We start from the raw sequence: 72,089 nt of genomic DNA on the forward strand, positions 1-72,089 counted from the left end.
CAACTCCGACGATCCTTGGATGAAACAGATTATCTAGACCCTTTTCAGTCAGGTTTCAGGCCTGGTTACGGCACCGAAACCGCTTTGGTCACACTGATCGATGATCTCTGGCGGGCCAGGGATAGAGGACATTCCTCTATCCTGGTGCTTTTTGACCTCTCAGCGGCCTTCGATACCATCGACCATGGTATCCTTCTGCGGCGGTTTTGCGGGAGGTGGGAGTGGGAGGCACTGTTTTATGGTGGTTCTCCTCCTACCTCTCGGACAGGTCGTAGTCAGTGTTGGTTGGAGGACAGAGGTCGACCCCTAGGCCCCTTAAATATGGGGTGCCGCAGGGCTCGGTCCTGTCCCCACTCCTATTTAACATCTACATGAAGCCGCTGGGTGAGATCATACACCGGCACGGGATCAAATACCATCAGTATGCGGATGATACTCAATTGTATCTGTCCGCCCCATGCCAACTCAGCGAAGTGGTGGAAGTGATGTGCCAGTGCCTGGAGGCTGTCAGGGTCTTGATGGGAGCGAACAAGCTTGCACTCAATCCAGACAAGAATGAGTGGCTATTGATGTTGCCTCCCAAGAATAGTCCAGATACTCCATCCCTTAGCCTGGGGATGAAATCCTACACCCCTCAGAGAGGGTCCGCAACTTGGGTGTCCTCATGGATTCGCAGCTGACATTAGAACATCATTTGTCGGCTGTGACCAGGGGGGCTTTTGCCCAGGTTCGCCTGGTGCACCAGTTGCAGCCCTACCTGGACTGGGAGGCACTTCAAATGGTCACTCATGCCCTCGTCACCTCTAGGCTCAATTACTGTAATGCACTTTACATGGGGCTGCCCTTGAAAAATGTTCGGAGACTACAGTTAGTCCAGAATGCAGCCGCGCGAGCAATTTTGAGTGTACCTAGATACACCCATATTACACCTATCCTCCGCAAGCTGCACTGGCTTCCAATTGGTCTCCGCACACACTTCAAGGTGCTGGTCATCACCTTTAAAGCCCTACATGGCCTAGGACCTGGATATCTGAGAGACCGCCTCCTGCCACATACCTCCCAACGGCCGATAGGAACTCACAGACTGGGCCTTCTCTAGCTGCCGTCGACCGGACAATGCCGGCTGGCGGCTCCTTGGAGAAGGGCCTTCTCTGTAGCTGCTCTGACCCTGTAGAACGACCTACCAGTAGAGATCAGGACCCTCCCTACTCTCTCGGCCTTCCAAAAAGCCACTAAAACCTGGCTATTCTGGCAGGCCTGGGACTGTTGACTTCATGAATGAGGTCCAGCCCACCCAGATTGAGTGTATGGTGCGTTGTTTTTTAAATTGTTTCTTTTTAAATTGTTTCTTTATTTTAACTCCTTATTTTAACTTGTTTCTGTAAGCCACCCGGAGTCCTACGGGATTGGGCGGCATATAAATTTATTAAAAGTTAAAGTTAAAGTGATTGGTTCAAAATTGGGAAAGGAGTCTGGCAAGGCTGTGTACTGTCACCCTGTCTATTTAATTCATATGCAGAGCACATCATGAAAGAGGCTAGATGAATCAAAAGTTGGAATTAAGATTGCCAGGAGAAATATCAACAACCTCAGATATGCAGATGATACCATTCTAATGGCAGAAAGTGAAGAAGAACTAAGCCTCTTGATGCGGGTGAAAAAGGAGAGTGCAAAAGTTGGCTTAAAACTCAACATTAAGAAAAATAAGATCATGGCATCCGGCCCTCTCAATTCCTGGCAAATAGATGGGTAAGAAATGGAGGTAATGACAGATTTTATTTTCCTGGGCTCTAAGATCACCACAGATGAGGACTGCAACCAAGAAATTAAAAGACTGGGGAGGAAAGCTATGGCAAATCTAGACAGCAAATTAAAAAGCAGAGACATCACCCTGCCAACAAAAGTCCATGTAGTGAAGGTTATGATTTTCCCAGTTGCAACGTATGATTGTAAAAGTTGGACCATAAGAAAGGCTGAGCACCAAAGAATTGAGGCCTTTGAACTATGGTGCTGGAGAAGACTCCTGTGAGTCCCTTGGACTGCAAGCAGAGGTGGGTTTCGACTGGTACAATACAGGATGCCTGTACTGGTAGTGATAATTTGGTGTCCGTTTGCATACCAGGGCCTCCGGAGGCCCCATACTGATATGGTTCCTTCCCTGATCTGCCTCCCCCACTCACTTCCCCCGCCCGGCCGGTTGCTGCTCCCTCACCTGGCCCATTCGGTTGCCATTTGCTCGCTCACTCGCTCGCTCGCCCTGCCCATTTGCACCATGCTTGCCACGTCAGCCTACCTTCCCGCCACTCACTGCCTCTCTGGCTCACCAATCACTCCGCCCCTGAGAGCCGTATATATACCACAGAGCGATCCACTTACCTCTTTTCCTGCTTTGGCTTCTGCATCATTGCATCACCATTGACTTGATCCTTGCTTGCCTGCCCTGTTCTGTTACTGCTCCTCCTCCAGTAGACAAGTTTACTGCTGCAACTTTGCAGAGTGCATGGGGGGCGGGCGGTGGGAAACTAGCTGGAGCGCCACATGGCTTTGTGCTCTGGGCGATGCCATAGTTGGATGCGGCCTTCATTGTAGCCGATCCCCGGCCTCACCTAGAGCGCAGAACTGCATGGCACTTGGCAGGTGATTTCGTGGGGTGTGGGGCTGGTGGTAGAAAGCTGGCTGGAGCACTCTAGGCGAGGCCAGGGATCCGCTGCGGCCTTCATTGCAGCCGATCCCTGGGCTTCTCTAAAGCGCAGAGCCATATGGCGCTCAGCTGAGGACTTTCTTGCTGCCCTCCCATCCAGTCCCCAGCCTCGCCTGGCTGGCTAAGCCACCTCAGCTCCATGCCAGGCAGGACTAGCTGACTGGGTTGTCTCTGTGTCCCTCCAGAGCAGCTGATCTGCTGCCTGGTCGCCTGCCTGCTGCCTGTATCCATCACATCGAAGAGTGTCTGATTCTGCCTGCTGGTAAGTAACTGGTTTTTTTTTCCCTTTATGCTTTTAATGTTTTTAAAGGATATTTTATTTATTGTTTTCAGAAAATGTTTTTTTAATTGATTTAGGGAATGTTTTTTTATTTATTGTTTATAGAAAATGTTTTTTAATTGTTTTTAGGGAATTTTTAAAAAATTGTTTTCAGAAAATGTTTATTATAAAAAATGTTATTGCTTTTTGGAAATGTTTTATTTGTGATGCAATATGTTGCTTTTAAGTGAGCAAATCACCTTTTACGTGACTCCATGGCTGCTTTCATATGTTAAGTTGTGTGCTGCTTTCTGAGCTCCTGCAGCTTGATGGGTTTTGATGGGTTTTGATTGCCCTGCTTTTGTTTTCCTGTTTTCCTGGGTTAAGTAGCTGGAAATAGTTCTCTCTGAACTAGAGATGAGGAAGATGGCCAGCCATATCAAGTGCAAGCATAAAGAGGCTGACAGGAGGTGGGAGGAGCAGGGCTGAACTACCCGCCCCAATTCAGGGGAAAATTTGATGCGGACTCAGATCAGCTAGCTCTGTTCCTTGATTCATCTGATATCCACCAAGAATGCTATGGTCACCTCTACCCATCCCCCAGAGCCATGGTGAATACCATTACAGAGGGACTAAAGGTAGAAGCAAGGGAATGGTTAGCAGCCCTCCACAAAAAGAGAGCCTCCCAACTGCAAGGTGTAGATGACTTCCTACAACTGCCAGAGGCCAGATTTGAGGAGGTAGAGGAGGACCTGTATGCGGAAGATGAGCTCAGTGACCTAAGACAGAGGGGCCACTCAATCAAAGAGCATGTCCGTGAATTTAGGAGAATCATTGGAAGGCTACCTCCTTTACTAGAGCATCAGTTAGTGTATTTTTTCAGAACAGACTTCTTAAAGACAGGAAGCCTAGGAACAAAACCTTGCCCAGGACAACCTTTACAATGGGACCTAACCTGCCAAGAGGTGTTCAAAACACTAAAAGAAATGTTTGCAAAGGAACCAGTGCTGAAGCATCCTGATCCTGAGCAACCCTTTGTGATCCAAGCAGACACCAGTGACCTGGCAGTGGGAGCAGTGCTGCTCCAAAGAAACAACCAAGGAAACTTACAACCCTGTGCCTACACCTCCCACAAGCTCACAGACACAGAGAGATGATGGGCCGCATGGGAAAAGGATGCTTTCACAGTGAGATGGGCACTGCTAACCTGTTGGAAGGGGGCCAGAAACCATTCAAGGTCTGGACTGACCACAAAAATCTGGAGGCTCTCAGGACCCTGCAGAAACTTTCACCCAAACAGGTCCGATGGGCTCAATACTTCAACAGTTTAGACTTCGTACTAAAGCACATTCCAGGGGAGAGGAACTTTCTAGCTGACACTCTCTCCCGCATGTCCCAGTACAAATACGAATGGAAGCAGATTGTGGATCCCATCATTCCCTCTACTCAAATAGCTGCCCAAGTGACCACCAGATAACAATGCTGTGACCAGCAAAACCAACCAGCAAGCGACCTAACCATGAGACTCAAAACCAAATTGCTAGCAGACCACTGGTTCTGAAACAACCAACACATCTTGATTGGATTTCAATGCTAAAAGCAACCTGGGAAAATGTCAAAAAAGCACTGGCTAAAGCAGCATGAACCTATAAGAAACAGGCAGATAAACACTGCAATCCCCAACAGCCATTCCGGGTGAGAGAGAAGGTTTACCTTTCCACAAAATATTTGAGGTCAAAACTCCCTTGCAAGAAACTGGGGCCAAGGTTCATGGGACCATTCCCCATAGTAAAGATCATCAACCCAGTCACAGTGCAATTGAAACTGCCTCAACTGCTGGGGAAGATATACCCAGTGTTCCATAGTAACCTCTTAAAACCGGTGGTTGGATCCACTCTGAGACCAGTACCCTGGGCCCTGTGGTCATAGGGGGCCAAACCCATTATGAGGTGCAACAAGTCCTTGATTTGAGGTGGCACAGGAGATAACTCCAGTATTTAATTATGTGGAAGGGCTAGCCCTTATCAGAGGCATCTTGGGTAAAAAGTAGAAATATCCAGGCTGATCGCCTTGTAGCAAAATTCCATGCAGAAAATCCAAGCAAGCCTGGGGGGGACGCATCCCTAAATTATATACTTGTACTCAAAATGTTTTTGTTCCACACAGATCACTTTGGGGAGGTGAGGGGAACTGAATATCAACTTGTAAAGTTGATATTGAAAGGGAGGCAGGGAGAATTCCACGCATACCTTCCACCAGGATCGGATCTCAGATTTCTACAGCAGGTGTATGAGGCACAAAAATTTACAACCTGCTGCAGCACTTCATTGGTGGTGTGATTTATGACACAGACTGAGAGGAGGGGAGACACAGGGTAAAGATCAGCCACCATTAAATGGAAATCAGATCTGACTCCACAGCAGGTATCGCCAAAATGTTGCTCCTAATAAATGATTGGATTTCTTTTGAACTTTGTCTTGAGGCTTGTAAATTATTTAGGGCATCTTTTGGAGACCTGACACTCAGCTTGCAACCACAATTGAGTCCAATATTGTTTTATTTCTTTTGCAGTTAGTATTATTTAACAGGATGAAAAAGAGGCAACAGAGTATAACCGCTTTCTTCTCCAAAAAACCAAGAGAGGAGCAATCAGCTGATCCACAAGTCACCAGCACCAGCACCAGGACCACCACCATCACTTGAAGTCAGAGAAAGCAGCAAGTCCATCTCCTCCACTGAAATTTCAAAACTTCTTGACTGCTGTAGTTTGTAGCAATACAGAAACTTTAAGGACAAGTATGATGGACTGGCAGTATCCGACAAAAAGTTAGCTTCTGATTACTCTGCGAAACACGTGTTCTCATTAGAGAAAGGTGTTCATGTTTCTAGAGAGTGGAAAAATTTTGAGGTTGAGGCAGCAGGGATAACTAAGGAGAATCAGCAATCATCTCTCAGAAAAAAATTGAAGGAACATTTTCAATTAAAAGCACACCTTATTTGTAGAGAGAACAGTAAACAACAGGAGTAGGATGTTTTAATTAAATCCATAGATAAGTCAACTGACAAACATTTACCAAGTAGTAGCAAAATATTTTTTACTGTTTACATCTAGCACAAAGATGCAAACCATTCTCAGACATCGAAGGGCAAGTAGATTTGCTAACTGCGATTGGAGTAGATGTAGGAGTAGGCTTGCATTCACGGAGATCCACAGTGAAAATAGTTGAATTTATTGCAAACGAAATTAAAACCACCATGTTTGCCAGCATTATTGCAAAGAATCTAAAAGTGTGTTTAATAAGCCTCATTGCTATCAATGAAAGCAGTTCTGATAGTTTTTATTAAAGTTGAGGCTTCAGAATGTCCAGCAACCATTTTCGTTGAGCTGGTGGAATTGGAGAAACAAGATGTGGAGACCATATGTTCTTCAGTGATGAGAAGCTTACATAAAGTTGGGGTTACCACTGAATATCTGCAGAAGAATTTAATAGCATTCTGCTCTGATAGTGTCAGTGTTATGCTTGGGAGAAAATCTGGAGTCAGCACCAGAATAGCTCAAGACTTCCCAAATATTGTAATCTGGCACTGCTTGAACCACTGCCTCCAATTTTTGCTGGATGATGTGATAATAGAAATCAAACAAGTCAACCACTTCAAGATATTCCTTGACAAGATACACACCACTTTCCAGAAACCCTGCAAGAGCCAGAATAATTTTTTCCAAATCTCTGAACTGGGCATTGAAATTGTGAAGATTGGCAGAGTTTTGGGACCAAGATGGGCTGCCTGTAATTTAAGGTCAACCATAGCTGTGTGGCATGTTTTTCCAGCGCTACATCAGTTTTTTCTGGGCAATGAAAAAATCCCAGGCATGGCTTGCTGTTTTGAAAATTTAAATTTTTTGAATGATTTGGCGCTCATGATTGATATTCTAAATGAGATTTCTCTTCTGTCAAATGCCCTGTAGGGGAGAAACACAGATATCATCAAGGCTGAAAAATTGGTACTGCGATCAATTAAAGTATTTGAAATGCTTAGATGGGGAAAGGGCCCATATGAAAAAAAGGTTGACGGAATGCTAGCTTCAGAAGCCTTCAAAAACATAACATTAGTTCCAAATCAACGATTTGTTGCCCTTCCTCATGAAAATCTTTTGGCAAGCATCATTACCAATTTGAAGAAAAGGCTGATGAATTGCAAACATCTAAATTCAGGTAGCCAATTGCCAGATGCAAACAAATTACAATTTCTCACATATTTGGAGCCAGATTACTGGAACATTGAAGATGTAGTCGTTCCATGGGCAGAAGCAGAGGCAGGATTGACTGACTTTGGTGAAATTTTTAATTATCAAATTGATTGAACGACTACAGAGATTTTCTGGAAAATGTGATCAAAGATTCAAACACCTACAATATTCCTGACAGTATCAAAGCTAGAGATATTGTCAGGACAATTGCTATTAGTTCAGCAGAGGTGGAAAGGGGGTTCTCAAAAAATGAACTTCATATATTTAGAACAAAGAACCCGCCTAACTGTTCCAAACATTAGCAATCTAATGACAATAAGTGTTATTGGCATGCCTGTTAACAGATGGGACCCAATTCCTACAGTCAAAAAATGGCTCAGAGCTTACCATATCAAAATGATGATTCACGTGTGAAGACCAAGAAAAGTGCAGCTGAGGAGTCTGGAAGCCTAAGAAGAATTTGGAAACATCTTCAACCACAAAACCAATAACACAAGTAAATACTTGAGTATATCTCTTTCATTATGTTATTCTTATGTACTTATGTAAGGTGTAAGTGCATACAATTAAAGTCTTTCTTTCTGTGTCTCTTCTTTGTGCAGGTCATTGGAGCAAGGTGGTGAGGTGGTGGTGTTGAAGACCAGCAAGGACAGTCATCTTCTTTCTGTAAGTAGCTCTTTTATTGTTTTGTGTGCTGGTTTCATCCTAATGCAGTGCATACAATTGAAGAGTTCATTTCTGTGTCTCTGCTTTGTGCAGGCCATTCATTGGAACAAGGTGGTCTGTGATATTGAAGACAGGCAAGAACAGTAATCTTCCTCCTGTAAGTAGCTCTTTTATCGTTTTGTGTACTTATTTTATTCTTATTTAAGTAGTAAGTGCATAAAATAATAAATTTCCTTTTTTATATTTTCTTTTTGTAGTTCATTCATTGGAGCAAACAATTCAGTGACATCAACTTGTCCACTCCCACCTGGTCACATGACTGCCAAGCCACTCCTACCCAGTCACATGACCGCTGAGCCACTCCCACAAAACAGACCACACCCACAAAATAGGTAGTAAAAACTTTTGAAAACCACCAAGGCAATCAAACCGGTCAGTCCTAAGAGGAGATCAACCCTGACTGCTCTTTAGAAGGCCAAATCCTGAAGATGAAACTCAAATGTTTTGGCCACCTAATAAGAAGGAAGGACTCACTGGAGAAGAACCTAATTCTGGGAAAGATTGAGAGCAAAAGAAGAAAGGGATGACAGAGAATGAGGTGAGTGGATGGAGTCACCAAAGCAGTCGGCATGAACTTAAATGGACTCCAGAGGATGGTAATGGACAGGAAGGCCTGGAGGAATGTTGTTAATGGGATCGCGATGGGTCGGACATGACTTCACAACTAATAACACAGCTCTGTATTATTTTTTAAGCTGTTTCCTGATTGTGAATCTTTCCTGCCCATAAATATGTAGGAATTATTTTCCAGAAAGATTGGAATATATTTTCCCAATAACCATCTACTTTGATTCTTGTTACATTCCTTTTGTGTATATGAAATTAGGTTTTTGCATTTCATATTACTAATCTTATCACTAATTACTATAGTGAATTACCAATTCCTACTTCATGTTTTAAAAAGCTATCTTTCAAATTATTCTTTAATCATCCTCATTAGAAATGTAAACAAATCTAGCTAATTTTCTTTAGGTGATTTTTTGTCTCCTATCAAAAGGAGTAAAGGCTATTTAGTTATTGGGTAAATCAAGAACTAAACGATCTCCTTCTGATAGTCCTTTGCCCCTTGTGTATTAGGACTGCTTGGTTTTTTTACTTTTATATCTGCATGTTAACAATTAAATCCTGAATTGCATCGAAGTTCTAGATGAGATCTAAAATAGATTGAGGTATTCATAATGCAATAGTTTCTTATAATTACTGGGGTGTCCCCCCCACCCGCTTTTTACATAATTAGTGAAAGTTCTGGTCCATTTTTTGAACTTATTTTATTCTATAGCAAACACATGTTCAACTTGACAAGTATTCTTTTGCATGCGAGACCGAACATATGAATACACTAGGAAAATAAGACACAGTAATGCCACTGCTGTGAAGAAGAGTAACAGTCCAGCAAACAGAGAAGGATTCATAGGTAACCAAATCCTATTGCTTTCTGCTGGGATCATATTGGTGAGGCTAAGCATATAGCCCAGTGACCAGGCAATGCTGCTGTTATCAACCTAAAACACAAAAAACACATTGCTGCTGTTAAAATGTAATACCTTTGTTATTACAAAAAGCAAATGCTTCTATATCAGGCAAGTCTGACCCATAGCTAGTAATGTAGGCCCACAAAAATTGTTAACATTATTATGTGAGTTATATGCATTAACTATATATTTTATATACCGCCCAATATAATTCCTCTTCATTCAATATAAATCAGGCAAGCCAAAAGTATGCTGTAGATCTACATAAAGACACTTCTTCATTGAATTCAACTCCTGGTGAATAAAAGGACATGTTGTTGTAATTTTTCTTTTTAATTTCAAAACAACACTGAAATAATATACTTATCATCTTTTTTTTTTTTTGCTAAAAAATAGAAAATCTTTATAATTTCTCATCAAAGTATTAATCAGGCCCCACCCTTAGTTTCCAAGCCCAGACAAGCTGATCATCTGCTGAAGCAGTTGTGGGCCATTAAAATATTTTCACCCATCTTGCACAAGTGGTGCTATCTTTGCCAACTGGGTGCATACTTGAGGGAAATCTTTCTGGCAGCAAGATAACTCTCTGCTGCTTTAAAAAAAACAGTACATATATTTGAATACAAAAATTATATAAACTTTCAGCTCATGTATTCTTTTCCCTTTCTGTAGATTAAGGAATTATATAAGAATTCAGAACTCCACATATGTATATAAAACATATTAGGGAAACTATAATCAAAACTACTATTCTAATTTTGGATACTATGATAGTTTTATCACCTAGAAATAGCAGCGAGCAGGGGTAAAAATCTTGCAAATTACACATCCTAATATTAATGTCCAATTATTTGAGAAGATCTTTTTGTTTACAGTCTTCTAATTTTGTGGGATTTTTTTTTCTTCCAAAGATTAATTAAAACTTTTTGGTCCAGTTGGAAGGACAGCACATGCATTTTAAAAACAAATAACTCCTACAATACTGATCAGGAACATTTATACAGACAGTTACAAGACAAATATTTAACTTTTCCCAAAGCTAAACCTATGTCAAGAAAGACCCTCGTGTTGCAAATCTTATTAGCTTGGTTCATTCATTGTGTTAAACTATTGCTTATTTAACCAGAGTTTATTGAATTATGGTACCAAGTTTATTGGATTTACACAACATACTAAACCAAAGCCAAGCAAATCATAATATAGCTTAGCCTAATGTGTGCTTAAATGCTGTATAATGGTTGTCATGTAAAAAAATAAAAGTAAAATCAGAATGATCTTAGGATTGCTGCAAAGAAAAATTAGTGTGGCATTTCAATCTATTGCCTTTCCTTAATGTATTGCCTTAATGCAGGGGTCGGCAAACTTAAACACAAAGAGCCATATGGACCCTTCTCACAGAAAAGAAAACACCAAGAGCCACAAAGGTCCTAACCAGAAGCCCCCTGTTCAATTCTGGAGCTGACTGGAAGTTCAGTTTCCCCATCATAGAGTCTCCTCCTAGCGCGACGTACTTTTTCCTCTATCTGTCATAATCGAAAGCCCTATCAATTGTGGAGACAACTGGAAAACCCTCCCCTTGCCATAGAGACTTCTCCTGGTACACTGTGCTTCTCCCCCGCCCCTGGAAGCTCTTCTCAAAATTGTGGCGCCAACCAGTGACGGAGCTGCAGCAGAGGGAGGAAAGAGCCACATGTGGCTCCTGAGCCAAAGTTTACTGACCCCTGCTTTAATGTATTGCCTTTACTTAATGTATTATCTTTTCTTCTTCAGAGCTGAAGAAGCTTCTTGGATGAGAAGCAAAACATCTTCAAATAAAAACAAAGTCAGATTGCCTCTTGAAAAAGCATATTTTGGACAACCATAGAGCCAAGGTGGCACAGTGGTTAAATGCAGCACTGCAGGCTACTGCTAGATCAGCAGTTCAGCAGTTCAAATCTCACCGGCTCAGGGTTGACTCAGCCTTCCATCCTTCCGAGGTGGGTAAAATGAGGACCCAGATTGTTGGGGGCAATATGCTGACTCTCTGTAAACCGCTTAGAGAGGGCTGAAAGCCCTATGAAGCGGTATATAAGTCTACTGCTATTGCTAACCATGATCTGGATGACTGAGAATCTCCACAGACATGCATGAAGCAAGATAAAAACATAAAGGACCTAAAGTGAATGTTTCTTTCTATAATCAGGAACATCTGAAAATATTTAACACATTAAATCTAAATGATAAATCTAGACTAGTTATTTAAGTTTTGTCAAATAGTATAAATGAATAGTATGAACCCTCAAATCTACCACTTGGCCACATTTTATCATTGGACTATAATAAGCCAATTTCTTTACTAAGGCAGCTTTAAGAAGTATGGAGAACTACTATAAAATGGCTCTAACTCAGAATCCCTTCCAGATCTTTTAATTCTTCAAGACCTGTGTTTTTCTCAATTAAATAATCTTAAAAGATTGTTAACTTACTTCTTTTTGAAAATGAATCTGAGGCCAGTTGTCAGCATTGAACTTATACCCACGTACAAGTAACTGGTAGATATAGTTTGCTGAAAAGCAGTAAGATCTTGCATACGTTTCCTCAAATTTAGAGAGCATAAATGGCAACTGAAAAACAAAACTGACTATTGATAACAAAGTAAGGTTTATTTTTTTAAAAATATATTTCTTACTTTTCTGTTGTGATTACAATGGTTAAAATACTGTACCTAAGAAAATGATTTGCTGAAATCTCATGGAGAGATCTTTGGTGTACTATATTTTTCAGAGTATAAGACGCACCGGAGTATAAGATGCAGCAAGATTTTCAAGAGGCAACTTAAAAAAAAGTTTTTGCATTCTGCAGACCTCCCAAAAATTGCCCGTTTTTCATAAAAATGGGCTTGGTTTTTTCCCTCCCAAAAAGGGCATGAATAACTTTTAGGAAGCTTGTAGAGTGCTCCTGGGGGCGAGGAGCAAAAACAAGCAAAAAACGGCCTCTTTTTTGCAAAAATGGGCCCGTTCTTTGTCAAAAAAAAGGGCATGCATAGCCTTTAGGAGGCTTGTAGAATGCTCCTGGGGGCTGGGGGGGCAAACAGCCCATTTTTGCTCATTTCTGCCCTCCCCAGCCCCCAGGAGCACTCTGAAAGCCTCCTAAAGGCTCTGCATGGCCATTTTAGTGAAGGGGGTGGAGTTTCAGGAGGCAAAAAAATGCTGTATTCGGTGTATAAGATGCACCCAGATTTTCAACCTCTTTTTTGAGGGAAAAAGGTGCATCTTATACTCTGAAAAATACAGTAATTAATTGCAAATTCAAGTATCTCAAGAGATACTAATACAATAGGCAAATAATATCATGTGTTGGGAAGTAACTGTTTCATGTAATTTTCAATATGTATTTTTCCAGTGAAAAGAAACTCTGATATACAGAGACTCCTTGATTTACAACCATTCATTTAGTGATCATTTGAAGTTACAACAGCACTTTAAAAAGTGACTTATGACTGTTTTTCACATAGAACGGTTACAGAAGCCCCATGAACATGTGATCAAAATTTGGATACTTGGCAACTAGTTCATATTTATGATGGCTGCAATGTCCTGAGATTATCTGACTACCTTTTGCAATCTCTGGCAAGCAAAAGTTGATGGGAAAGTCAGATTCACTTTACAACTGTTACTAACTAAACAATTTCAGTTATTCATTTAACTATGACAAGAAAGGTCATAAAATGGGGCAATATTCACTTAACAAGTTGTCTCACTTAGCAACAGAGATTTGGGGCTCAGTTCTGGTTCTAGTCTGGTTCAGGACTACCTATACTATCTAACCTTCAGTGTTTCAAATTATGTAAATCAAAAGGCACAATCTAAGAACAGTAAGCACATGTTTCCCTTGTTGATTTTAACGTGAAAATCCTGTCTTCCCAGATGAATTTCATTATACTCAATGAGGTTTCTTTTTATGCAGTATTGCAGTCTTAAACATTTGTTCAACTTTGCCTGGATCACTCCCAGCAGTCTGACACTTGAGTAGTACCTCCTGTCATAGGGCTCTATTATTAATATATTTTCTGGAGTAGCTTTTTCTTTAAGCATTTGGATTAAGAAAGTTGATTCTGCGTAGGAATATGCAATATCTTTTGCTAGTACTTTTTTTCCAGAAGCTTGAGATTGACACAGACCTGATTCCAATCCTGTGAGCAGAAAGTCCACATGCTTGAATTGAACTCAGCCAGTGAAAATTGTCCAGTTAAGTTCAGAGCATTTACCGTGTAGTAAAATCCAGAAAAGGCCTATAAATAAAGTCAGATTAGTGATTGAAAAAAAAAAATACTTGAAGATTTATTTTATCAGAGCAAAAAGGTATATTTGGCTTCTCATCCACTAGCAAATACTAAATATAAAAACTACAATACAATGAAATTAAAAACAATATTTATAATATTCATGCTCTGCCAAGTAAACAAACAATGCAGTAAGCAGCCAATAATCAGGACTTACCACGAAATTCCCTTTAATTTTTGGCTGGTAGATTCCATTGAATGAGCAGTCTTCTCTATCTTTACAAGATTTGAAATCAAATAACGTTGATACTGCCTCCCTGCAAAAGACTGGATCCCCAGTTCCTATGACATGTACAGACTCGCTTGGACTGTAGTTCACTGGTTTTAGGAATTCTGAGCAAAGACTTCCATATAAATATTTCATTGTCAGAACAGTTCTATAATTCTGAGGATAGCATGGATTTTTTATCCTGGATTTATTGTCTGAATCCTAATAGTTTATCAAAACACATATAAAATAAAAAGACAAAGCCAAGAAGGATTCATTACAAGACATTTATAAACAAAGCATGTGCTTCAGTCTTACTTCAGCTTCATTTCAATTTCTTCAAGAAATTTCTCTCTATTTTTCTCTTTGTCTCTCTCTTATTTATTCATTTTTTATTTTTAATGGCCAGAGCATTCCTGGGAATAAGGAAGCCTAATGGTGTCAGAAGTTATACTTGCTAGAACATTGGATAGCATTTTGGGAATGCAGAGCTAATGTCATGCTGAAGCCCAGAGGCAACATAGCAAACCCCAATAGAGTCCAATTTTTATTTACTTATTCCCAGTGAACAACATCTTGCCAAATTAAAGCTCTAACCTTCTAAACTACTAAATATATTTTTGAGTGATTTCAAAGTGTGACTACCCTGAACCTTCCCCCTCCCCCACTCTATCCAGTTCAGAACTGTGAAATCTCTTAATCCAGGCCACAGGAAAGCCATGTTGTCAAAACTGCTCTTCCAGGTACACATTCCATCACATCTAAGTCTTAATGAACATAATCCAGTCATACCTGCAGAATTGAAGCTAGCAGTTTTTTTTCTGCTTCATCTCTCCCATAACATTGGAAGCTGTAGGTATATACACTGTATTGGTAACCAAACAGCTGCACCTGTAGTGTGCTGTTGAAAGTTTGCATGCTTTCCTCAGGGATGAATGATATTTGAGTGGAAGCCCCTCCTAGATCCAGTGCACCTATAGTCTCAACTCCACGGGGATGGACCCAGGCACTCCAAAGGTTTTTCTAGATATAAAAAGACCAAATTGAAATATCATCTGATGTGGAATTCTGATCTTCTCTTTCTTAACATAGAGAATATTAGAAAATAATGCTCAAATCAAAATGGAAAAATATCTAATTGTAGGATTCTTTTAGATAGAATGTACTTTAAAGATTACAATTAAGGAACCCATTTTTCCTAGTTATAAAGAAACAAGGAACTATCTAATTAGAGAAAAACGTTCTAGCCTACTGAGAGATGCCATTAAGAAAGGAATAAGCAGGCTGAGTGGAGAGGCCAAAGAGCTGCCAAACATCTAAATAGAAATATAATTCTTTTGTTGATCAGGGTTTGTACAACCAGCTTCAATGAATGGTTTTTCTCAACTCAGATGCCCTTCCGATTTCTCATTGCTGAGATTCCTAGAAGCTGCAATTAGATGAAGTTCATAAGTGGATAAGCTGAAATAATATAAAATATTTGCTCTAAAAGTTTTGTTGATGTTATAGTAATATAAATTCTTTTCACATTTTGTTGCATTTTCAAGGCATTAAATTACACTGCTGACTTTTGCTCATTTTTTTTATTTTGTTACTTTTTTATTATCTTGCATTTTGCTCTTATACCAACATATTAGGTTCTTCTATTATAAAAGGAAGATCTAAATTAAATAAAAATATAGTAATTATACTTGAAACCCTTATAATGTACTACATTATACTTAGCTTTGAATCTTTGAATTATGAACTTTCACAAATTTTTATTAATTTATATGATTTATATACAATAATATATATTATAATATATATAATACTAATATGATGTATATATTTATATAGAGAGTTGGGAATGACTAGCACATGTGTGTGAGGGGAACCTTTACCTATGATTTATATAGATGCCTATCTCCCCAAAAGTTATTCTGAGTGGTGTACAACAAAGTTAAAAACAATAAATAAGTAAAACCACTGTCACTATTAATTACAATAAAAACAGCTATAATAAATGAATCAAATAAGAAATAGCAGGTAAATGATAAGCAAGCTGCCTTAAATTTTTACCTGTCCCTGGAGTTCTGAGACTTGCTGTCATAACCAGGTCTTAAGGGACTTTTAAAAACTCAACAGTGACAAAGAGATTTCACAATGTGGATGCCACTGTAGAAAAGGTGTACCATGTAGAGGCCTGCCAAATGTAGTTCCCTAATCAACGGCACCCATAATATGTCCTTTTTGCTAGATCTGGTGGAATGGGTAGGAGAGGTGGTCCATTCAGTAATAATAGACTTTGATAAATCATAAGTAATTTTCAAGGAGTTGCATTCACTTACCCTTGCAGTATTTTTAAATTTCTTTTTATTAGTGTTTGAGTGTTCCACTAGGGATAAGCTTAGTTATACTAGACACACACACACACACACACACACACACACACACACACACACACACATACACACACACAAACAGAAAGATATTTGGATTTCTTAATTTTGATATGAATTATTTTTCTATAAAAAGCTTCAGTTTTAATGACAATAACTAAGTAGTATGCCAGAATTATTCAAATATATTAAAAAACAGTGAAGATTGAAAAAGTGCTTTTAATATTTTTCTTACTCATTTAGAGAGCTGATCTGACAAATATACTAGCAGCATCCTTGATAATTTCAATCTTTCTACAAGTCTTGAATTTTTTTGTACATTGATATCACTAGTAAGAAGGTGGAATTTATTCATTTTTTATAAATTTATTTACAACATGAATAAAAATGTAGCTCTGAGTAGGGATTCATAAGTTTTGCATGAAATTTTGAAATAAAGCTGAAACATTGATTCTTTTTCAAAAATAAATATACGCAATGGAGAGAGAGAGATGAATACTGTACAATATAATACAGTAATAACTGTACTCAGCTTATGCACCTAAACAAAGTATACAATTCATTGTGAAATTTATAAATATTATTATTCTCAGCATAAAGAAAAAATCCACCGTAAAAATTTGACAGTTAAGTTGATAATAAAAGGGAAATAAAAGCTAGCCACAAAAATAGTGTTTGCTTTACTATTTCACTTTATCATCTCTTCTCAATTTGATTTTTTAGCATTAAGCAGTGAGGATGAATAGTGGTTATCAATCAACTCTAAAGGCACTCCCCTTGCCTTTAGAGCAGATAAACATGGGACAATAGTGAGACCACAGACTGAGGAGGAGGTTCTGCAAATGTGATCAGAACATGCAAAACAATTTTTATTGGATTCTTCTTGAATTACTTTATAGATTAAATGATCCATGACATTTTCAAAAGGGGTTTCATTTCTTATTATTTGGCCAGATTTTTTATGAATATATATTTGTAAACAATAACAAATACCTTAAATATACAAGGTGTTTATATTTGGCACACAGAAAATTAATACTAAACAAAATAAGATTAAAAATTGAAATTTGGCTGGCAAGCTTTTCCTAATATTACTGCTAAATTTAAATTTACAGCAGTTTGTTTGGTGATTGGTGGAAGTTACAATGGCACTGCAAAAAAGTAACATGACAGTTTTTCATAAATACGATCATTGCAGCATCTCCATGGTCATGTGATCAAAATTCAAATGCTGGGAACTGGTTCATATTTATGACAGTTGCATTGTCCCAGGGTGTTTTGCAACTTCTGACAAGAAGAGTCAATGGGAAAGCCAGATTCACTTAATAACTATGTTACTAACTTAACAACTTCAGTGATTCACTTAACAACTGTGGCAAGAAAGGTTGTAAAATTGGGCAAAACTCACCTGTCTCACTTAGCAACAGAAATTTTGTGCTCAATTGTGGTTGTAAGTCAAGGACTAGCTGTATACATTATACTATTATATTTAGGAAACTGCCCTGTTGCCTTGCATAAAATGTGGGAAGCCTATGCTAACCACAGCACATATCATTTTAGATATGCAAGAAACAATAGAATGTAATAAACATGCATAATATTCCACACACCTCCAAGAAATTGCCTTTTAAATAGTTGGCTGTAATCCATCCATATACCCCTTCCTCTTGGCCAGTTATGATCTGAGCATCCCTAAATTCAAAGGGCTGTGATATGAAATAAGTCTGAATGCTCTGAAGGACTTCACTGGCTGCTGATTCATTTTGCAACCTAAGTAATTCAGAGAAGATAAAATGCTGAGTGTCTGAAAGGAGATGCTGTTTATGATCATAATTTACTAAATTGATTAACACAGAAAGTTGATGATTTTTTTAAAAAAATTAAAATTCTATTTTTTTTAAAAAAAATTAAAATATTTTAAAATTTGTAATTTTTAAAAAATTGGAATTAAAAAGAAACCATCAAAGGCTGATTCAGATATGCATACAGAACATATCTGATTATTTTAATGTTTCAAATAAACGAATAAACTCTTTTGAAAATATTGTGTTTGAAAAGGTAACCAGGTTGTATCTTAATAATTAATTTGTACTGGTTCATTCAAACATCATTACAATGGATAAGTTATGAATATACATGTCTGAACAAGCCCCAAGATACATGCAGCTACATTAAAGCTGCATGTTTAGCCTTATTTCATTAGAAAGATCAACGAGGCTTTCCCACAGGTGTAATTATCAATACCTGCTTATTTAAATGGAATGCAAATTATATATGAGTAGACAACTATGTAATTGCTTTGTAAATTTGTTGCAAAAATGCATGTCCTGCTTTCTAAATAATAGGCAGAATATACACTGCATTGAAATGCTTATCCATTAGCAAGATTGAATAGTTATCATGAATCCACAAGAGAAAATGCTATGGATCCTCATTATACATATTTGTATCATATCAGTTGGATATCAGTTGGATATTATAGTAGACATTGAGCATAATTATGTGCAACTATATAAAAAACATTTAATAAGCCAGAATTTCAATATGTCACTATTTTCTTTTTTTTTTATGACAAAAAATATTTTATTTCAATCATGGATACTCAAAAGATTATTACTTGTATTGCATAATCTGCAAAAATCTATATGTAAATGATTTTAAAGAAATAAAACAGACATGCAAAATAACAATGAAGCAATACAAATGAAAACATCAAGGTCTCTATTAACCGAGATTTATTTAGAAAAACTAATCCTGTTGTGAAATACCCAGGAATTTCCGACCTAGGATTGATTTTTTTAAAGCCATTAAAAATCTGTTTAATATCTGCAACAATTTCATTCCCAACAATCTATCTAGGAACGATCACAATCTCTGTTGGGTGTATTGAGTCAGCTAATTTATCTATTAATCTCATATAGTAATGGGAATTAGATAAGGAGAAAGTGTTCTTGTGAAATGTTATTATACTCTGCTGCAGTCTGTACTGAAACAATGAATAAAGAATTGTGTGTAGCAGTCCTAGTTAAAAGAGGCATATCAGAATATGATGCAGTTTTCCTATTATACCTCAGAAGTCTCATGCCAGCTGTGGCTCCCAAGTAGACAGGTGTGCTTTTGTGCAAATGAAAAGGAATTTTCTCCTTTACTTTATTCATACAATCGTTGATGGGCATAGCAATTTCTTGAGGGTTACTGCCATAGCTGGATATTCCAGGTCCTAGAAAAAAATAATTAAAACATTTAGCTTGTTCTGCCAAGATCAGCGCAATATATCTGCTTCTTCCATTGATTTTGCTTCTTCCATTCAGATTTTGTAGCCTATATATAGTAGCCATATGATCTGTGTATCTTGTATTTATTTTTATTTGCCAATAACAATGCATTAGAATTTTTAATATTTTAAAATGTATTTTAGTTATATTTAAAAACAGAATAAAAAAGAAATCAGGAATCAAGAATGCAAACAAACAAAACAAATAAAATAGAAGAGGTTTACAAGCTCTTCTATACATTCCTCACTAATCAGTTAAAACTGAAAAAACGTCTTGGATGAGAAGCAAAATGTTTAAAAAAGAAAGCAAGAAAGTCCAGTTGCTTTTTGGAAAAAAACACTTTTAGGACAACCATGACCTGGATGATTGAGAATCTTCATAAACAAGTATGACAAAGCTGAAATTAAAAAAAAACAAAACTAAAATAGTTTTATATAATAATATTCTGTTTGTTTTATATAGTGTTGCTTCCAATTCTGTTGATTTCTATATAATATTAGTTCAAACTCTGCCAGATATGTAATCTTTTAGTTTGCACAGTATTCTTGTAAATTTTTGTTTCATTGCTTGGTTTGTGGATTACTATGACTAATGTTTGGACAAGATGAATATATTATGGAGGTAATTAAATTTTGATGGTGGGGGGCCTTTGGTGAGGGCACCATGTTTTAATTTTGTTGATGTGTGTTCCTGTGCAGTAGTTTTGTGTGCTGTGAGATAATTGCTGTGAAAAATTCTTAAAAACATCAGAACATTACAAAGCAGGTTACACATTTGACTGAGAGTATATGAATATAATAGATCACATAAACAGAAGAAGATCCAATAGATATTTGTAACTCAAATAAAATAAACCAGCCATCAACAGATCTGTAAATACGGGTAAGATATATTACCCACCAGTCACCTGATCAGCAAATATTTGAGGCAGAAGTACAGATAGCACCTTTCCTGGCAATCAGTTAATTGACACCTTTCACTAAACAACCCTCTGAGTTTACTTTGCATCATATATAGATTATAAATACTATAAGCTAATCACCACTTTTAAATTACTGTAATAATGAAGTCAAAAATTCAACTGAAAACCATGTGAATACCTTAATGTTCGTCTGATGAAGTACAGAAAACTAAGCTATTAGTACTGTATGTATTAGCTTGTTTGCTTATATAACTATTAATGTTTGCCCTGGCAAGGTAATTGAACCTTTAAATAAAACTCTTCTAAATTATCTTTGAGATTTGCAAGGAAGGCAGATTAGAAATATTTTTCCACAATATACTTTCCTTTATTTCAAACTGTCCAGGTTAAAAAATACGCAGAATGTCTTTTTTGGATTTATTCTCGGAGTTCAAACACTATATGTTTGAACAGAGTATGATAAGAATGCCTTTAATCTGCTAAAATTGATTGATTCTTGCTATGCCTCACTTTACTCTGAGCATATCCAAAGATACGTGTGGTGGAGGAAGAGAGCACCTAGAAAGATTGATGATCCATTCTAAAAGAGGAATATTCCAATATGTGGCCCTGTACTTTAAAAGAATCCTGATCATGTAAAATAGTCAGACTGAGAATATGCTTGAGTGCTGAGAACTGTGACGTGTCGGTTCTTTTATTAGTCATAAAAGCAAAAACTAGTAATTTTCAGATAGGATTCAGTTTGGAGACTGCTTTTCCTATATATTTACAGTTTTTATAGTAAAATTAGTTTGGAAAGAATATCAAATGCTGCCATGGATATTTCAATTCCTAATTGTCTGCATGAGCAGAGAGGTTTATGAGTTTGTATCCATCAATGAAGCATTCATTTAACATACAAATCTGATTAGAGAATACATACCATCTCAAATAAAAAACACCTTTGCATGGAGAATTCAAAAGCAACAGATCAAACAGCATTTAAAGGCTGGTTAATTTGGAAATTACTTTGTCCAAAACATGAAAGGTTAGTGATGAAATCTGGTTAACCCTGATCAGGTCAGGCTACATATTCTACCTATGAAACTCAATGACTATGCAGGTAATCTCTTTATCAGACTGACTCCTCTTACTTAAGATATAGAGAAGATAAGAAAGAAGAATGATAAAGATCCATAGAACTCATGTGAAATAAAAGCATACATATTTCTTCTATTAATGTAATAGTTCCATCAAGACAGTTCAATCCTTGTAATTTTTTTTTACTCCATGCAATTATTTCAATATTTATTTCTCACCTTTCACATTACACTTGAAGGTTTGACTTACTACTCCAGTATTATTTTCTTTTTCTGCTGGCCATTCATATACATAGACTGTTGTCCGAGATGAACCAGCATCAAGCACTATTCCATACTGAGGAGGTCAGAGAGAAAAGAGAGATTATAATCCCAAAAAGTAGCCACCTAGTTCTAATAGAAGCTTAATATTTTATATTTATATTATTTAACTTAGATGGTATTTGTATGGGCCTAATGCAAGGGAGGAAGAGAGAGAGAGACAGAGAGGGAGGGAGGGAGAGAGGGAGAGACAGACTCACTCTACAGCAGGGATGTCATACTGGATTTCTTTGAGGGCCAGATCAGTATTGTAGTTAATCCTCCATGGGCCCGGCAGGGGAAGATGGGACAGATGCCTCCTGCAGCACTTTGCCAGTTAAAACAGGACATGGGTGGCTGTGCGCACCCCGCTTTGGTCAGCAGAGTGCTGCAGCAGGCCGTCCAGGTCTTGCTATTTCCAAGCCAGCCCTGCAGGCCCATTTTAACACCCGTTGGGCCAGATTTGGCCCACAGGCCTTGAGTTTGACACCCCTGCTCTACAGCAACAGGAACTCTTTTTCTTTCTCATTACATGACCTTATCCTCTGACTCTTCCAAGACCCCATGCCATATCCATCCCTTAATACTAGTAATATTACTTAAATGCTGTTTTGATCCATTCTCAGAGCCTTTCCCAATAAAGTGCCTTCTGGATGTGTTGTACTTCATTCCCATAAATCTGTAGCCACCATGGCACGCCTCTATATTAGCAATAGCAATAGCAGTTAGACTTATATACCGCTTCATAGGGCTTTCAGCCCTCTCTAAGCGGTTTACAGAGTCAGCATATTGCCCCCAACAACAATCCGGGTCCTCATATATTGAAACCCAATGCATCTTAAGAGCACCATGTTGGAGAAAGTATCTTTCGCAACTGTGAGAGAAGATAAAGAGGCAGGCAACCCAGGCCATGCAAATTATCAACACATGATATGAAGGCTTGGGTGATTCTATCCACATCACACATGATACTAATGTCATTACTGCTACACTTTAACCTTTGTTCAAATGAGCACTGAGCAAGTTCTGAGGGTAGACATTGTAATGACAACAGTTCCTACTCACGGTTATTCATACCATAGTCACCTCTCATCTTGACTATTGCAACACACTCTACATGGGCTGTCTCTGAAAAGCATCCAGAAGCTCCAGTTGATGCAAAATGCAGCGGCCCGCATGGTTTTGTGCAGACCTCAGTGTGCACACATATTGACTCTTCTATGGAAACTGCATTGCTTGCCAATTTGCTTCTGGGTGCAATTCAAGGTGCTGGTTGTCACCTTTATAGTCCTTCATGGCTTGATTATCTGAGGGACCATCTTTTGCTGATCACATCTACCTGACCCACTAGAGCAGGAAGGCAAGGAATATTGTGGGACCTGTCCTCTAATGAGATACATTTGATGGGACCCAAAAGAAGGGCCATCTCCATGGTGATTCCCTCTGTCATCCTCCCAGAGATTAGACTGGTCCCCTCTCTAACACTTTTTTTGGAAGGCCTTGAATTTGTAGTTCTACAGTGGGCCTGGGGAACACAGAGTGGGATGGAGCCCATTACATAGCTAGTATGAATGTGTGTTGTCACCAGGATTTGGGGGGGGGGGTAGGAGTTATTATTCCATTATTTTACTTTTTATTATTTTTATTTCTTTTATATGGTTTTTATAATCTTGTAAGCCACCTTGAGTCGCCATGGGCAAGTCAGCAGCAATATAAATTTTCTAAATAAATAAATAATACATAAATGCCACTATCAGGTTAATATCTGAATATGGAATGTTTGGATCAGCCTGCCTTTGTCTTTAGGCAGCAAAATAATTAAAATCAGGGCTTGACTGTCATATATATATATTAATATATATATTCCTCCATGTCAAAAACTTGCTATGCAACAGCAGATACAATTGTTCAAGAGAAACAAATGCAATGTCTCTTTGAATTCACAAAGTGAGATCCATTTTTCTTTCACTGTGGATACAGTATACATCTGACTTTAGAGGATTTACAATGTTCTCTAAAGCTCCATCTTGTAATCCAGGGTAAATAATTGTGATATACACAGTGGAACTCTCATGCTCAGATATCTGTGACTCACACACAAACAATAAAGGTGATCCATTTGTGACCAAGTGAACAAAAACTATTATTATGCAGTAATAATATTGTACATTGAATTCAGAGACCCCCAGACCAGTATATTTAACAATAATTAAAATGCATCCTTTCACAAGGAACTGAATAGCTTCAGATTTTTAATAGAAATTGTCCAGAAATATTCTCAACACCAACTTCACATATTACATAATTATTAATTTAATTACCAAAGTACAAGGTTAACTCTTCTTGATTGGCATTTTATGTTAAAATGTTTTTATATTGTTGACAGCTTCCTTTTAATTGGTCAGCTAAAACCTACCATGCACTGCATCTTTTTCCTTATCTAAGCAAATTACCCTCAGGTTTTCTATCTAGAGCCAAGGTGGCGCAGTGGTTAAAAGCAGCACTGCAGGCTACTGCTAGATCAGCAGGTCAGCGGTTCAAATCTCACCGGCTCAGGGTTGACTCAGCCTTCCATCCTTCCGAGGTGGGTAAAATGAGGACCCAGATTGTTGGGGGCAATATGCTGACTCTCTGTAAACCGCTTAGAGAGGCCTGAAAGGCCTATGAAGCGGTATATAAGTCTACTGCTATTGCTATTGCTATTGCTATCCTTGTCCTTTAACAAACAAAGTTCTGGCTAATTATATCTGTTGAAGTGCAGCACATCTGAAGAACATCTAGAAAAAAGAAAACATCCAGGCTTAAATCTGCACAGTGCCACTTAGGTTCTGGTCTAAGTGTGGAAACTAGCTGTAGTTTCTCCCTGGGCTGAGCATTTTCAGGTAATTCGTTTTCAATATTATGTCATTGCCTCAGCATTTAATATCTCTGTTAAATATCAGATGTTACAAAAGTCCTAGCTTATTATTTAAGCCTACCTTTAGACCTGGAGAAAGGATCTGTTTCCGATTCATCTGAACAAGTGTAATAGTAACAATAATTGCAATGCTTAAAAGCAGAAAGATTAAGGTGACAGTGGTTGGCATTTTGTACTACACTTGGAAACCTAAAAATAAGGAGAAGAAAAATGACATTATTAATTTTTGAAGGAAACAGTTTCTTAAAATGAACTTTAACACCTGAGGTCCAAGTTCATTAGCATGAGATGAGGAAGGTGACGTCTACTGGACTGAATACAGGCCTTGAATGGTTTTGTTGTTTAAACAATTTTTATTTGTTTTTGAACAAAGACAAACATAAAAAAACCATATTCCATTACAAATTGTAGAAAGCGTGTCAGTTGGTTACATTATTTCCATGCATCTCTTCCATAGTCACCACCTGCTTTTCATATCAAATTGCTTATTTTAAATTCACCTATATTCATGTATATCACAATTATTATATCTCAACCTTAATTTGACTATAATTGTTTTTACATCCTTTTATATATAATATTCAAAATCTAGAATAGGATTATATGATAACATTTCATTAAATCATCCTAAAATCATCCAATCACAATACATCTTTATAACATATTCTAGATAAAACTTTTAAACAACCTCTCATATTTCCCTTGTGTTATTTATATAAAATTTCATATTATCAAACCTATGCATCTATATGTATTGTTATCATTATTAATCATTATTTAACTCTAGCTATTGTCGTTTCATTTTATACATACTACTAGTAAACTAAATTTAGCTTAATTTTTTATTATACATTTTCATTGCATCAACCTGTATCTTTCCAGTAATAGTACAGTCTTATATCTCTTGTCATTTGTAGCATTAATGTTCTAGTTACTTTCTTAATAAATCTTGTATAAACCTCTCTTGGCAACATGTTATTCCTTTCGTATCTCATAAAAGCTTGAAACCCAACATCTGTTCTTTCCATCAGCTTATCTTTGGTTATTGCTAGTGCATCTGCCAAGATTTCTCTCCTTATCTCCGTCAATTTTTCTCTCTTTTCTTCTGTGCTTTGAAGTCTGGGGTACAGTTCCAATCCATCTATCTCCCCTTTCCATATTCCACTCTTGCCATTACCAACCACGTTCACTTTGTTGTCAGTATCCACAGTTTTCTTATCTCTTTGCTCATTTTTTTCTTCCATCTTTTGAACTCTGTCCTCCACTTTCTTCATTTGGTAAACATCCTCAGTTTCTCCATCAGATTTTTCAGAAAATTTTGTATTCCATATTCTCCAATTTCTTTTCAATTCTCTCTGTCACAACTAATAGATTTTGAATTTCAAACATAATCATTTGCAATGTTACAGTTTCTTTTTCCTGCTGAGCCATTCTTTCAATTTTGCAGACACTGCCACTATAGGGTTCAAGGCTATTTTAATAAACTTCAAACAGGTTCATTTATTATCTTTCAAGTCCAAATGTTGTCTTCCCTCCAATAGCTAGTGATAGAACTTCCGAAAGGCACCTGTATAAATAACATGTGCTCTTCCTACTATCACTGTCAGTAAACAAACTGAAAGAACCTTGAATCTCAAGTGATCAAAAGAAAGAAGAAAAAACAATATATCCAGCCTCCAGCCTCTAAGTGGCAGTGTAATTGCTTTTCCTCCTGTTGTTACAACCTTCTTTATAATCCTTCTTATTATCTTCTTTATTTTCTAATCTTAAGAAAGAAAAAAACCCTTAAATAGAGATCAAAAACAATCCAATCAATCAAATCAAGCATAATAACAAAGGAGAATTTTAATCCATAGGTATAAGCAAAAGTAAAAAAAGAAGAAGAAAGAATTAATCCATTCAGTTTAAAAAATAGGGAGCCCCTGCAAAAGTTCCACCCATGGAAAAAAAAATAGAAACTGGATAACACACTAAGTTCAATGCAGATCAATCTTGCCGCCTATAGTCTTCTGTCTTCAATTTTAACTTAATTTTTTTTCTTGGGTAGTCTCTTCCTTTAATAATAAAATTTCCTCACCAATTCGACACACTTTTTCTTTCCACTTTCTTCCCGTTCCAGAGCTGTCCCAACTTCAGCAGCTTCATTAGCTGCATTTCTGTTGCCAGAAAAAAAGGGCTATTCCTGGATCTTTCAGGAACTTTGCAGTATCCCTGAGATCAGCAGGAGGTGCCTTTCTCAATCACCGTCTCTGCGGGACGGTTTAGGTCCAAATGGACTGTCCAGTGGCAGAAATTCGACTGCGATCTCAGAGCACCAAGATTGCACGTTGTGCCGTCGCGACGTTAGCTCTCCTCTGTCTTGAATGGTTTTATCTGTATAGATAAGATGACAACTTCCAAAATTCCTTGGACATCTGAAAGGCCTTAGTTGGAAAGACTGAATTAGTTGTATAATAGATATATTTTATTGCATATACAGTATAATAGATATATTGTTATCTGCTAGAATTGCCTTCTTTTTTTCACTAAAGAACTTCTGTCTTGTTGAGCAAACATTTAACAAGTAGATGTTGTAATTTTGATTTGTCTGATCTGCAACTTTTTTACATGCTATAAAGAGGATTTCAGATTATATCTGAATTAAAACCTAGATGATAACATGCATGTCATTGAATGATGGGCATAGGCAAATAAGTGAACCAACATCATGGTTAATGTCCACAGAAGCTTTCCCCAAATGGATGCACTCTAGAAATTATTATTTTTAAAATGCTACCTCTAAGCAATTCAAGATACTGTGACAGTCTTGTCTGCTGTGTGTATTTGCCAATCGCTTATTCATATATATGAATACATTTTGCATGGCTATGGCAAGAATGAAAAAGTATATGATAATTTCATATTATTAGGATTGGTTGTCTGATGTGTAGATTAGATTTGCATTTTAATCCACCTATCAAGTCCTTCCAAGCGCCTGGGATTGGTAGATGTGAATGTTCAATAGTGTTACAGGATATAAGCTGTTCCAGGTAAAGCTGCCTTTTGCAATTGACTGATGATGATGGTGTTCCGGAAATTTTGGAATTAAATAAGGACCTATCTTTGTTTTCTTTTGTTTTGTTTCCCATAGTCATTCTACTTCTATTTTCAGGTCTGTGTGTTTTGTGACTATTATTTCTCTTCTATTCTGCTTTATTCAGGAATTGCACAATCCAGCTTTATTATTATTATCATTATTATCATTAGTTCACATTTTATATATGTCATAACAATCATAAGCTAAATTATTTTTACCAATTATTTATAATAAGATTGCAAGTTTTCAGATTCCTTTGATGCACTAGATTCTATGATATAGCTATATTCCATGTTGCCAAATACCTCCAAGTGTATGGATCTCTTGACATATATGTCAAGAGAATGTGCTAAAGAGAAAAGGAGCAGAAAAGATTGCTATATTTTTCCCAGGATACATCCTGAGAATGGATTTGAATCTCAGATTTGTGAAGCAGCCTGGCTAGAATTGTCTCTTTTATAAAATTGAGAAGGAATCCCTGCTTTCCCCCATAGCATGGAATTATGGAACCTCTCCCGCCTCCAGAAATGCCTGTTTTTCTATTCAATGAGTAAGATTCAGGACTATGACCCTGTCAATCTAGATCTATGAGAATGGCTTTCTCTACAGAATCCCTTTACCAATCTCAGATAAATCAGGAGTTCCAGTCAACCAATTAACTCTCTTTGTATATATTTGGTTATCATTATTTGAATAGAGATTAAATAGGGCCTGTATCATAAAAATGCAAATGTTAACAATTACTTCCAGGTTCTCACTTTCAATTGCAATTGCACCAGCACTCAAGTATTATGTTGCAATCTACAAGAAACATTGTTCTACTTGTTACCCTAATTGTGTTAATGAAGAAAATTGCAGTATTCCCATTATTTATATTGCCTCAGTAAATTCAGACTAATTAGCGTTTACAGCTTTTTCAGCAGGGCAAACATCCACCAAGTTTAAAACAATTGTTTAAAAGGGCATTATGTCTTCAGATAACATAATGAAATACCAGGTTGTGAGATTTTAGCCTAGCATTTTGTGAAAATCCAAAGCAAGTTGTTCATTTATGGGTAAACATATTGTGAAAATCCAGAAAAAAACCCTTGGTTTGATTTATTAAAGCATAATTAAATTAATCATAAATAAAGTAGCTAGGTAATAAGGTTTAGAATATCAATGGATTGCCTATGCTGGGATACCATACTTCCTGAAAATAAGACCCGGACTTATTTTCTTTTGGGCCCCAAAATAAGCAGCAGGTCTTATTTTGGGGGGATGTCTTACCTGCTTACCTTAGGACCTCTGCAGCCAGGCCTCCCATTCCCCAACACCTATCATGCTACTGCCCAACTTCTTCTGTGGCCACTCACAGCCAGACGCCACATGGCTCATTTTGCAGCCCGTGCAAGCTTGTCTCCAAGCTGTAAAGCTGTCTCTGAGCTGTTTTTCAGCTGATTAAAACAGTTTTAATTTCTGGAGGATTTTTTTTGAAGAAGTAATGTTTTAAAAAGCTACCATCAGCTATCCTTTTCCTTTTGGCTATATTCCTCTAAGTACACTCCAACCATTTCCACTTGACTGCATTTCATTTCAGTCTTGTTTCCCTTCTGAGAAGGCAGAAAAGAATGTGAGCCAACTATGTGTAAGGTATGCCGCTGCTTGCAGCGGGAAACAGTGAGACTCATTGCACCAGTGCCACCGCTCACAGCAGGATACTCTGAGGTTCGTCACACCCATGCTGCCACTTGTGGCAGGATGCTACATAGTGTGTTGCACTATTGCACATGCAAGCAAACCAATTGAGCTGACCTGTTACCATTTACTGAGGTGGCATACAACAATTGTACACAGCAGCATGGGTTTTAATGCCTTTCAAGGTGGCCATAGAGTGGAGTTTGTCCCAATGCCCGAGTTCTCTCAGGAGTCCCCTTCCTCAATAACCCTGACTAAATGGATAGACTCACTGCAGGAGGCTTGTGGGAATGTAAAATGGGCACTCACCAAAGCCATTGAGAGATGCAAAAGGAGCAGATAGACAAAAAGTGACACCCCCCCCAAGACTTTTTACATAGGAGAGAAAGTTTACCCTTCCTCCAAACGCCTGCCCTGTAAAAGCTGTGTCCTATGTTTATAGGACCTTTTCCCATTGTAAAAATCATTAACTCAGTCATGGTGGAGCTGAAACTCCCATGCCTGTTGGGGAAAATACATCTGCTCTTCCACAGTAGTGTTTTTGGTTTTTTTTTTGAAGCCAGTGATAGGTTCGAAGCTAAGGCCAGTGACTCGGGAAGCCCCAGATCCCATTGCAGTACAGGGAGAGACCCATTACGAAGTAAAAAGAATTCTAGATTCTAGACTGTACAAGGGGGGGTTACAGTACTTAGTACAGTGGAAGGGCTATCCCTTTTCAGCAGCCATTTGGGTGAAGAGTCAAAACATAAGAGCAGACAGGCTGATCAGAAAATTCCATGAGAAAAATCCCCAGAAGCCAAAAGAACAGCCAGGCAGTGGCAGGGGTGGCTAAGGAAAAATTAATCTGTCCACATTTGGTATTTTCCAGATACTCCTCACTAATTATTGTGTTTCCATGAAAATAAGACCCAGTCTTATTGTCTTTTGGCCCCCAAAATAAGCACTGGGGCTTATTTTGGCGGGTGTCTTAATTTTTTTGAGTGCCACCGCTGTAAGTCGGGGGGGGATGGAGCTGCCCGACATGCACACCAGCTTACCTCAGGACTCCTGTGGCTCCACACCCTGATAACTGACTACTGGCAGAAGCACCACCAGCCATGTGCAGCAGGAGCCCACGTAGCCACCAGCTCACGTCTTCTGGTGCTGGCGGAGTACCGGAGCAGGAGGCTGAGCAATGCAGCCAGGCAAAACACTCCGTTCTGATGGAGAAATGAGGATGACTCAAAAATATATCTGTTTGCAAATGGGACACTTTAAAATGGAGCATCCCATTTGCAAGCAGGTGAAGCTTCTTCTCCCTCTGGGCAAAAATTGTGTGGCATAGCCAGGAGGAGGCAGAGAAACAGGGGGTGGGGGGAGGCAGACAATCCCAATATGTCACCCACTCAATCCCATTAGCTCTTGGCTTGTTCACCGCCGCACCAAGCAGACGCCCACATGGGGGCATTGGAATCATCTGCTCCCTCCCCCATGCCTCTGCCTCCTGCTGCCGATGCTGCCACACAATCCTCCTGCAAGTCTCCTCTGCGCCAGGCAGCCAGCAGCACATCCGGATCACCTGCCTTACTCTCCACCTTGCTTCCATGCTTGGACTTACAGGTATCTACACTGCGCCAAAGGTCCGGGGGGGGGGGGGCTATGCCCACCCCCCAGGCTTATTGAAGAGGTGTTTTCTATAGGAGATTACAAGACTACATAAAAGAAGTAGCAATATTCTGGCTAGATTATTAATATTATTAACCATCTCCATCTCCATAAAAACAATAGCTGTTTTAAAAATAGCTAAAATTTCAAGCCTTTTATATTTAATTATTAATATCAGAGAGGAATATAAGATTAAACAAAGATAGTACAACCAGCTCTAAACTCTTAATTCAATTACAAGTGACTAGCTACCTAGGAAAATATTTGTTTCCTGGATTTCATGAAATTGAAAAATGTCATCCCCTATGAAATTAGCTTGCTTATATTGCACTATGAACTCAACAAATGTGTTAAATACATCTGCTTAAAGAAACCTACATTGCATCAGATGAACTGGATCAGAGGCCCCTCTATCATTAGTACTAACTTGTTTGTTCATAGGGCTAATTGGACAACACAGAAGACATCTCTTTTTCTTCAAGCTACATAGCAGAAGAAATGTTTGTTCAACATTTTTTTAACAAAAAAAGATACCTTTTTTTTAAAAAAAGAAAAAAATGCAAGTTATTTTGATGTCAAAACAATTTGATACCTACAAATAAGATTAGCAACAACCAATAGAAGGAGGGGCTTTGGAAAAGTTGGGAAGTAGAGAAGAGAGGTATTAATAAATGAATTTTGCAAACGGGTGAAGCAGGTATTACTGAGACTTGGTCTGAACATGTCTTAGAATAGAAAATTGCTGCATTTCAGATTACAGGTAGGAGACAGCAGAGAAAAGACATAAAAATGGTAACTCTTGGGGAGCAGGAGGAAATGGCCTAGCAGGGGAAAACATTTTTAATCCTTTAAATTTGGAAGGAGGATTCCCTCCTTGTGCATCTGAATGGTAAAGTTCATTCCACTTACCTAGCATATGTAGATACAACAAGGAATGTGGGACCTAGTAAAGCAAGGGGCTTCACTGGGAACAAAAAATGTCCTCCATCTGTTTTCCAAAATTGTAATCCAAGGTTACATGTTGCTGCTCTCACCTGTTCTCAGATAACTTTAAAACAAGCACAATGCTTCCTACAAAAACTTTTTGTCAGTGAGCATAAAAATTCAGGTATAAGATGTGATAGTTTATTCTCTCCTTTTAAAATATAGGGCAACAGCTATAGTAGAAAAGGGATGATAAATGAGTGTTTAAGAGAGGAGGAACACAAAAGATATACACAAAAGGATTTCTATTTATTCATGCAAAATGACGTTTTGAGAAAGTAAAAGCAAAAGTGTGCGTTAGAACATGCGCGTGAACAAATTCCATGTTCCATATTATAGGAACTGTTTAGATGAAATAAAAAACGTATACAGGAATGTGTGATGAGGAGCAAGCATGTCTGCATCAGAAACAGGAAGTGTGTATCATGGGAATTCTCTATATATATGCACAAGCAATTAAGTGACATAAAAAGATCCCTATGTTCCATGTTTTGATGAAAAAGAAAGAGAAGGAGACAAGTGGAGAATATATGTGTGTAAAGGAATCATAAAACAGATTTGTAGTTGCTTTTATGTAGTCTGGGATTAAGATCAAGCATTGATTGCTGTCATTAATGAGCCATTGGAGATTGAATAACCTCTTTGATGGTATGGGTATTAGTAGGCCAGGAAGCTCTTAAGTAGTTAATTTATCAGGACAAAGCCTGCATTTTGACTGTTAAGTCAAAATCTAACCTAAAATATACTTAGTCATCACCCATGTTATCCCTAAGCATAATTCTAACATTCATCGTGGAGAAGCATTTAAAGAATGGCAATCTTTAAGTCAAGGCTAAAAACAGCAATTTTCATCTTTAAAAAATGTTTCAAATGGTTAAGCAACTTTATATTGCTTATATTGACCAAAATTTGCTCTTTAAAAAATATGCCTGATGTATCTAAATTTATTAAGCTTTTATTATTTTGGCTGAATCTCTGTCTGAACATTCTTCAAATCTTTTAGATCTAGATTTAAGGACAATTCATCAATTACTGAAGGGGTTTTCTCTAGGTCTATGAATCCTACAAACCTCTGGGCAGACACAGGCCATATAGATATGCCTTCCTGTGTTTTTCACTTTTCTTTATTAATTCCCCCCCCCCCCACTGTATAGAGATTACAATGCCCTATACACTATTGGTGATGACGACAATCTTTTCTTAACACATATAGAAAGTGCGCGTTGGGAAAGGCTGCCCTGGATGTACAGCATCCTACATTCTCTCCTTCAGTCCTTCCAAATCAGACCATCTGCACAGAAACGCAGCGGCTCTCTCCCTCTGCTAATCTTTAATAGCGAATGTCTCTCTCTCACACACAAACATACACACCTGATTGCTCACAGAAAAACCAGTCCCTTACTTTTCTCAGGAGCAGCGGTCAGGACACTTTTACTGCTGGCCAGGATACGGGAGGCTTCACTGGATCTGTCTTATATCTTGAGCGGTGGGAGGCAAAGGAAGGTCGCTCAAATCGGGCCAGGAACTCATCGAGCTAAACAGTAGGTGGGCAAAGATCGGAGACCAGGACCAACATGACGAAAATGTCACTTGCGCAGTGGGAGGCAGCCAATTCGCCGGATCCTTCGCGGGTTCCTTGCTGTAAATTCGCCTGGATCTGCTATCGGCCCCTCCCTCTGCTGTTTCACGGAGCACGGAGATCGGCGCTGGGGAAGGGCCCTAGCGCCTCCTGATCTGGAACGAAAAAATGAGAGACCTTGACCCACAATCCCCCTCCTCGCTGCCTACTCCAGCCGGGCATCAGGCGATCCACCTGTTCTCTGCCTTTTACTACCAAACAAGGGGGACACTGTGGGTCGAAATCTGCTGTAGGGAAAGGTGAGTGCACCTTGCACTCCCGAGCAGAGCCAGTTTCCTTCTTCGCCCTTTATTATCATATCGAAAACAGGTCGCTGAATCTTAGCTATGGGGAATGCTTGCTGTACGCGTAAACGAACGTTTAGATTGCATTCGCGACCTAAATGGGAGTTTAGTCCTTCAGGATAATACAGATCGTATCTCCGAGTCGAAAGCCCAAGGCTGTCTCCACATCCTATAGATGATCTTCAATAGCCTTTTGGGAAGTCGAATTACTGAACTTCTTCATTGGGCAGGCTCATGATCTTATCAGGTTACCTAGATGCTGTCCCAGCATAACTCAGACCTGAACGATAACTACTATTTATTAATCTTGTAATAGTGGTAATGGAATAGTCTAGCAACTTATAATATCTGGGAAGAATGTCAGCCATTCCATAAAATGCCAGCAGACCCTTTCCACTGAGCATATATAGGTCTTTCTGGTTCGCGTACTATTTCTCTTTAAAAATCTCTTTTCTTTTCTTTTGCGGGGAGGGGGGGGACTCTTTTTACCCATCTGTTTTCTTTCTTCCAAATTATCTATTTGTTTACAAAAAAGGCAGCCCAGTAATCTCTTTGCAAGATAGCTGGGTAGGTGAAAGGGTACTGAAGTTGATGGGGAAAAATACAGTGAAATGAGATACTTAGAATAAACTTCCTGGATGTGACAAAACTAAAATCCAGCCCTCCAAGGCAAATGTGTTTAGAAAATTCTGATAAGTTACAAAGAGGATGATGATACTCTGAGATGGGGCTATGTTTGTATCATGAAGAAATATATGAAGAATCAATATGCAGAAGTTCTGAAAGAATGGGGCAGTCCTTTGAAAATGTTCTTGTAATGTTTTTTGCCTATTGAAAAGTCATCATAGAAGAGTAGAAAATAATCATATAGGAATGACTCCTATGTTTTTCCACTTTTGTCATGCTCCATCAACATAAATATTGTATGTGAAGGAATATTCATGGATGAGGAGAAAGTATTAACAGCTTACTTCTCCGGTATCATTAGCCGATCATTTGATTCTATGTTGTACCAATACAAGAACTAGACCAGGGATAAGCCTTGGTGGCTGTTTGTATTTCCTGTCCTTAGTAGATCTCATAATTTACTTTCTTATCTCAGCCCACCCATATTCAGCAACTTAGCCTATTGTTATTAATTTGCCAGAATCTGCAGTGGAGCAGTACTTTGAATGTAGAACTGCAGACGATTTCTGACTGTTGGCTGACTGCAATTTGGCAGTTCAAATCTCACCAGGCCAAGGTTGACTCATCCTTCCATCCTTCCGAGGTTCGTAAAATGAGGACCCAGATGTTGGGGGCAATATGCTGACTCTGTAAATCGCTTAGAGAGGGCAGTAAAGCACTGTGAATTTAAGTCTAAGTGCTATTGCTATTACTATACCTAATAGTACATCTAATTTGGGAGTTTTGGACTATGGGAATTTTAAATGATCTGCTTCCAAAAATCCAGCATCAGTTGCAACATTAACTTTACATTGATTGATTTTTTATTATGTACCATCGAGTGTATTGTTAACTGTTTAAGAAAAAAAATGCTGTAGTAATCCAAAATTTGTAGTAGGCAATCTTACTTATGCCTCCATTACTAGCACAATGAACTCATTTTTCAGCACTATGAGACTACATAGATATACCTTTTCCATGGTGATCTATCCATAATCTGTTCTTTCAGTCTTCCAATGGTGGAACTGTGTCCACCATCTTGTTGCTATTATTCTTTTCTCTTTCCCAGTACTTCTTTAAAATGGGAACCAGGCCTTCCAGGGATCCTGGAAAAGGAAGTTGTTAGAATTGTTAATGTAAAGCAAGTTGTGATTTTTAAAATCTAATGCACTGTGGAATTCATTCCAGATGCAAATAAGTGTTATTGCTTATTTCCTGCATGCCTTATACCTACACATTCTCCACCCTGCTTGCATACTTCAATTCCAGCACTCCCACTGTTCTACTGGTAACATCACTTCTGATTGCATGATGTCCCTCACCTTTACTGCATTAGATAATTCTGTTAAAGATATAATTATCATTTTTAAAAAAAGAAACGAATTTTAAATTGGGATTTTTATAGCCTAAGGAGATAATCCAGGTTAGTTAAGTATCCTTTAAACAAGCTTCTTCATAGTAGTAAAAATAGCTGCCGTAGCAGCTTAAAAACAGCAGGTAGCTTCAATAATGCATATGCATAAACCTCAAATACACAAATCTTTCTCATTAGCCGGCTTCTTACATCACGCTAAGCCATAAATTGATTATTTAGTTATTAACTAGTTAACTTAATCATAGGAAGTTACATAATTTACAGATTAAAATAGCTAGGTTTGAGGGATACATTACATTATTTAGTTGGTTTAGACCAGGGCTGTTAAACTCTTGTCCCCAGGCCAGATGCGTCACAGGCTGGCCATGCCCATGCCCAGTTTAGAGAAGGGGGGGGGAGTTCCAATACGTCAAGTGATGACTCTGTGAAGATGTGAGCTTGACATCCCTGGTTTAGACTTAAGATATTACAACAACGTAAGTGCAAAATAGATGTGTGGAATTTCAGATTTGCAGCAGTAGTTTATGAGTTGCTTGTCAACATTTGGTAGCGTTTTTCAACAATAGGTATAATGTATACTTTGAGCTCTTTCTAAAAAATTGATATAAATGTGTAGGCCTTTTTGTCATTTAAAATAATATTAATATTATATCACATTGTTATCAGAGAGCCAGAGATGGCTCTCTATCTTCAATAGGCAGGAAGGACTTTATTTAAAGGTGAATTACTTCAAGTGAGGAAAACTGAATTCCCCGTTCCAATTATATACCTCTGATTACCCAAACTGATTTAGGAGATGATGGGAAATAGCATATTTTAGAGCAAACCAGCAGTGGGTTCCTGCCAGTTCTATCCTCTTCTATAGAAGTGGTTCCACAAATCTACAGTGCCGTTTAGAACCAGTTCAGTTCCCTCCCCCTCCCCCTGCACGTCTGGACATCATCAAGATGAAAAGCGAGAGGAGGAATTCTGGGAGTTGAAGTACACAAGTCTGAAAGCTGTCAAGTTTGAACACCCCTGGGCTTTTTTTTTCTAAAGGGTTAGAGGTGCAAGAGTCTTGTAACTTGACAGCTTTAAGACTTCTGTGCTTCAAATGCCAGAGTTTCTGAGCCAACATTTTGGTTGCTAAGCAAGAGTGTTATTAAGTGAGTTTCACCACATTTTATAAGTTGGCCACGCCCACCCCATCACATGTCTGGCAAGCAACTCCCACCCAGTCACATGGCCGGCAAGCCACTCCCACAAAGCAGGCTATACCTATAGAAGAGGTTCTAAAAAAATTTGAAACCCACCACTGGAGCAGATGGATCTATTCCATAGAATTTTTCTGCGGACCAAAGGGCCGTGGTTTTGTGTGCTGCCTATATCCCATGAATGGGGCTTCATTTGTTTGCATGGGCCGGTTTTTGGTATGCCTCAGGCCAGTGCTGGTCCATGGATCGGGGATTGGGGACCTCTGAAAAGTATAACTGAATTCAAGGAGCTAGTTTTCATCAAATGCTGACATATCTTAATATTTGTTGAGTAAATTTATTTTGCTGTGCATGAAAAATTTATTACACTTGTATACAAAATTAACAACTAGATTTATGGTGATTGTATAAATTATTAGGATTAAATAGTCTATATATTTTGCTTTGTCAACAGGATTATGAGGAGTTATATTAATTCAATTCTGATTCCTGAGACCGTTTTACTTTTTTTTTAATTCATCATTTTTTTACAAATTTTTAGTCAGGAAAATTAAAAACTTTTGGAATATTTGGGGGGTGGGGAGATTTTGAAGACCTGCAGCCAGAGTTTTTACATTTACATGAAACTGGCATGAAATCATGTATTACATTAACTCAGAAGGAAAAAGCCCTGATTTTAACAGGTGATTTTAATTCACCCAAAAGTGAAAAATGCTATTTGTCAGCCTTCTTTAGCACATTTTCTCAAAATTAAATCTAGAATAATTCCTTTACTTTGAAAACAAATTGTTTGAAAAATGCTTCCCTCCATTTTTGCTAAACACAGTCATTTCAGAATATTGTCATTTTTGTGCAGTTTTTAGAAAATTCTTATTCATTTAATGGGAAACAAATAGAAGCATAGAAATGTTAAAATGGTAGTCACAAGCACAAACCTGCCCCCTTTTTACATGTGTGGGCAGCCATCTTGACATTTTTTACCCTCAGCAACTAAATTAGAATTTCAAAAATAAAATAAAATAAATATTCACATGGTTGGGATATAATCCTCACTTAATGATGGAAATTGGGTCTGGCAACTCTGTCACTAAGTGAATGTCATAAAGTTATGATGCAGTTGCAGAAATTCTAATTTTCATTGTTAGACAAATATTCCACTGTCATAATGTTCCATAGTGATAGGTCTGATATTTGTGACCTCCTGCTAGCTTCCCCATTGATTTTCCTTGGGGGAAGCTGGAAGTAAAGGTCACAAATGGTGATCATATGACTGCAATGTGCTGTGACTGTTGTGAACTGGATACCAAGCACCTGGTTGTGATCACATGATTGTGGGAATGCTACAAAGACTGCAACTAACAAGGATCCATCATAATGGACCCCACTTGTTCAGCACTGTTATAACTTCAAATGATCACTGAACAAATGATTGTTCAACAAGAACTACCTGTAGTTCTTCATAGCAGAACTACCAAAGGGAAATTGTAAAGGAATTCTAATGTATTTTGAAAATGAGATACAAAATCAAAACCCTCTTTTATCTGTCCCATTCCTGTTTCTCCCTTTAACCCTCTACCCCTGTCTCGTGCTTCCTGACCAACATAATGTTAAAAAATAAACAGATTATTCTAACCAGATATTTAAATTGGTTAGCTTCTCTCCTCTCTCCTCCCTTTGGCCTTTATGCTGTAGGTCTGAACTGAGTATTAGGTTTTCTAACCTGACTGATGTTCAGCCAAAGACTGCAAATAAAATAATTCTGAAGATGATATATATTAGGGACACAGACGGTCTACCAAGGATTTAGATTTAGATTTGTAATGATGAAGCCTGAGAGAGCACTGTGCTGAGGTGGGATTCTACCGGTTCTGACCGGTTCAGGGGAACTGGTAGCTCTGATGATCAGCTGGGAGCGAGCCAGTTCACTCAGACAATCAGCTGGGATCGCCCACCCAGCCCTGCTCTATCTTGTCCTTTGTTTCCTACTTTCTAGCTCATCTCAATTGCACAGCTGATTTCCTCCCCCCCCAGCTATTTCATTTACTGTTGCTGATTTGAAAGGTAAGTGCTGTGCGCCTGCACAAACCATGCATGCGCACAAAGCATGTGCTCACTGAACTGGTTGTTAAACTGGCAGTATTCCACCACTGGTTTTAACCCTTTGAGGTTATAGGATTACAGGACTACAGAAATTGAAGCAACCAGGAGATGGCAGTTGAGAGTGAGAATTTTATACTTCTCTTGGCTGCTATCTAAATGCCATAGAACAGTGATGGCGAACCTATGACACGCGTGTCAGTGCTGACACGCGTAGCCATTTGGGGTGACACGCACAGGATTTCATGTGATTCATCCTCGGCTCCTGCACGGCCGCCGAGGATGAAAGAATCTGTGCTGGAGGAACCGGGGGGGGGGGCGGGACGTGTGATCTCCCCCGCCCACACTCACTTACTGTATCGCCGCCGCCCCTTTCTGAGCACAGGGGCTGCTGGTAAGGCGTGCGTGCCATGCGCACACACGTCATCAGCGCGGCGAGGGAGGACCCGCAGGAGAGAAGCGCGGGAACAGTGTGCGCCTCTCTCCAGTCAGGCCAGCACAGAGAGTCTACTCCTGGGACTGTCGGTTACGACCGCACCACAGCAGGGAACAGCGGAGTGCCAACGGGAACTGTGAGCGCCATTATACATTTTTGTAGTTTAAACTATAAATTGCGCAAAATTATGTTTTTGTCGAAGTGACACACAACGCGAGTTATGCTTGATTTTTTGCCGATTTTTGACACACCACGCCAAAAAGGTTGCCCATCACTGCCATAGAATCTAGATTTTTGCAGCCCAGATTCTGTAGCCTTAAAACCATTATAAAGCAGTTGTTTTTGTTTGCTTGCAATCTATGCAGAGCAACTCACCCAGAAAAGTGCAGCTTAAATGCCATTAAGTGAACTTAGTGTTTCAATATTTCATGACTTTGCCAAAAGCTTTTGTTCAGGCAAAATTATTATTGAGTTGCTAAAAAAACATTTGGGGTAGGGCAAGAAGGGGGACACCAACTGTTTAGAAGAGCAGATCCCCCTTTGGGAGAATCTTTAGGGATTTCAGGCATAATTATATTTCATTGTAATAATTGACAAAATTGTCATAATTCAATTTTTGGCAGGCTTTGTAAGCAGATGGTTCTCCTATTTCTAGATCTTCCCTGCTTTTTATGTAATTATATTGATTTCTATCAAATTGTGACATTCTTTCATTGGCAACATCAGTGTGTCCTCCCTCATTTCCCTCAGTCCTCTTGGTTACTGAACAATTCTCTATTGAAATGTATACAATGCCTCTGATTTGTCTGGTTGTTTGTCCCAAAAAATCACAGCTGTATAAATTAACTTCCTCTTCCAATCTCCTTCTGCTAATATCGTCAGAGGATGAAGAAAGCTTGACAGTGAGTGGCAATTGCAATAATTAGCCAAACAAAAAGAAAGAGCTGATGTTTGAGCCTTAGATATGTATGCTTACAGATCAATAAAGATGCCAACAAGATTCCATACATAGATCTTAAGAGTTAAAACTTAGTTCTTAGCTAAGTCAACATTTATTTGCTGCGTTTTCCTAGCTTCCTTTTTTTCTAGTCCATTCTTTTTTCTAGTCCATTTGTTTAGATTAATTAAAACAAACTAGAGCTGTGACAAAAATTGTGATTCAACAATGTCAGAGGGCCTTGATTCATTTCCTAAGATTAAAAGAGCAGAAGCAAATTGTAGCTTTCAAAGAACTATGTATTAATAGCTTGTGCTTGTGCAGAAGAAGACCATCTCATACCTGACAAAAGTATTCTGAAATTAAGAGTGATTTTTAAGAAGTGCACATCTTACTATCGGACATAAATTTATACCTAAATCAACAGTTCTTCAGATAGTAATAATCTAAATCATTTAGAGTTTACATAAATATATTGTAACTTGTGCTGAGAAAACAACTAGCAACCACTCCCTATCTTTTATAAAATTATAAAATTGTGGAGTTGAAAGGGATCACAAAGATTATCCACTGTAAACTTCTGCAGCATGCAGGAAAACCATTTACATCATCTTTGAGACTTAATCATCCTTTTCTTCAAAATCATCAGAGATGAAGAACTTACAATTTCTATAGGAGAGAGTACTGATTGTTCCACTGTTGTGCAGATCTTACCATCAGGAAAGATTTCCTTCTTTTCCTTTCTACACAAGAATAATATCTCAGTATTGTGCAACAATGAAAACAATCTAGCTGCCCTGTTTTGCATTGCCCTTTGCCATACTGGGCAAAACTGGTTTGCTGAAGGCATATTGGCATGAAGGTGCTATAGAACAGCACCATCTTCAGATAAATCTGAATTTTCACCTAATTGTTTACCATGGGTAAATTTATTTACTCTATTCCTACATCTTCTGCAACCCTTCTCAGAAATCCTGTCTCAACCTTCCATAGATGCCATTTTTCAACACTTATTTTTCGTGGAAATGATGAGATATATCATACAATATATTCTACTACTGTATGTTAGATATTGTTTTAGATTTTAAAATAATATTTTGTATTAATTATATTACAGTAATGTTGATATTTAGTAGTAAACTAATGGCTATTAATTCATTAATTTCATATATAAGATCAATCTTTTTTCTTCTTAGTTTTTCTTTTATTTCAGTTTGGTTTCTATTTTTTCTTAAATTTAAAAACTTAATTATGACTTTTAAATATTGAATGTATATAATGTCCTCGAAATGTTTGAGATTTCAATTCTCATTATGCCTAGTAGAACACACAAGGTAGACAACTCCTGGTTTATCATCTGCCCAACAGAATTATAATCAACTTGGAAGCATTCCACTGAAGAATAATCAATTCTATTGCATAGAAAATAATAGTACTATAGGTTCCAACTTCCAGTGGAGAAAATGATGGTCTGTCTCTATCTCTTTTTTTCTGAATAGCTAACAAGAAACAGGACAGAAAGTATTGGCTTCAAAAAATTTGTCTGTCTTTACTAAAGCTTGATTAGGGCACCAGAGACTTGTGGGGGGGGGGGGAGAGAAATTGTAAAAATAATAATCCCTAAGCATGAAGCAGCACATTTGAGCCACTTTTAAAGCAGTTGGGGGCCTGGATCATTAGACTCGTATTTTGATAATCACGTACCACCAGATCATAGTACTTTTGCAGCATAGTTACTGATTACATTACCTATGACATATGAGGGGCGTAATGCTTCAGAGGTTAAAGACTCTGAGCTTGTCAGCTGGAAAGTGAGACCCAAACTGTGCAGTGGGTGAGCTCCTGTTACTTGCCCCATATTCTGCTCAACTAGCAATTCGAAAGCATGGAAATGTGAGTAGATTAATAGGTATCACTTAGTTGAGAAGGTAATCGTTCTGTCATGACCCCATTGGAGTCTGAATCTGCAGCGGAAGATGAGCTGGCACAAGAACTGACAGCGAATGAGAAGACAGCTCCATTGGCCTTGGAGGAAACTGGAGAAGGGCAGAGTCAGTCCAGGCAAGACTTTTCAGAATTAGTAATGCTTTCAGGCAGGAAGGCAGGATGAACAGGGGAGACAGAGCTCAGACGAGGAGCAAAAACCACCCCCTCCTGATGCAAGGGCTCGAAGGGTGCAGAGAAGGTGTGATCAGTGCAAACGGAGCAGGCTACTTGCAGGGAGAGTGCCCCACCCATTTTCACCAGGCACACTTGGAGAATGAGACTTAAGGAGACACTGTGGGGAGGGGCATTTGTTGTGAACAAACACTGAGTTCCTGAAGTGTTGCATGCCAACGTTTGAATTTGCCATTCCTTTAGGTGTTCTGGACTAATTACCTGGATCTTTTGCTCCTGTAACTCCTTGATTTGCTCTTGTTTTGCCAAATACATTTGGGATTTATTGCTATGCCATCTTGGTGCAGACAGTTCTGGGCAGGACTAATTGCAGCCAGAGGCTGCTTGAGATTTCTGTGGCAGAATGGTAGGATTAGAAGCAATCCCCCTCACTCAAGATCCAAAACAGGACAAAAGCCATTAAGCCACAACAAGAATTGCTCAACACCCTTTCAGAATACAATCGCCTTCATTGCATCACCCCAGAACAGTTCAAAATTAGCTCAGACAAGCACCTAGGATTTGCATTTCCTCTTTTGCCTATAGAGCCAGTTATGATCCCTACATAACCCCTGCAAAGGGGACCCCCATAGGAATCTGAGAACAGTCAACAAAATATTAAAGGACATGTTTTTGCACAGGAACAGGAAGCTCAAATACAAAGCCCAAGAAAAGGTATAAATACCCTCCCTCTCAACTCCATGTGGTCAATTGCCCAGAATCACAACCCATGCGGTTCAGCTTCATCAATAAACCATCTTTCCAATCAGCCCCCATATTTCTAATATCTTTCTCCCTGCTTGGAACTGAACCAGATGGAGATTGTAGATTGTAGATTGTAGAAGTTTATTTATATGCCACCCTTTTCCCTGGGGGGGACTCAGGGCGGCTCACAACCCAAAGGGGGAGGGGGAGACAAACTTTTAACATATAAGACAATACATAATTAAAAACACAACATTCATACCATTCGGGCGGGTTACAGTCTTAGCCCCAGGCCTGACGGGATAGCCAGATTCTGAGGGCTGTGTGGAAGGTCTGGAGGGTGGTGAGGGTACGAATCTCCACGGGGAGATCGTTCCATAGGGTCGGAGCTGCCACCGAGAAGGCTCTCCTCCGCGTAGTTGCCAGTCGGCATTGACCGGCAGATGGAACTCAGAGGAGGCCTAATCGATGAGATCTAATAGGTCGCGTGGAGGTAATTGGCAGTAGGCGGTCTCTCAAGTACCCAGATCCACTACCATGTAGGGCTTTATGGGTGACAAGTAGCACCTTGAAGCGCACCCGGAGATCGACAGGTAGCCAGTGCAGCTCGTGGAGGATAGCTATTATGTGGGTGAAGCGCGGTGCACCCACAATCGCTCGCGCGGCCGCATTCTGGACTAGCTGAAGTCACCGAATGCTCTTCAAGGGCAGCCCCATGTAGAGCACATTGCAGTACTCCAGCCTAGAGGTCACAAGGGCACGAGTGACTGTTGTGAGAGCCCCCCGGTTCAGGTAGGGGCGCAACTGGTGCCCCAGGCGAACCTGGGCAAATGCCCCCCTGGTCACAGCTGACAAATGGTGTTCAAAAGTCAGCTGTGGGTCCAGGAGGACCCCAAGTTGCGGACCCTGTCTGAGGGGTATAATGTTTGACCCCCCAGCCTGAGAGGTGGAATACTTGCCGAATTGGTGGGAGGGAAACACAACAGCCACTCGGTCTTATCTGGTTGAGCACGAGTTTGTTAGCCCTCATCCAGTCCCTAACAGCTTCAAGTCCCTGGTTCATCACGTCCACCGCTTCATTGAGTTGGCACGGGGCGGACAGATACAACTGAGTATCGTCCGCATACTGGTGGTATTTTATCCCGTGCCGCCGAATGATCTCGCCCAGCGGTTTCATGTAGATGTTGAAAAGTAGGGGGGACAAGACCAAACCCTGCGGCACCCCATATGTTAGGGGCCTAGGGGTCGATCTCCGCCCTCCAACTAACACTGACTGTAACCTGTCCGAGAGGTAAGAGGAGAACCACTGCAAAACAGTGCCTCCCACCCCCACCTCCCGCAGTTGTCGCAGAAGGATACCATGGTCGATGGTATCGAAAGCCGCTGAGAGGTCAAGGAGAACCAGGATGGAGGCGAAGCCTCCATCCCTGGCTCTCCAGAGGTCATCGGTCAATGCAACCAAAGCGGTTTCTGTGCTGTAGCCAGGCCTGAAGCTGGACTGGAATGGGTCAAGATAGCTAGCTTCCTCCAAGGACCGCTGGAGCTGAAAGGCCACCACCTTCTCAACAACCTTCCCCACAAAGGGGAGGTTGGAGACTGGGCGATAATTGTTAAGAACGGCTGGATCCAAGGATGGTTTCTTCAGGAGGGGTCTCACCACCGCCGCTTTAAGTGCGGGGGGAAAGACCCCCTCCCAAAGGGAGGCGGTAACAACCGCCTGGATCCAGCCCCATGTCACCTCCCTGCTGTTAGCAACCAGCCAGGAAGGGCACGGGTCCAGTACACATGTGGAGGCACTCACAGCTCTCATGGCCTTGTCCACGTCCCCAGGGGCAACATCCTGAAACTCAACCCAGGGGTGGTCTACCAGATTATCCCCTTGTGCCTCGGCTGGATCTGCGATTCAGGAGACCTGAAAATCTTGATAGATTTTAAAAAGTCAATTTTGGTCTCTCTGAAGTTCCCAGAAGATGACCTAATTAATTTACGAGTCTTGAGACAAAGTTCAAAAGAAATCCATTCATTTATTAGGATAAACATTTTGGCGTGTACTCCTGCAGAGCCAAAACTTAATGGCATCTGAACTTTACCCCTGTGTCCCCTCCCCTCTGCCACAGTCATAACTCACATTAACCAACAGGATGCTATGGCAGGTTATGGACATGCAAATTCAGATGCCAGTTACAAGAATATGAGACCTGACTCTAGCCAAAAGTATGCATGGAATTCTCCTCCCTTCTCTATGCCACTTGATAGTAGTCATGGCAACACTTTACAAGTTGACATTCTGCTTAGGATTGCATTGGCTTTTTTGGCAGCTGATGCACACTGCTGGCCAGTGAGGTGCGGTGGGGATTATGGTTGGTGAGGCAAGAGCGCGGCAGCGGCGAGAAGCAACATCCCCGCCGCTGTGTCCAACAGGCGTCTAGCATTTATGTCCGCCATAAATGCGAGACACCTGTCGAACCCAGCAGTGGAGATGGAGGAGGTGGGGGCGAGGCGGCGGGCGGTGGCCGTGACGGCGCCCAGCGGAGAGACGTGTACCAACCTGGAGCGGGAGTTTGGGCAGGCAGGGCCGGTGCACCGGGTGGTGGCCATGATGGCGCCTGGCGGAGAGACGTGCAATAGCAATAGCAATAGCAATAGCAGTAGACTTATATACCGCTTCATAGGCCTTTCAGGCCTCTCTAAGCGGTTTACAGAGAGTCAGCATATTGCCCCCAACAATCTGGGTCCTCATTTTACCCACCTCGGAAGGATGGAAGGCTGAGTCAACCCTGAGCCGGTGAGATTTGAACCGCTGACCTGCTGATCTAGCAGTAGCCTGCAGTGCTGCATTTAACCACTGCGCCACCTTGGCTGTGCACTGGGCTGGGCTTCGTCAGCTTCTCCCTGCCGGAGGATGCGCAGCACGCGCTAAGCGAGAGCCGCATCTTCGGCGGCCGCCGGGTCAGCCTGGCATTGGCGTGGCCCAAGAAGAAGTGGAGGGCAGCAGGAGAAGGCGGCAGTGGCGAAGAGGCCCCTCGGGAAGCGCCGGAGCCCCCCAAGGCCAGGGGACCCCCCAAGAAGGCCCAGCTGATCATCTGCAACCTCAGCTTCAAGTGCATGGAAGAGGAGCTGAAGAGCGCCTTCGCTGCCTTCGGGACAGTCCTGGAAGCCTCCCTGCCCAGGAAGCCCGATGGGAAGCTCCGGGGCTTTGCCTTCGTGCAGTTCAGGAGCTTTTCCCACCTCCAGGACAGTGCACGTCTCTCTGCCGGGCACCATCACGGCCACCGCCCGCCACCTTGCCCCCTGCCTCCTCCGTGCCTGCCGCTGGGTTCGACACATGAGGTGGCAGCCGGCAAAGAAAGGGGAGTGGAGGAGGAAAGGGAGAGGGGAGCAGGACGGGGCTCCCAGTGGGGGGGGGAAGAGGGCTGCCCCTCTCTTCTCAAACAAACTCTGTCTCAAATTGAGAGTTTGTTTGAATGAAGTGAAGAAAGAAACACACGCACACACACACACATAAATTACTCACAATAAAAAAATTACAAATTGAATTACAATAATTTTGAATTCCCCCCTCCCTCAGTCTGACCTACATATCTTTTCCAGCTGTGTCACAGAGGATTTCAACTCTCCTCTTGTCCGCCCGCCATGATGAAAATGTAAATGTAAAAATAAAAAGGTAACTTAGGCAAGAGTTGCTGCTGCCAGATCAGGAGACAGAGAACCACGTGCCTCCTTTGCATAAGGAATTTTTCACCTTTTAACCCTTGCTTACTCTTATGCAAAGGAGGCCCGTAGTTCTTTCGCCCCCCCCCTGCACTTAGCACTAAGCAGAGTCATCCACATACCCCTAGTCCGTCAAGTACTGGAAAAACTTCTGGCAGCCAACCTGTACGTCAAGGTATCAAAATGCGAATTCCACCATGCACAGTTAGACTACCTGGATTACCGAATGTTAAATGAGGGAATAGAGATGGACCCAGCCGAAGTGCAAGCCATCTTAGGCTGGAAACCCCCATGCCCCCTCAGACAGCTACAAAGCTTCGTAGAGATAAGGAACTTCTACAGGCAATTCATCCCCTCCTTTACGAAAATTGCCAAACCTCTAACAGACCTCTTGAAGACAGAGAGCCCAGGAATGAAACCTCATCTGGGACAGTGGGACCTAACCTGCCAAGAGGCATTTGAAACACTAAAAGAAATGTTTGCAAAGGAGCCGGTGCTGAAGCATCCTGACCCCGAGCAACCCTTCGTGATCCAGGCAGATGCCAGCAACATGGCACTGGGAGCGGTGCTACTCCAAAGAAACAAACAAGGAAACTTACAATCTGCCCCTACACCTCCTGCAAGCTCACAGACACAGAGAGACAATGAGCCGCATGGGAAAAGGAGGCTTTCGCAATGCGATGGGCACTGCTGACCTAGAGACACCTTTTGGAAGGGGGCCAGAAACCATTCAAAGTGTGGACTAACCACAAAAATCTGGAGGCACTTAGGACCCCATGGAAACTATCACCCAAACAAGTCGATGGGATCAATACTTCAACCGTTTTGATATTGTGTTAAAGCACATTCCAGAGGGGAGGAACTTTCTAGCTGACACCGTCTCCCACATGCCTCAGTACAAATGTGAACGGGAGCCCGTAGTGGACATCATCATTCCCTCTACTTAAACAGCTGCCCAAGTGACCACCAGGCGGCAACACCATGACCAGCAAAACCAACCTGAAAGCGACCTAATCATGAGGCTAAAAACCGAACTGCTAGCAGACCCCTGGTTTCAAAATAACTAACACATCTTGACAAAAAGAGATGACCTTGCATGGAAGGGGCGAAACTCTATGTCCCAGAATCCCTATGCACCCTAATTCTCCAGAGAAGCCACAACGCCAAACCGGGAGGCCACTTTGGATTCCTAAAGACTTTACACTTAGCCTGAGGGCAATTCTGGTGGCCTGGCATAAAGAAAGATGTGGATAGTTACTTGAAAAGTTGCACAATCTGTGCCACAATGAAGAGATGGCTGGGAAATCACCACTCCGGACTGCTGCAAACAGTAGCAGAGCCAAAGAGGCCATGGGAGGAGATCACAATGGACTTTAAAGTGGGCAAAACACAGTGATTTGGACAGTAATAGACCTGTTCTCCAAACAGGCACACTTCATACCCTGAAGCGGACTACCCTCGGCTCACAAGCTGGCTAAACTGTTCGTGAAGCATATCTACTGACTCCATGTAGTACCTCGGATAATTATTTCAGACAGAGGGGTCCAGTTCATGGCTAAGTTCTGGAGGGAGTTCCTGCAATCCATTGGGTCATCTCAGGGTCTTAGTTCAGCATGAATGGGGTAGCAGAAAGACTGAACACCATGGTAGAGCAGTACCTGAGGTGCTAGGTGAATTATCAGCAGTCCAATTGGGCAGACCTTTAATCTTTTGCTGAGGTCACGTATAATAATGCTGTTCACAGTAGCACAGGAGTCATGCCTTTCAAAATAGTGAGTGGTATGGACTTCATTCTAATGCCTGAGTATCCAACAGATCCCCCCTCCTTAGTCAGCTTGACTGGTTGGATGTCGATGCTGAAAGCAACCTGGGAAAACATCAAAAAAGCACTGGCTAAAGTGGCACAAACCTATAAGAAACAGGCAGATAAACACCGGGCTCTGCAATGGCCATTCTGGGTGGGAGAGAAGGTTTACCTCTCCACAAAATATTTGAGATTAAAACTGCCTAGCAAGAAACAGGGGCCAAAGTTTATGGGACCATTCCCCATAGTAAAGATCATCAACCCAGTCACAGTGCCATTGAAACTGCCTCAATTGCTGGGGAAGATACACCCGGCGTTTCATAGTAGCCTCTTAAAACCCGTGATTGGATCCACTCTGAGACCACTACCCTGGGAGCTCCCAGATCCTGTGGTCATAGGGGGCCAAACCCATTATGAAGTTCAACAAGTCCTTGATTTGAGGTGGCACAGGATACAACTCCAATAATCAAATGGAAGGGCTACCCCTTATCAGAGGCATCTTGTGTGAAAAGTAGGAATATCCAGGATGATCGCCTTATAACAAAATTCCATGCAGAAAATCCAGGCAAGCCTGGGAAAGGAACACATCCCTAAGTTGTACACCTGTACTCAAATTGTTTTGTTTTACACAGGTCACATTTGGGAAGTGAGGGGAGCCAGATGTCAACTTGTAAAGTGTTGCCATGACTACTATCAAGTGGCATAGAGAAGGGAGGAGAATTCCATGCATACGTTTGGCTAGAGTCAGGTCTCATATTCTTGTAACTGGCACGTGAATGTGCATGTCCATAACCTGCCGTATCATCTTGTTGGTGAATGTAAGTTATGACCAAGGCAGGGGGGAGGGGACAGAGGGGTAAAGTTCAGCTGCCATTATTTTGGCTCGGTAGAAGTACACTCCACAATGTTGATCCTAATAAATGAAAATGGATTTCTTTTGAACTTTGTCTCAAGGCTCGTAAATTAATTAGGTCATTTTCTGGGAACTTCACAGAGGGATACAATCAAGATCAAGTGAGGTACTAATACCACTCTATAAAGCCTTAGTAAAAACATACCTGGGATATTATATCCAGTTTTGGTCACCACACTATAAAAAAGATAATGAGATTCTAGAAAAAGTGCAGAGAAGAGCAACCAGGATGATTAGGGGACTGAAGACTAAAACATATGAAGAACAATTACAGGAACTGGCCATAGCTAGTCTAGTGAAGAGAAGGGCCAGGGGAGACATGATAGCAGTGTTCCAACATATGAGGGGCTGCCAAGAGAAGCAGAGGTCAAGCTATTGTAGAAAGTTAGCACCTACCTCTCTTCTAGAAGAATGAAATATTCTAGGAAATATTAAAAAGGCAGAATATTATATTTCCCTGGATGAGAAAAGGAGAAACGTGTTTTTAAAGACAAAGCAACTCCCTGTAGATCCCTGCCCCCCAGCTCCAGGTTGATGGGATTAAGACCTTCATCCTCAGGACATGACAGGATTAGCTTCATTACCTCATCACCCAGCAAGATTCAACCATGTCTGGGACTCAAGACAACCTACAAAGTTACCCCTGCATGGTCACATGGGAGTCTGACAACCAACCAGGATAGCTGCCTTTACACAGGAACAGGAAGCTCCAAGATGGGGCCCAAGAGAGGGTATAAATCTCTCTCTCACACACACACACACACACAATGTGCTTGATTGCCCAGGACCTCAAACCATGTGATCCTGTTCACCATTAAACCATCTTTCTAAACAGCTTCCATGTTTCCGGTGTTTTTCTCTCCATTTGGAACTGAATTTAGATCGAAATTTCTTCAAACACTATTTTCTAAGGACCCGAAGGCCAGACAAGGAATAATGGATGGAAACTGATCAAGGAGAGGTACAATTTAGAAATAAGGAAAAAATTCTGACAGTGAGAACAATCAACCTGTGGAACATCTTGCCTTCAGATGTTGTGGGAGCTTCATCACCAGGAGCTTTCAAAAAGAGATTGGACTGCCATTTGTCAAAAATGGTGTAGGGTCTCCTGCTTGGGATAGATCAGTGGTCCCCAACCTTTTTATCGCCACGGACCAGTCAGCCTTTGATAATTTTACTGTGGCCCGCTGAGCGCGTCGATGACCAGCGCTAGTAGCGTAGCCTTGCGCAGGCGCAGTTCAGTATGGCTAGCGTAGATAGCGTAGTACAAACTGCGCCTACGCAAGGCTACGCTACTAGCGCTGTCTACGCTAGCCCTATGTAGCTGCGTAGGCGCTCTTAGGTTTTTTTCAGGAATCGTCCGGCCGCTGCAGCAATCATGGCCCCTGGCCGCTGCAGCGATCATGGCCCCCGGCCGCTGCGCGGCCCGGTGCCAGGTACTCCACGGCCCGGCACCGGTCCGTGGACCGGGGGTTGGGGATCACTGGGATAGATGACCTAGAAGGTCCCTTCCAACTCTGTTAATCTGATCTGATCCGAAGTAGAACCTGAGTACAGTCAACATGCAGTAATATAATCCAAATGCAAATGAAGAAGAAGCCATTATGGCTATATCTATTGTTTTTTAGTTAGAAACTTTGGACGACCAGACTGAAAAGGGCTAGATCCGGTTAGTTAATAGAGAGACAGAAATCAGGCAGGCCTAGTTCACCAGAGAAGACATGAAGTGTGCTATAAGCAACTACCGAGTATATAAATTCTGTTAACCTGTCACAATTTGTCAGATTTTCCTTTGCTTTGAAAAGTGATTGGATAGGTCCAACAGGGATTTTAGCCCATAAGAATTAAATTCAGGAATATTTAGTTTGGTCATCTGCAAGTTTTGTAGTTGCTCACTGTCCAGGCTTGTAAATAATTCAGAAGTAATTAATATTTAGCTAAAATAGTGTTGTTTGTTTAAAAGATGAAAAATGGAAGAGGAACTGAATATGGCCTGCAGGGCTGCCCTTGAAACATCAAAGGACTGGCCTGTAATGACGCTGCCAGCAAAAATAGAGCTTGGGAGGGCACAAAAGGCCCTCCCAAGCTCTGTTTTTGCTGGCAGAGGGTTGCAAGAAACCATCACAACCAAAAACCGAGCTCAGGAGCCCATTTTTGCTGGCAGAATAGGCACCCCCAACTCAAGTGATGTCAAGCTGGCCATACCCATCCTGGCCAGGCCCATTCTGTCCCCTTGAGGTCAAACACAACCCTGATGTGGCCCTCAATGAAATCAAGTTTGTCACCCCTGATCTAAGTGGTTAAAGCAACGGTAAGTGGGGTATTTGCATTCACAGAACTGAATCTATGACCATCAGAGTAAACTGCAGAATGTAAAAAGGTATCCAGAGAGTATGATCAAAATATAAAGATGAGTATATGGCTTTGACTGAAATAACTTTGCTTATTTTTAAGGTGACATTTTTTACCACACTCTGTAAACATCTCTGAGGAAGCAGGTTTCTAAAACAAAAAATCAAATTTAGAGAGAGAGAAATGTTTGGTATACATGCAAGTACATTTTTTAACATGCAAAGAAATGTTATGTTTTAACATGTGAAGAAATTAACCTGAATGCTGAACTGAGCAAGCAGTCACAAATAGGAAATACTGAATGGCTTTCTGAGTGCCAAAAAAAGGATATTTCTCTGTATTCTTAAAGAAAAAGAAATTATGGAACATCACTTTGTAAACAGATTCAGTTTCTTAAGGAGCACAGCAACATGCCTTTATTTGTTCATTTAATTATAGTAATGCCTAGTACCGGGATAGCGAACCTATAGCATGCGTGCCACAGATGGCATGTGGAACCATTTGTCAGGTTCGTTTTTGCCCTCCAGAGCCTTCAGGGAAGCCTCTGGAAAGCCCCTGAAGGCTCCGGAGAGCTAAAACCTGCCCTACGAGCAAATCAGACGTCTGTTTCCAAACTTCCGGTTTGCCCATAGGGCCATTTTTTTGTGCCTCCGGAGGGCCTTCGGGGAGGCGGGGGAGACTGTTTTTGCCCTCCCCAGGCTCCTAAGCCTCTGGAGCCTGGGAAGGGCGAAAAAAGCATGCAAAAATGGGGGGAGTGCTGATCATGCGTGCATGCGCGCTGGGGGTCATGCATTGCATTATGGGTGTGGCACACTGGTGCATGACCCCCCATGCACTCACCCACTTTTGACACGTGAGCCAAAAAAGGTTCACCATCACTGGCCTAGTATATTCTGTTAGAAATGGGGAGAATATAAATTAATCTAATTATTTTCCATTTGACCTACAATCCACCACACAGTTCCCCTTTTATGGATGAATGAGTTTACAAAGCTACATTTCAGGGGAATTATATATTTAGCTTAAAGAACGTGAATAATAATTTTCATTTACTTCATCACACCAGTGTTTAGACTTAAATATATACAAGGAGAGGGAGCAGGAATTTGAAGGCAGTTTAACCCAGCCAAAGACATGGGTCTTTCTCCAGATACGCTAAACTGTTGGCTATCATGCCAAGTTAGAGGTTCTCATATTTCAATTGCCTAAAAGCAAGAACATCAAGAGCAAAACATTTCTTACCAATGTCAAAAATAGAAAAACCACAGTCATTTCTATATCTTCTATGATAGGCATACCATCGCTATTCACCAGTTACGAACCTGCCTACTGGCAATTTTCTTGGCAATTGTCACACTACTTAGCATCTTCCGTTAATGATGAAGAACCTAGTAAGGGTTAGGTTTAGGGTTACTGATTGAAACTTCAAACAATTTAATTGACTATAGTACTGTCAGCTTGGAGAAATAAATTGTTCTTAAAACCAAGCTTCATATTAGAAGAAAGTTACTGTAATTGTTAACTGGAAAATACTTAAATACAATTGACCCCAAATTGACAATCACTCTCTTATTGGAGCAACTGTCTACTACCATTTAGCCTAATACTGGTAAAAATTCAGCAATGGAATTCTGCACATAATCTAATATTTTATATATAGTGTTCACATCTTCCTTTTCAATTGGGAGTCACATCTTTATGATGTTAAATGCCTGTGCTATGGGCCCTGAACAACATTTCAGGAATGCACCATTCAACTTTTTTCAGGTATTCATTTTTTGGGTTCAGATACTGCTCTAAATAGAGTGTGCTTAATTTGTCAAAAGAATTGGGAAACCCATTCATTGTGACTATAAATTCTGATTTATCATTCAAAATACACTTGATAGACTGGGTCAATTGTTTATTTAGTAATCTACTGGTATGTCTAAGAAAGCAATAAGTTGGTATGGTATGTGAACCCAATCTAAGTGCAGAGTTAAAACCGAGCCCCAGTGGTGGGTTGCAGGTGGTACGCCACGGTACGAGTGTACTGGATCCTGGCTGGAGCACCAGACACCGTTCTAGTACAGTGCTTCAGAGGGCCCACCCACCCACCCGCACTCCTTACTAGTGCTTTATGCTGTTGGTGCTTCCGTGCATGTGCATGGCGCATATGGAACAGCTGGAGCGTTGCAGAGGCTTGTGGAATCCGGAACCCACCACTGCCTAGCCCTCTATATTTTTCAGCATGACCTGGAAAAATGAAATTTTCTCTACAACTATTCTTAGAAAGTAGAGATATTGAAATGAAAAGTGGTACAAACCTTCATGTCATTCATCTATTTGTGTTATATTCCACCTTTTCTCTAAGAACACAGTTCAGATCCTTATTAGTCATCTCCTTTCTATATTTAAAACAATAATTTCTGGTTAAGAGAAATGGGAAAAAATATTGTGTGTGCGCATGCGTGCGCGCACACACGCCCACACACACACACACACACACACTATAATCAAAATGTAGAGATAGCAAATATAAAGACCTGCATATTTACAAGAAGCAGGAAAATTTTCCAAACATTGTCATTTTTTAATTTTTTTAAAAAAAAATATCAGTAAATTCAGAACCCACCTACTTGTGAGTCATGTTAAGAGCTATATCATTACTTTCAGATGTGCAAAAGATAGACTTATTATAGAGTTAATGCAAACGGAATATGGCTCTATCAATCTTTATGGATTATAGACCAGGAATAGGATATGGAATGAAGAGTAAGAATAAAAAGTACAAGGAAGAAGAAAAAAACATGAGAAGGTGAAGAATCACTACATGCTGTTTGCTTTCAAGTTCAGTCTGTAAGTCCCATTCCAGTGAGTCACATAAATTTAATTTATCTGATAAGGTGACTGTAGATTAATTTATCTGATAAGGTGACTGCATATGTGTGTGTGTGTGTGTGTGTGTGTGTGTTTTCGTAGATTTTAACAGGTACAGGTATGCAGGTCTTGGTATTGGCGTATTCGTGTCTTTTCCTGTGTAAGATTGAGAGTATCTTGGCAACGTTTTGACGAGATCCCACTCGCCACTTCAGGCTGGTGCCTTCGGCTTTATGCTTGTGTGAGCAAAGCGTGATCGGAGTTGCCGTCTTTCTATAAATATTGGTGGGAGTGTGTGGAGTGCTGGCTTTGTTGCTGTAAGCAGGATGGTTGGCTGTGTTGTTACATCTTGATTAGTTGATGGAGTTGATGTATGCAGATTAGTCGGCTGTTTCATAACATCCTGTGTGGCTGAGGTACTAGCTGTGTGCCCATTAGTCTTTTGTGTTGTAACGACTTGGGTAATGGGCTGTGTGATGACATCCTGAGCTCTAGTGTAGTGACATCCTGAATCTTGTGCTGCAACATCCTGGGAGGTTGGCTGCATTGTAACATCCTGAGCCTTTGCATTGTAACCTCCTGATTTCTGTGATGTAATGTCCTGAGCAGATGGCTGTGATGTAACATCCCAGGCTTTGGTTTGGCTCCGAGTTTGTGGTCTGGCCATGTGTTCATGGCGTGTGTCAGTTTGGTTTGTGTGGGGTTTGGAGGGGGGTGCAGCAGTTGGTGATGCCGCCGTGGTTTGACTTCTGGATGGTGGTTGCATTTCGTCTATGGGATGGGTTTGGGTTGAGTCTGGTAAGGGTGATTGGTGATGGCGTCCTGTGTTGTTCTGGGTCCGGTGTCAGTTTTTGTGGCTGGGACTCGTTTGTTGACTAGGGCTAATTTCTAGATGTCTGGTAGGCAGGAGTTATCATCACATTTATTCATGTTGTGGGGGTGTTTCTCTATTTCGATGGCTTCCATAATTATTCTCTTGTTGAAGTGGTTTGGAGATTAATTTGGTTCCTTCAAAATCAATTTCATGTCCTGTTGCTTTAAGGTGCTGGAAAAGGGAGGTTTTTTCTTCTTTTCTGATTGCGTTCTTGTGTTCTGCGAGGTGTGCATTTATTCTCTTATTAGTTTGTCCAATGTATGTGGCTGGGCAGATTTTGCATGGTATTTCATAGACTCCTTGGTTTTCTAGCTGGATCTTCTCTTTGGGGTTTCTTAAGATTTTGGCTATTTTTTGGTCTGTGCCGAAGCTGTCTTGATATTGTGTTTGTGGAGAATTTTGCTGATTTTATTTGTAGTGCCTTTGCTGTAAGGGAGGAGGGTGATGCCGTTGTCCTGTTCTGTGTCTCGGTTCTTGGGGGGGGGGGTGTCTCCTTTTGGATTATTGTGGTAATTGTGTTTCTTTGGAATCTGTCGGAAATTAATACTTTTGTGAGAGTATGTAATTCAGTTTTCAGGTGGTTTTTGTCAGCTAGGCCATTGGTTCTGGAGATGATGGTCTTGGCTACAGAGTTGATCTGTGCAGGGTGGTGATGGGATTGTGTGTTTAAGTAGTGGTTGGTGTTTTTTCTTTTCTTCTGGTAGATGGTGTCCTAGGGAGCCAGTGGGTTTTGTGTAGATTAGGACATCCAGAAAGGGAAGTTGGTTGTTAACTTCTATTTCCATAGTAAATTGTATTTTGGGGTGTAGGCTGTTGAGATGTGTGAGGATGTTGTCCAGTTTTTCCTTCCCATGTGGCCAAATTATGAAAGTGTCATCTACATATTTAAGCCAGAGTTTGGGTTTGTGTTCAGATTTATCTAACGCGTTGGTTTCAAAATGTTCCATGCATAGGTTTGTGATGACGGTGAGAGGGGTAATCTCATAGGTGCTCCTTCTATCTGTTTGTATCTTTGTCCATTGTGGATGAAGTATGTGTTGGTTAGGCAGTGGTTGGTCAGATCTAGGATGTGCTTAGGGGGGTTGTATTTGTTTTAGATAGCTGTCAAGGCTTCTTAAATAGGCACTTGGGTGAAGAGGGATATGACATCAAAGCTCACGAGTAGGTCGCTGGGTTGTAGGTTATGCTTCTTTATTGTTTCTATGAAGTGGAGTGAGTTTTGTACGTGTGAGGTGATGGATTCTGTGTAGGGCTGAAGTTGTTTGGCAAGAAATTTGGCAAGATACTGTAGAGGTGAGCCTATAAAGCTGACTATGGGTCTGAGTGGTGTTCCTTCTTTGTGTATCTTGGGGAGGCCATAGAGCTTGGGGCATGTGGATGATTTCTCTGTGGGGATGATTCTTTGCTGGATCTCTTCACTAATGGGAGAGGCTTTTATTTTGGATTTGGTAGGTGGTGAGGTCTGTGTTTAAAGGTTTGTAAGAGGGGTCTTGGAGTAGGTTGGATAATTTGGCTTGGTACTCAGACGTGTTCATCACCACAGTGGCATTACCTTTGTCTGCTGGGAAAATGATTATGTTGTTGTCTTTCCTCGAGTTGGTGAGTGCTTTTTGTTCTTCTTTACGTAAGTTGCTTCTGGGTGGATTGCTGGAGCAGAGAACATTGGTGACTTCAAGTCTGGTTGGCTTTGGTTAAAGGAATGAGGCTTTCTTAGAGAAGTGGGAGGAAGATGCATGTGACTATTGGGATCGTGTATGCAAACATTGAGACACTTCAGATGTGGCCTTCTCTACCAGTGTGTCCTTGGGACTAGATGAGGATGCTTTGTTAGAAGCATGAGAGGAATCAACATGTGACCACTGAGATGGTGCATGTGAACAATGGGACACTTCGGATGCAGCCTTCTCATCCAGTGTAGTCTTCCTATTAAGAATGGCTTGGATAATGTCTTTGTTACTTCAAAATTGCCTATTATGTCTTTGTTTAACATCTGGAGGTGCAGCATGTCCTTCTGGAATTTTTTGTCATTTAGTTGTGACTGGATGTTGTTGAGGCAGCCTTCATAAACTGTCCATTACATGAGGAGCTCATCCAAGTCATCGTCCATTGAATGCTGGTGTTTGGGGGGTAACTCTTCTTTGGGTTTGTCGCAGAGTCGCTGCAACATCTTCCAGGAATTCTTGTGCCATTGATAAAGCCTTTCCAAATCCCCCAACAGGTTCAGCTGCTTAGTCTGAGTAGGCTTTCTATGCTGCTTCAATGCTGAGATGCCTCTGCCTTTTCTGAGAGTTGGACATCCAATTTTGAGTTTTGGACAACCAATTCTTAGTTTGTGTCGGGGCTAGATGTGGGGTTCAGCATTTCTCATCCATCTGCCATGGCTAGAAAAGATTCCATGACTAGGATTAGCACAGGAAATTTCCTAAAAGTATTATGAATTTTGAGTTCATTTCATCTTTTGGCCAGTAGGGTGTTGTATGATATAAGCTTTGACATAGGCTTGTAGTTTGCAGGTTAGCCACCAAAGGGCACTGTGTGCAACTAATGTTTGAAGTAACTGGCTTTAGGCACTTTTCCTTTATTTGAGGTTTATAAAGCTGACTCCCAGTTTGGGGTTCCCCGTTCTCTTCCCATTTGGGCTGTGTTAGCTTTGTACTGTTAAAGGTGTCAAACAAAAGTAAATGAAACATCTAAGTAGTGACTTTCTACTGGTTAGAATTTGTGTACTTGCTTAGCATTCCAAAGCAAATGTCCTACTGCCTGTGCCTGGTTTTTCATATGCAAATTGACCTAGCCAGGCTAGAGGAGCTGCTTCTATTATGTAAATTCTGCTTCCATGGAAACCTTTCCATGAGGCAATTTCAGTTAAGCTTCGATGGAGTTTCTCTTAGGTTTGCAAAGAAAAGGAATCAAACTTTTAGTTTTGTTACACTCAAACAGTTCTTTTATTTTGCGAGATCAGGATGCAAACATGTTTTACTAAATGCAGAATCTGCTTTTCCAGTATATCAGAGGAGAAACAAAGAGTCTAGCCTGTAAGCATTCTTCCACAAACAAAAACAGGCTTTTCAGAACAGATTGAGCCAGCTAGGTTGTAGAGACTGCTTTTCTCATGCAACTCTTTGCACCCCTTTAGTACATTTTCTTAATCACAACAAAGTCCTTCTTCTCAGGATAATTAATCAGCCTTTCTCACTGAAACAGGATGTTCCTTTTTGTTCCAAGAAGGGGTGGGGGAAATCCCAGCAGCTTTTCTCAGTTAAATGCAAATGGTTTGGGAGTTTGAGATGCAGGTTCTGCCTCAACTGCTCTAGTCCTGCTCGGGGCATCTAGTTAGCTCCAAGCTTTGGAATCTTATTCAGATCAACTTTAAGATACGGCTGACTTTCCATAATCTGTCCCATCACGTGGTGTAAAAAGATGATTTTGCTCCCATGTTGAGAGAGGAGGCACACTCATTGTTTTCCGGTGGAGTTGGCGAATCAGAAACACAGATGTGCTCACATGTCATGGAACTACATTTCCCAGAAGGCAGTCTCTGTCTACATTTCCCAGAAGGTAATTTCTTAAAGGAGACAGCTCTTAATTACTACACTATCTATATACTGCTTGGGCAGCACAGTCACAGTCTAAAACTGGGAAAAGGTGGGTATTCAGGGCTGTTCGGGGACCTTATGGGTAGTTAGTGATGCTTGTGCCATAGAGGAAGCCCTTATGAGACAAAAGGAAGGAGGCTTTCCATACAGCTGTTTCTTGGCTCACGTGACCTGTAGTAAGGAATACATGTGTTAAGTGAAATACAGACTCCAGACTTCCTAGCCTTTATGCTTGTTGACTGGAAGTTTGAGCTAGAAGCATCCAGAGGAACATGGCTCTCCCCTTCCTGCCTGCCCTTTAGATAACTCTTGTTTTCATTATATTTGTTGTGCAGCCTGTAGGAATGTTTCTTGACGTGTCTTTGTCATATTAGCAGTTGAGCTAGCTGAACTAGTACTTTGATATGAATTGGTTACTGGGTTTAGAAATGCATAACCAAAAAGAATTCATTCTTTATTGGGCTAAATTTCACCTTGAAACATTACAGTACAATATCACAAGTTAATAAACTGACCACATATCCTAGAATGAGTATAGCTATACCTCAGTAGAAAAAGATTTGTGCTACTTTTAAAAAGCTGTTTCATTGCCAGGTGTTAAGTTCTCTGAAAGAACCAGGCGGGAGGCATCTGAGGTAAAGGTAAGTCAACCAACGTTTATTAACAGGCAATGCAGAACAAGAACAGTAGACTGGCACCCACTCTCTATCTGACAGCTATTTATACGGAGCTGTCAGACAGGGAAACCAATAGCCACGCGTTTGACAGCCCGGCAACCGCAGGTCGCGCCTGATTGGCTCCGGCGCACCTGGCTGTTGCCGAGCTGTCATTCGTAAGTCCGAGGACTTAACACCTCTTCCCCCCCAGCAAGGGCGCATGCGTCAAAAGTGGTGCATGCGTACTCTTGCAGGTAGGCAGGCAGACGGCGGATATGCCCAGAACACCTCAGTTGAAGAGGCGGCACCGGCGAGAAAACATCACCGTGAGAGCTCCTCCCTGAAGGGAGTGGAGCTCCGGGTGACGTCACTGTGGCCTAGTCCAGTAGGCGGAACCCTAGGAGAAGGTAGGCCAGGCGGAGGGGGCGCGGCTGGGAGAGGCGGTTGATTTTGAAAAAGCCAGTAGGCGGCCAGGGGGTGGGAAGGGCCTGACAAGGGAAAGCCTAACTGGGCGGAAGGAGGGAATGCGAAGGTGGATTGAGCGGCTGCTGGAGGCTGTGCCAGGGGCTGCGATGACCCGGCGGCTGGGCAGGGATGGCCTGACTCGGGGAAGGCCAGCGATGGAACGATGCGCTGGAACTGTTGCGAGTCCGGGGCAGGCTGCAAGACGTCGCCAGCCGGCCTCTGCGTGTCCGTTTGACTGGAGGCCTCCGGGGGGTGGTGGCGCCTCAGTTGATCCAGGTGGCGCCGCCACTCGCTGCCATCGGGTAGGTGGACCCTATAGGAGATGGGGCCGGTTACATCGGTGATGGTGGCAGGCACCCACCGAGGGTCCCCTGGGTAGTTACGGGCCAAACCAAATCCCCAACAGTAAAGGATCGGGAAGGGTGCCCCAGGTTGCCAGGCTGAAGCCCTGAATAGAGGGGGTATAGTCTATCCAGGGTGGTCCGCAGGCGACGACCCATCAACAGCTCCACGGGGCTTTGCCGCGTGTGGTGGCAAGGAGTGGAGTGCTGGGCCAAAAGGTAAGCATCCACCCTTGCCTGCCAGTCGCCACGGTCCATGCGGCCCAAAGCCTCCTTGGCCAATCGGACCGCCCTCTCCACCAAGCCATTGCTGGCTGGATGGTAAGGTGCGACTGGGGCATGGCAGATCCCTTGGGTGGCCAGGAAGGCCCGGAAGACTGCGGATGCAAATTGCGGTCCGTTGTTGGACACCACCGTGTCCGGCAACCCGTGGGTAGCGAACAAGCATTGCAGAGCCCACACCTCTCCGCCGTGGTGGAACATATGGGGACTAGCTCCACCCAGCGCGAATAGGCATCCACAGCGACCAGGAAGACTTGGCCGTGGAAGGGACCTGCAAAGTCAAGGTGAAGGTGGGACCAGGGCCCGCGTGGCATCTCCCACTCCTGAGAGGAGAAGGAGGGGGGAGCGGGGCGGGACACCTGGCAAGGGTCGCACCTGCCGACCAGGCCTCAATGTCACTGTCAAGGCAGGGCCACCATACATAGCTCCGGGCCAGCGCCTTCATGCGCGCGACCCCAGGGTGATTGGCATGGAGCCACTGGAGGACCTGGTGGCAGAGGGCTGAAGGGATGATCACCCGGTCACCCCATAGAAGGCAACTGCAGTGGAGCGACAGCTCCAACTGACGAGTTTTAAAAGGGCGGCAGTCGGAAGGGACGCCCCCCCCCCCATGGCAGGACCCATGCCATGATCTGCGAGAGGACAGGGTCAGCTTGCGAGTGGGCGGCCACGTCAGAGGCAGTTAGAGGGAGTTCCAGCTCAGCGATGGAGAGGACGGAGAGGCAAGGGACCAGCTGGGGGTCCGAGCAGGGGAGGGGGCAGTGGCTGAGGGCAGCGGCATGCCCTAGTTGCTTGCCCAGACGGTAGCACAGCGTGTAGGAATACGCAGCTAGGAACTCTGTCCAACGGGTCATCCTGGGAGACAAGATGGGGGGGGTCGGCCTATCACCAGCCAAAAGCCCAAGGAGAGGCTTATGGTCAGTGTAGAGTGTAAAGTGCCGACCGTAGAGGTAATTGTGGAACTTTTTAACCCTGGACACAGCAGCCAGAGCCTCCTTGTCGATCTGGCTGTAGTTCCTCTTGGCCGAGGAAAGTGTCCAGGAGTAAAAAGCGATGGGGGCTTCTGAGCCATTGGGCAGAATATGGCTCAGGACTGCCCCCAAGCCCATGGGAGAGGCGTCACAAGCTAAAGTCAGGGGCATCTTGTCGCTATACTGGACTAAGACTGCCTCTGATGTCAGCAAGGATTTGACAGCCGCGAACGCATGCGCTTCGCGGCTGCCTCATTGCCAGGCCGCGGATCGGTCGAGCAACCGATGCAGCGGCTCGGCTAGTGATGCCTTGTGAGGGAGGAACGGCGCGTAAAAGTTTAAAAGGCCAAGGAACGCTTGCAGCTGCGCCTTAGAGGTGGGTGCAGGGGCGTTCTTGATGGCCGTGATTTTAGAAGGGGTGGGGTGGATTCCCTGAGTGTCAATCATGAAGCCCAGGAACTCCACCCGAGGCACAGCAAAGGAGCATTTGCTGAGCTTTAATTTGAGACCCGTGCCCCTAAAACGGTCGAGGACCTTCCAAAGGACTTCAATGAGCCCTGAGTAGCTGTTTGCAGTGATCAGGACATCATTGAAGTAGGGGACAACGCCGGGGAACCCATGGAGCAAGCGTTCCATGAGGCTCTGGAAGATCCTCGGGGCAACGGAAACGCCGAATTGGAGGCGGCGACAACGGAAGGCCCCGCAGTGGGTGACGATGGTCTGGGCAGCCGCCGCATCATCATCCACCGGGAGCTGCTGGTAGGCCTGCACCATATCCAGTTTGGTGAAAATGCAGCCCTGCCCCAAGGAGTGGAGCAGGTGCTGCACGACAGGGACTGGATAGGGGTTTGCCTGGAGGCCAAGGTTGATAGTCGATTTGTAGTCGGCGCAGATCCTGATGGACCCGTCGGCCTTCACGGGGACCACTATGGGGGTCTCCCAGCGTGAATGGTTGACGGGCTCCAGGATGCCCTGCGCCAACAGCTTATCTAGTTCAGCATCAACCTTAGGCCTCAAGGCAAAAGGCACCCTGCGGGCCTTCAGCCGGATGGGGGCAACCTGGGGGTCTAAGTTGAGGGAGATAGGGGTCCCCTTATACCGCCAAAGCTCACCATTGAAGACATCGGTGTAGTCCTTGAGGACAGCCGCGATGTCAGGGGGCGTGTCCGCCACAGAATGCACCCCAGAGAGGGATAAGCCCAGAGGGACGAACCAGTCAAGGCCCAAAAGAGATGGGAGGGGTTTCTGAACCACCAGGACCTGCAGGAAGCAACATTTTCCCCCGTACTGCACCCGCACCCCATAGTAGCCCAGGGTAGGAATATGAGTCCCCTGGTAGTCCCTGAGCAAAGTGTCCGCTGGAGAGAGCTGCGACTTGGGGACTCGTGGGCACAGACGGGAGAAAGTTGCCCAGGATAGGAGAGACCGGGAGGAGCCTGAGTCCACCAGGGCGCAGCAGTCATCACAGCGGGCTTGCTGGCGTCGGGGCTGCTGGTTTCTAGGCGGCGCAGGAGGACGTAGACAGGGAGAGGCGCTGGAAGTGGCAGGGTGGCCCGGCAGACCTGTGCCAGGTGGCCTTTCTTGCCGCAGCGGTGGCACACTGAAGTCTTGAAGGGGCAGGACGCTCGGGCGTGGTTGCCTCTGCAGCTGAGGCAGGTGGCGGCCGCCGCAGCAGCACAGGCTTGAGGAGGCTGAGGACGCCGGTGAATGGCCCTCAGGCGATCGACCTGGTCTTCACAGAATGGGTCAGGCAAGGGAACCAGTTCGTCAATGAGGCAGGTCGAAGGAGAAGGAGGCAGTGGAGGCGGAGGGGTTGGTGCAGGCAGAGCAGGCACTGGCGGCAGGGCAGGCACGGGAGGCAGGTAGCGGGCCATTTCCATGGTTGACAGCTCCACGAGCTCCACGGCCTGCGCCTCTTCGACTGATATAGTCAGCGTGATGTCTGTTTTTGCGAGGAGGCGCTGCCTGAGGAAGATGTCCTTTAGGCCGCAGACGAACTGCTCAGTCAGATTGTCCTCCAGGTCGGGGAATTCGCATTGTATAGCGGCAAACTGTAGCGCCTGGAGGAACTGATTGATCGAGTCAGCCGCCTTTTGGACACACCGGGGGAAGGCGTACCGGTGTGTAATTTTCGAAGGCGTTGGGGCGTAATGAGCCTTGAGCCCCGCCATGAGCTCATCCCATGTCAAATCGTAGACGGGCCGTGGGGCCGCGAAGGAGTGAGCCGTCCCAAACATCTCGGGGCCACAGGCAGTCAGGAAGAACCCGCACTTTCTGGCCTGTGAATACCCTTGCTGGTTGTTTGCGATTAAAAAACATTCGAACCGCTCCAAGAAAGCGGCCCAGGATTCACCGGCCGTCCCAAAAGGAGCGAAAGCGGGCATCCCAGCCATGGCTATATGCCGTTGAGGCGTAGCGAGGTGCGAAGGAGATTTCCCGGCAAGGCGGGGCGCCTAATAATTGTTTGCTTGCCCTGTAGGTTGAACTCAGAGCCCGTGATCCCACCAGCTCGTCGCCAGTGTTAAGTTCTCTGAAAGAACCAGGCGGGAGGCGTCTGAGGTAAAGGTAAGTCAACCAACGTTTATTAACAGGCAATGCAGAACAAGAACAGTAGACCGGCACCCCCTCCCTGTCTGACAGCTATTTATATGGAGCTGTCAAACAAGGAAACCAATAGCCGTGCGTTTGACAGCCCGGCAACCGCAGGTCGCGCCTGATTGGCTCCGGCGCGCCTGGCTGTTGCCGAGCTGTCATTCGTAAGTCCGAAGACTTAACACCAGGATATAAATTGAGTTCTTTAGAATTGTATGTTACATCTTATTTAGGGAGGAATTTGTCATATTTTGCAGCCTTCAGAACTTTTTACTGAAGAGATAGACTTCCTAAAGTTCATAAAACATACTAAACTATTAAATAGTTTCTTTAGTTCTTAGTAAGAAATCGTTGTTGAGCAAATCACAGCTTTGTATGCTGGCTGAACAGAGTAATATTAGGTAATGTTTTCTTCTTACAAGTTACGCATTAGTCTCTGGTTTTGATTACTATCCAATGCACACATCCTGAGAAACAATTTCAGTTCCAGCAAAAACTGTAAACAATATCTAGGCCAAGAGCTGTTTCCCTCTCTGTTTCTGGAATGATATTATGGGGAGGACAAATGCTTGGTTTCCTGTCACAGATGTCATCCAGCTGTTAAGGAAGAATTGCTTCAAGGTGTCTGTAGTACCTTGAAGTGATGGCTTCTTGGGTGCCTATGGATTCCATATTTGATCTAACTTAGAGGGCTGACAATATCTCATAGTTCTCAGACTAATGATTATAGGCTTTATAAACAACTATCGAAAGGTGGAGAAAATAGATGTATTTGCAGGTTCAAATGTAATAAAATCTATGATATTCCATATTTCTATGATTGATTAATTTATATAGGGTAAATCTCTAATATTTTCTTTGGTTCATTTTAAAAAAGATGGAAGCCTTTATCAACCGTACTGGACCCAGTGGAAATTTGGAACTGCAAAACTGCGGAAGTGAAAATTTCCTCTATTTTGCCTATGGTAGTAATTTGTTGCGGGAAAGAATAATGTTAAGAAACCCTTCTGTGGTTTTCCTTACCATAGCACAATTACTGGTTTGTACTATCTTTCACTTCTTTCCTAGTAGAAACCAATATTAGTAAGTTAGTTAGTAATACTTAAAGTTGTAACTATATAATACAAGGGATGCATGTTGAATGTTTTCTTCAGTCTCTGTTGAGTTTGTTTCTTTGATTATTTTTACAGAGAGAAAAAAGTTTAGTAATGTTTATCCCTAATGTTTCAAAGCCAGTTAGTTGCCCAATTACTTGTTTGTTGTTGCAAGTATTCAAAACACAGATTTCAAGTCAATTTTCAACAATAGAAATGTGGCTCATTGTGACTTTTTATTTCTGATCTCATTTCTAATTAAAATTTTCTATAGATAGAATTTTAACCAGGTATGTGCTTCTTTTGTTTTTCTAAATGTTTCATTCACTATATTATAGGAAAACAAGAAACTTAAAACTGGATATTACTGACCTTCCTGTTTTAATTCACAGGATTATAAACTTGCTTTTGGTTCTCATCAAGGGAAACCAAGTCTCCAGTGGAAAGGAGGTACAGCTACTATTGTCTCTAGCCCTGGTGAAGAAGTATGGGGGATAATATGGAAAATGAATACTAGTGATTTATATTCTCTGGATAGGTGTGTTGCATACAGTTCTTTCCTTGTCTATCAATGTATGCGCAGTTTATATTGTTAAAATCTTATTTTGTTGATTTTTGTTGTTTACTTCTCAAGATTTCTCCAAACTAAAAAAAAATCCTTTAATTATAGAGGTTTCCATTATGGGTATCATATTCCTTAACTTATAACAGTTCATTTAGTGACTGTTTGAAGTTACAACACCACTGAAAAAGCAGTTTATGACCATTTTCACACTTAGACCATTGCAGCATCCCCACGGTCATGTGATCACAATTCAGATGTTTGGCAACTGACTCATATTTATAACAGTTGCAGTGTCTCAGGGTCATTCCCTTTTGTGACCTTCTGACAAGCAAAGTCAATGGGGAAGCAGATTCACTTATAACCATGTGGCTAACTTAACAGCTGCAGTTGATTCATTTAGCAACTGTAGCAAGAAAGGTCATAAAATGGGACAAATGTTTCACTCAGGAACATAAATTTTGGCTTCAATTGTGGTTGTAAATTGAGGACTACCTCTATTGGTATCAAAATGAAATACCTATTACAAATTGACCAGTAAAATTGAACTTGGACTCCTAGTGTTTGCTATGTATTTTGAAAAATAATCTAGGCTTTGGTTTGTTTATATCCCACCATTCTTCCCAATTTCCAGATGATATCTAAATAATTCTGCCTCCAATTTCAACTGCACAGCTACTGTAGTAAACTCAACAGAATCAAGCAGTTGTCATCTTTAAAAAAAAATTATTTATACATTTTTCCTTCTTTAAAATACATACCGTATTTTTCGGAGTATAAGACGCACCTTTTTCCCTCAAAAAAGAGGCTGAAAATCTGGGTGCGTCTTATACACTGAATACATCCTTTTTTGCGTCCTGAAACCCTGCCTCCTTCACCAAAATGGCCATTCATAGCCTTTAGGAGACTTTCAGAGTACTCCTGGGGGCTGGGGAGGGCAGAAATGAGTGAAAAACAGGCCGGTTTTTGCTCAATTTTGCCTCCCCAGCCCCCAGGAGCACTTTATAGCCTTCTAAAGGCTAGTCATGCCCTTTTCTTTGAAAAAAAAAACGGGCCATTTTTGGGAGGTCTGCAGAGTGCAAAAACCTTTTTTTTAAATTTGCCTCTTCAAAACTTTTGTGTGTCTTATACTCCAGTGCATCTTATACTCCAGTGTGTCTTATATTCTGAAAAATATGGTATGTGCTTAATAAACAGTGTATTGTCTGGATCAATTGGCTTATACAAAGTATTAATAAACTAGTAGTAAAAGTTATAATTATAATAACATCCATAATTAAACTACCACAATTTACTTATTGTAGTATTTTTTTACTTCATGTACTTATATATTTCAGCAATCTTTCATCCTCTAATTTCTACCTTTTTTTATCCAACCATTGATAAAACATATCCCATGTTAAAAATATTCTGTTTCTTCCTTATCTTTTATTATTAATATCAATCTATCCATCTTCACAGTCTAATATTTTTCTAATTATACTTCCATCTGTAAGTGTGTCCTTATTTTCCCAGTATTCTGCAAATACAATTCTTGCTGCTTTCAACACGTGTATTATTAAATATATAGTCCCTTTATTGTAATTTTCTGGTAGTATACCTAACAAAATTATTTCTGGTTTTAAGTCTATATGTTGCTTTATCATTTTCTCTAACCATGTGTGTATTTTCATCAAGTGTATTTTTGCTTTTAGACAAGTCCATCACATATAAAAGTAGGAACCTGGTATCTGATTGCATTTCATGGACATATTATTAAACATCTTTGCTAGTCTTGCTGGTGGTAAATGCCACCTATAAAACATCTTATACAGATTTTCCTTAGAAGAAGTTGCCAGTGTCAATTTATAATTTCCCTCCCAAAGTTTTTGCCATATGTCTAATTCTATGTTATATCCAAAGTTTTTTGCCCATACTATCATTGTTTCTTTCACCTTCCATTTTAATATTTAACAAATAACTATATATCGTCTTTATTAATTTTTCATATGTCCCTAAAAATATCTGATCTAATGCTGTTGGCTCTTTATAGAATCCATGTGTTTTTGCATCTTTCACCTATCTTGATTGTATTTGCAGGTATGGCCACCATGCTAAATCTACTTCTTGATTTTACAATTTCTGTGTCCTTTTAAGTTCCCCATCTTCATTTAAAATGTCTTTATAAGTTACAATTCTTTCCAAGTTAATAACATTTGGATGTATCAGTGCTTCAATCATAGAAAGCCGGACTGGTATTTTCCTACAGTTTTTTGTTTTGACTTTTTCCCATACTAAAAGTAATGCATTTCTTACATAATGTCTTTGGAAATATCTATGTATTTTATTCTTATGATACCACAAAAAAGCATGCCACCCCAATTGAAGATTATTTTCCTCCAATAATAATAATAATCTTCTATGTCTCAGATTTACCCACTCTTTCAGCAAAATAAGTACAAATGCCTGATAATAAAGCTCCCAATCTGGTAATCCAACAACTCCCCCCCACAATTGTTTTTAGATTCTTGCAGCATTTTCAATCTTATTCTTTTTTCCCTTGCCATATATATTTCAACATTAATTTGTTCAATTCATCAAAAGAAATTTTATCTAACTTTATAGGAATTGTTCGAAAAAAAATCATTTTGGCAATATATTTATTTTTATAGTTGATATTCCTCCTCGCATCGATAGTTGTAGGTTCTTCCATTTCTCCAAATCCTGCTTAATTTGTTGCATTAATTTTATATAATTATCTTTAATTATTGCACATCTTGCTGTTAGATAAATTCCTAGATATTTTACTTTCTTGACCATCTGGAAACTTGTTTTCTTAATCAACTCGTTTTTCTGTAAAGTTTTAAATTAATATTTTAGTTTTTTCTTTTTTTCTTTTCAATCCTGCCACTTTCCATATTCTTCTATTTTTCTTATAAGTTTGGGACCAGTTTCTAATGGTTCTTCTAAAATAAATACTACCTCATCTGCAAATTCTTGTGGTTTATATTTTTCTTTTTTAATTTCCTTCCCTTCTATATCCGGATCTTATCTAATATTTCTGTTTAATATGTCCAGTGTTAATATAAATAACAGTGGGGATAGTGGACATCCTGTCTAGTACCCTTTCTTATATTGAAGTTTTCTGTCAAGTCCCCATTAGCAATACTTTTGCTGTTTGTTGGGAGTATATTGTCCGAATCATATTTATAAATTTCCCCCCAAAATTCATGCATTTTAATTGTTGTATCATAAATTGCCAATTTAAATTATCAAATACTTTTTGTGCATCTAAAAAACCCCAATGTGATTTGTTTTTCTGAGTGGACTTCATAATACTCCAATGTATCTAAGATAATTCTCACATTTTTAATTTGTCTTTTTGGTAAAAATTCATTCAAATATCTTTTAAGTTGTTTCGCTATTATAGAAGGAAATATTTTGTAGTCTTCATTTAATACTGATATTGGTCTATAATTCTTTATGTCAGATCCCTAAAAGTGATACTGCCATTCAATTGGGAGGGGGGAGCCTCGGAGTTAAATCATTAGCTACATTTGAAACAACTGAGTTTTACAACTTTACAACTGGTTTCCTGTCACTGGGAGACTGAAGGTCCCAACATCTCTGGAGGGATGTTTATGGTAGCCATGTGGGATATATAACTTTGATGTCTAACTAGAGATAGCCATGGGAATGTGTGCTTTATTGACTCCCAGGGCAGAAGAGTTAAGGAAGCATCTTCACACTTGTGTATTGGTCAGAATCTGCATTTGAACAAAGGGGAGGGGTCATTATCAACTTAACCCCATTTTCATGGCTTAAAGGTTTTCAGATGCTGCTTTGCTTCTAATGGTTTCCATCCTGCTTGATTAAAGGTTCCTTTTTAATTAATCAGTTTCAAGAGTCTTTACTTTCTCAAATTAGAGGAGCCATTACACTTTACTTGTGTTAAATCCAAGTCTTCTTTTGGAATTAACATAATATTTGCTTCCCTCCAAGACTTTTGGTATTTTAGATTCTGCCAGTACTTCATTGTAAACCTCTAACATTGGTATACTTAATGTATCTTGTAGATATTTATAGAGCTCTGCTGGCAGTCCATCTGGCCCTGGTGTTTTGTCATTCTTTTGTCTTTTAATCACCTCTGTCAATTCCATCATTGTTGTTTTTTCATTGAACATACCATATTTTTCAGAGTATAAGACGTACCTTTTTCCCTCAAAAAAGAGGCTGAAAATCTGGGTGCATCTTATACACTGAATGCAACATTTTTTGCCTCCCAAAACCCTGCCCCTTCACCAAAATGGCTGTGCATAGCTTGTAGGAGACTTTCAGAGAGCTCCTGGGGGCTGGGGATGGCATAAATGAGCAAAAAACGGGCCATTTTTTGCTCATTTTGCCCCTCCCCTGAGAACTCTATAAGCTTCCTAAGGGCTATTCATGCCCTTTTTTTGAAAAAAAACAAAACAAAACGGGCCCATTTTTGCCAAAAATGGGCCATTTTGGGAGGTTTGCAGAGTGCAAAAACTTTTTTTTATTTGCCTCTTCAAAACCTTGGTGCATCTTATACATATGTCTTATACTCCGGTGTGTCTTATACTTTGAAAAATATGGTAGTTTCCACCATTTCATGTATCTTTGGTAATTCTGCTTTTCCCAAATATTGCAATATTTTTTCCTCTGACACTTTTTCTTGATCATATAATTTTCTGTAATACTCCTGAATTATTTTCTTTTTATTCTCATTTTGATACTGTAAGTCTCCTTTCTCATCTTGCAATTTACTTATCAATTTCTTCTCTTTTTCCTTTTTCAACTTACCATATTTTTCAGTGTATAAGATGCACCCTTCCCCAAAGAGGGTGAAAATCTGGGTGCGTCTTATATTCTGAATGTAGCCTGGGTCATCTGGAGAAGGGGCAGGTGAAGCAAGTGCTGCACAGGAAGCATAAGACAAGGCAGCTCACCACTCTGGCTGCCCCTTCTCTAGACAACCCAGGCAGAGGCCCGTCAGCTTCTGGTCCTGGCCTGGGAGATGGATCTGTGATTGCTGCCGCCTGAAACACTCTTTTCCCTCCCTGATTGCAAAAACGGACATGCGTTCCTCCTGGCCAGATCCATCTCCCATTCCCAGCAAGCCCCTGCGCTTTTGCTGCCTCGGTTTGAGGCTGATTCCGCATGCCCCATTTTTGGAATAGAGAGGAAAAAGAGCACAGACTCCTCCTCCTTCTCTACCTTCTCTTTCCTCCTGGCCAGATCTGTCTCCCAAGCCAGTAGCAGAAGCCAACTACCCTCCATCTGGGTCATTTGGAGAAGGGGAAAGCTGCTTGCCTTACACCTCCCATGCAGTACCTG

At 41.2% G+C, this 72,089-nt stretch overlaps 2 protein-coding genes and 1 long non-coding RNA gene across 6 annotated transcripts in view; 2 read left to right on the plus strand and 1 right to left on the minus strand.

Moving 5' to 3' along the window:
• Positions 1 to 9,170: 9,170 nt before the first annotated feature.
• On the minus strand, positions 9,171 to 33,973 carry ENTPD3 (ectonucleoside triphosphate diphosphohydrolase 3). 4 transcript variants are annotated; one of them, XM_014062075.2, is made up of 11 exons: positions 33,594 to 33,972; positions 30,601 to 30,762; positions 24,872 to 24,999; positions 21,813 to 21,930; positions 19,387 to 19,537; positions 17,928 to 18,087; positions 14,729 to 14,959; positions 13,886 to 14,158; positions 13,567 to 13,677; positions 11,873 to 12,010; positions 9,172 to 9,437 (listed from the first exon to the last, which is right to left on the minus strand). In XM_014062075.2, the coding sequence occupies exons 3-11, from the start codon at positions 24,977 to 24,979 to the stop codon at positions 9,204 to 9,206; spliced, it is 1,524 nt and encodes a 507-aa protein (XP_013917550.2). In that variant the 5' UTR covers positions 24,980 to 24,999; positions 30,601 to 30,762; positions 33,594 to 33,972; the 3' UTR covers positions 9,172 to 9,203. The 4 variants fall into 4 exon arrangements, with proteins under 4 accessions (XP_087569043.1, XP_013917550.2, XP_013917549.2 ...); XM_014062074.2 differs by lacking the exon at positions 30,601 to 30,762; XM_087712917.1 differs by lacking the exons at positions 11,873 to 12,010; positions 30,601 to 30,762 and having other exon boundaries at positions 9,171 to 9,437; positions 33,594 to 33,973.
• A 25,801-nt stretch (positions 33,974 to 59,774) lies between these two features.
• Positions 59,775 to 65,080, plus strand: LOC148045843 (uncharacterized). Its single transcript, XR_015696244.1, has 3 exons — positions 59,775 to 59,838; positions 60,384 to 60,430; positions 64,984 to 65,080. It is a non-coding gene; the product is annotated as an uncharacterized LOC148045843 (long non-coding RNA).
• Positions 65,081 to 65,969: 889 nt separating this feature from the next.
• The window catches only part of GGCT (gamma-glutamylcyclotransferase), a 21,376-nt gene continuing 15,256 nt past the window's right edge, over positions 65,970 to 72,089 (plus strand). The window contains exons 1-2 of the mRNA XM_087712918.1: positions 65,970 to 66,135; positions 66,583 to 66,728. Of these exons, the coding sequence (XP_087569044.1) occupies positions 65,974 to 66,135; positions 66,583 to 66,728 (308 nt within the window). The 5' untranslated portion in view covers positions 65,970 to 65,973. The remainder of the gene's footprint in view (positions 66,136 to 66,582; positions 66,729 to 72,089) is intronic.

Source organism: Thamnophis sirtalis, unplaced genomic scaffold (assembly GCF_051295495.1).
Source record: "Thamnophis sirtalis isolate CommonGarterSnake01/CBP01778 unplaced genomic scaffold, rThaSir2_p1.2 scaffold_4, whole genome shotgun sequence".
Classification (NCBI taxonomy): domain Eukaryota; kingdom Metazoa; phylum Chordata; class Lepidosauria; order Squamata; family Natricidae; genus Thamnophis; species Thamnophis sirtalis.

Coding starts and splice junctions, on each gene's coding strand:
- ENTPD3 (XM_014062074.2), bottom strand. CDS start 24,979: ATGCCAACCACTGTCACCTTAATCTTTCTGCTTTTAAGCATTGCAATT. Junction 18,088..19,386: donor GCTGGCATGAGACTTCTGAG/GTATAATAGGAA, acceptor TGAATTACTTAG/GTTGCAAAATGAATCAGCAG. Junction 9,438..11,872: donor AGATTCATTTTCAAAAAGAA/GTAAGTTAACAA, acceptor TTTGTGTTTTAG/GTTGATAACAGCAGCATTGC.